Raw genomic sequence first — 60,948 nt, 5'->3', positions numbered from 1 at the left:
ACTTTTTTTTTGAGGTAGTCTACAGGCTGACCTCGAATGCACTATATAGTCTCAGGGAGGCCTTGAACTCATGGGGATCCTCCTACCTCTGCCTCTCAAGTGCTGTAATTAATGGTGTATGCCACCTGCCCAACTGTCATTATGTTTTAAAGGCTAATTTCAAGAATTTTGGAGGCTCTAGAAGTGCACCTTAGACAATATCAAGATGTCATACAAAAGGGTAAATATTTGACAAGTTGAACCTTGTTTAAAACATGGCATTAAAACTCTCTAACCCTCAATTTGCTAATGTAATAAGGGAAATATACCTCTAGATGATGGTGAGAACATATGCACAATAGATTCCCTTTCCAGTTGAGAATGATGATAAGCTCCCTACCATGTTATCTTAAGCATTGATAGTTTAATCACATTTTCTTCTCAATGTACTACTTGCTTTGCTTCAGGAGTAAGCAAATGGGGAGGTTAACAATCCTGTATACACAATTTGCAGCTTTAACATAGGAATGGTTCTTGAGTGGGCAGACACCAAGTGAGAACTTAGGCTTGATTCTCACTGGCTTGGCTGAGTAAGAGCTACTGTCTAGCTTCCCTCAGAGAATTCTGAGAAAACAGCTACATCTCCCTAGTGAGTGCTTAGAGATACTAACAGCGCTCCCTCTCCCTCCAAACTGATTAAGAGTATCTGTAAAGAACTGGGTGCAGTGGTACACACCTTTAATCCCAGCACTTGGGAAGCAGAGGTAGAAGGACTGCCCTGAGTTTGAGGCAACCCTGAGAGTACATAGTGAATTGCAGGTCAGCCTGAACTAGAGTGAAATACTACCACGGGGGGGGGGGGGGGGGGGGGAGTATCTGTAAAGAAACATTCAGTTCTCTTGATAACCATCTTCATAGCAGTCTTTCAGAGAATGAATAAATCCTTATAGTCTCATTTTTAACTACTAGACCATGTTCCTCCACACTTTTTTCTGCGGATTAGAGAATAGTTCCCATACCCCTTGCCTCTCTAGAAGCTTGAAGTTACGCTTCCAAATCTTGACAGTTTGCAATGTGATACCAAGGGTTAACTCCAGTAATTTAGGATAGGCTAAGGGAAGTTCCGCACAAACAAGTACACAGAGCTCCTGCCCATGAAAAAGCAACAGGAGGAACAGGCCCCAGAAACGTTCTTTTCATAAAAAAGTTATTTATATATGAAGCAGATAGGAAATGGGTGAACCAGGACCTTAAGCCACTGCAAACAAACCTGGGTCATTTGGCTTTGCAGATAAGTGCCTTAACCACCGATTCATCTCTCCACCCCCAGAATTTCTTTTTGGCTTCTCGTGGTAGGGTCTCACCTGGAATTCACTATGTAGTCTCAGGATGACCTCAAACTCATGGCGATCCTCCTACGTCTGCCTTCCAAGTATTGGGATTAAAGGCGTGTGCCACCATACCCAGCCCCAGAAATGTTCTTAATGAAACATTCTACACTGTTCAGTGTTTCCAGCCAAATTTCTTTAAAAATAGGTTATGAGGAACAGAGCTGGGGTCTATAGAAGTGTGGCAAACTGAAGGAGAGAAGGTCCCAAGTATTACCATCAACTCAAATATTAGATGAGCTAAGCAAAGAACAAAGAATCTGGTTATCTACTTGAATCAACATCCCAGGAAAACAAGTGTTCCAAACTGACTACCAGCTGCTTTTTGAAATTGGGTCTCACTATATTGCTTAGGTTGTCCTTGGAATAGCCGGGACTACAGGTGCATGCCAGTACCCAGTTTACTGTTTTTCTTATGAGAAAACCTTAAGATCAGTCAGTGACAGTAGCCTCTAGACTCAATTTTGTCCTCATCATCTACGTGGGGAGTGAGAGAATGTCATTAATAGTACAGATAGTAAACACATGTAGCTATAAACTTCTTAAGGCTCCCTTAAAAGTAAGAAATGCAATAAAATAAAAACAGGATAAGGGTATTAAAATAATGCATATCTGAGACCAATCTGTATTTATTTTGAGGTAGAGTCTCTACCCCTTAAGCTGGCCTTGAACTCAGGGCTGTTCTCCTACCATGGGCTTGGTATGAACCCAGCTTTCATTTTTACCTGTGCTCCAGCCCCATGCTTTCCCACATTTTTTTTTTTTTAGGTAGGCTTGGATCCTAACCTCTGCCTGTGGAGTGCTAGGATTAAAGGCATGTTATCACATCTGACCCTCACAATTAGATTTTTCAAGTTGTGGGTTTTTTTTGTTTTTGTTTTTGTTTTTTTTTGGTGTTTCAAGGTAAGCTCTCACACTAGTACTCCAGGCTGACCTGGAACTTGCCTCGAACTCTCAGTGATCCTCCTACCTCTGCCTCCCAAGTGCTGGGATTAAAAGCATGCACCACCATGCCCGGTAAGTATTTTGTTTTTTTGGTAGTTTTGCTCAAGCTCAGGTTGACCTGGAACTCCCTTCACTATGTGGTCTCAGGGTGACCTCATGGCAATCCTACCTCTGCCTCCTGAGTGCTGGGATTAAAGTTGTGCACCATCATGCCCGGCCAGAATTGGATTTTAAGGTCATAAAATAGGTAGTTAAAATTCCGTAAGAATTTACAAGATGTTTGATTTTGACTTCTGCCCTCACAGGCAGATTAAGAATTTCTAATATTCTTAGCTCATGCATAAGATAGTACTATAAAATAAAAAGTTCTGTCTAGAACTAGCAATCCTCAGGCACATTCAAATTCTCCTTTTATTTTTCAACACTCATATTCTTATGCTTTCTACTATTTTTCTTAGTTGAACTATCAGTGCCCAAGTAATCAGGAACCAATACCTCTTCATAAGAAAAAAAGCTACAGAAACAAAAGCTAAGGACAACTTTTTATTGCCACCAGACACTTATCAGTATGTGGTTCTGACTACAATACCCTCTCTTTCAGACTGAAGGGAGCTCAGGGGTCCAAAAGTCATTTAACAGAAATACAGGTAGGTTGGAAGACAGAAGGAACAACTTGTTATCAAGAAAAATCCCAATAGCTTAACATAAAACTAGAATTCAGTTATTACAAGCTAGTCTCAAGTCATGGAGCTGCCCCCAGTATCTAGACAATTGCTCCTACTGATTATAAATGAGTTTAAAAACAGGTCAGTTACAAAAAATTACATGTTTCTTTGGTAAACAATTGGATATATTAACTTTTATCACAAATTATTTTATACAAATGTCAAAAGTGCTTTCAACTAGTCTAAGGACCTTAATTAAATACCATTTAACTAAAACCTGAACTGAGACACACATAATGTAATGAAAACTTTATCCCCTTTGATATATGAGATAATTTCAAAGTATTCTTCAGATTAACTAGATTAAACATGGCTGTCACATTAAAATTTTATTATTGAAAAAATTTTCATGGGTAGCCTACTCAGTGGAAGCCAAAATAGACCAACATGCACAAAATTCATTATTGAATGGCAAAGAAAAAAACAACAAAAATAAATCAGGATGCTGGGAACAAGTTTTGCGAGCTGTAAACTGTGGAACCACTTTCCTAAACATTAAATGCTATTTCCCAACATGGGGCAAGCTGTTTTAACAGAGAAAAGAATGAAACTGACATATTACAAAGAAATTTTTTTTTAAATATATTTTGGATTTTCTGGATGTGTATATATATGACTATATATTAATAATTATAATTAGCTGCACAAATGAACAAGGGTTTGTTTTTTTTTTGTTTGTTTCCCCAACCCACCCCTGGCTCACTTCAAATCAGTCTGATAAAAATACATATCCTTCTCTATAGCCTTTTCTGGTTTAGTATGTTCTCACTCCCAGAGTACTCAACCTTAGTTTACACATGAAACTACATGACAGAAACAGGCTGCAAAGGTGGACAAGGGGAAGCATTTCCCTCTTGTCTTGATAAATCAGTGGCACACACAGAACCCACATTTTCTGAAGCATTATCTTCATTATAGAGCCGTTTGATTCCATCATAGAAATCATCCACTTCCATTTCCTCCACTTTACGTTTAGCAGAGGTATGCTTGCACCCAGTGGCAGCTGGGAGATGATGGTAAAAGGCTGTTGTACTTCTGACTGGCACTTCTGGCTTGCTGTTGTCCTTGGAGAAATCTGGGCCTGAGACAAAGGAGGGATGTACCTTGAACGCTCCTTTGTCACAGGTCACCAGGGTGTGCTTGAGGGGGCGGTAGACATAAACGGAATTTAGAGGCAGGGAAGACTGCAGAGTAGAAAGGTGATGTGCCACCAACTCCCGACAATGGATCAACTGGGAGCTATCCATCTGGACCGGAAAAACAACATTGATCAGACACTTTCCCATCCTGTGACCTGTTCCTTCAGCTTTCTTTTCTCCCCCAATATCGTCTATTTCACATTTATTGATTCTTTTAGCTTACATATTATTTATTTAGTTAGTTTTTTTTAAAGCAGGACCCCAATCCATCCCAGGCTGACCTGGAACTCATTCTAGCCCAGTCTGGCCTTGAACTCACAGCAATCTTCCTCCTACCTCAGCCTTCTGAGTGCTGGCATTAAAGTTGTGTATTTTTCACGTGTATGTATTTGCTGGTCACTTACATGAAAGTAGGCACTATTTTCTTTGTTCACTGCTACATAACCAACATCTGCTTTCTTTACAGTCTTCCTGTTACCTATAAGGCCCTTTTACCCCACTGTCTTTGCCTCTTCTAGTTTCTTCACTGCAGAATAAAGTAAAGATAAATACAAAATTCACTCGGGACTCCTAGCAAACAGGTCTGGTATACTTATACACAAACTTCCCCCTTACTTTACCTATTCCATTCAGGAAATTTGCTTGTCTACCTAAAGCATCAAGGATTACTTCCCTCCAACCCCCATTTGGAGCCCACCCCCCACCTTTTTTTCTTCTTTATTTATTTTATTCATATTTTCATGAGAGAGAGAGAGAGAGGTTTGGCACGCCAGGGCCTCTAGCCACTTTATTTGGACTCCACATTATGGCCTATCTTGTGCATATGTGCGACACTTGCATCACAATGTGCATCTGGCTAACGTGGGACCTGGAGAGTCAAAACATTGAGTCCTTAGGCTCTGTAGGCAAGCACCTTAACAGGTAAGCCATTTCTCTAGCCCTTCTTTTTTGTAAAGCCTAGGGTGGCCTCCAACTTTTTTTTTCCCTTTCTTTTATTTCCCAAGGTAAGGTCTCACTTAAGCTCAGGCTGACCTGGAATTCACTATGTAGTCTCAGGGTGGCCTCAAACTCACAATGATCCTCCTACTTCTGCCTCCTGAGTGCTGGGATTAAAGGCGTGTGCCACCATGCCCAGCTTGGCCTCCAACTCTTAATTCTCCTACCTTGGTCTCACAAGTGTTGGGATTAGGAGTATATGCCACTATGCCCAATTTATTTTTGACATTTTTTTTAACTCAGTTTGATTCACCTCATATAGCTTGCAATAGCATAGCTATATCCAGTACTTCAGAGAACACAGCACTCTAGAGAACATATTGGTAATAATCAATTTCTAAACATATTCATGACATGCTAACCAGGAAAGAATCAATGGGAAGAAGAATGAAAGGCTTTTAGCCATAATGCCATACAAATGTAAAATTAGTTGAAATTGTCCGAATACATGAAAATTACATATTTTAGCATATGTCATTTTGTTAAATGACCTAACCCTTCCCTTCTTATAAAGTACTTTAAGATGCTATGAGTAAGACATAAAAACGGGGCTAAGGAGAAAGCTCAGTGATAAAAGGAGCTTGCTGGTAAAACCTGCTGGCTAGGTTTGTTCCCTAGTACCTATGATGCACAAGGTGGTACATGCATCTGCAGTTAGTTTGTAGTGGCAAGTGGCCCTGGTACACCCATTCTCTCTGCCTGCACATAAATAAAAATATTTGAAATAAGGTTTTTGACTATATGATCTTAAGACAGCCCACTAGTTATCAAATTTGCTAACTAGATTTTAGTGTATTTCTGGGGTGTAGACCCTTGTTAAAAAACTAATGAAAGCACAGAGAAGGGACAGATGGGGCTTCTACTATTATTTCAGGCAGTTTTTTTTTTTTTTTAAAGGAAACCAGGGCTGGAGAGATGGTTCAGTGGTTAGGGTACTTGCCTGCAAAACCCAATGACCTGAGTTCAATTCCCCAGTACCCATGTAAAGCCACATGCACAAGGTGGCATGTGTCTGGAGTTCGTTTGCAGTGGTTAGAGGCCCTGTGTGTCTGTGTGTCTCTCTCTGCCTCTTTCTCACTCTCTCATATATTTATGTTTTGTTGTTTTTGTTGTTGTTGGAGGTAGGGTTTCACTCTAGCCCAGGCTGACCTGGATTTCACTATGTAGTCTCAGGGTGGTCTTGAACTCACAACAATACTATTTTAGCTTCCCGAATGATGGGATTAAAGGATTGCACCACCATGCCCGCCTCAAATAAGTTTTTTTTTTTTTTTAAAGAAAGCTAATAGACAAAAATTGTCAGAAAAGGCCACAGCATAAAATTTTTCTTTGTAAGGAACTTGAATTGCCTTAGAGATGTGGGTTTTATGTACTATATGAAGAAATAAGAGCCTAAAAAACTATTCTACTAACAAAACATAACCTCACTTCCTAGATCACTTGTGTTCTGTCCCTTAGCCTCTGTTTCCTCAGCCTAAATTCTCAAGAACTATTCATTCCTTAGCAACTAAATGACAACTGGCATCCTAGAAAAAGTGAGATGGACCACAAAAAATTTAATGCCTTGTTCAATGGTCATGGGTAAATGCCATGGCAAAATCCTAAAAAAAAAAAAAAAAAAAGGTATAGGTATGAAATAAAAGGAAGACTATGTCACTAATCTTTATGTGTGGCAAAAAAAAAAAAAGAAAGAAGTGATATTTTAGAGATAAAGACTACAAAAGATGGCATAGCTACAAAGAATATTAGAAATTATTCAAACCAGGGGCTGGAGAAATGGCTTAGTGGTCAAGGCACTTGCCTGCAAAGCCAAAGGAACCAGGTTCATTTCACCAGAACCCATGTAAGTCAGATACACAAGTTGTTTCCTGCATTTGGAGTTCATTTGCAGTGGCTGGAGGCCCTGGAGTGGCCATTCTCTCTCTACCTCATTTCTCTCTCAAATAAATAAAAAATAAAAAGTTCAAGAAACCTAAGCTCAAACTTCAAGAAAAAAAAAAGAATTATTCAAACCAGGGTTAAGGTACTCACCTACAAAGTCTAAGCACACAAGTTCAAGTCCCCAGTACCCATGTAAAGCCAAATGCACATAGTGGCACATATATCTGGAGTTTGTTTGCAATGGCTAGAGGCCTGGCATGCCCGTTCCCTCCCTCCCTCCCTCAGCCCCCCTCTCCATCTCTTTCACTCACTCTCAAAATAAATAAAAGAGGGCTGGAGAGATGACTTAAGTTATGGCATTTGCCTGCAAAGCCTAAGGACCCTTTTTCAGTTCTCCAGGACCTACATAAGCCAGATGCACAAGGAGGCACAGGCATTTGGAGTCTGTTTGCAGTGGCAAGAGGCCTTGGTGCACCCATTCTTTTTCTATCTGCTTCTTTTGCTCTCAAATATTTTAAAATAAATAAAGAATTTAAGAAAAATTTTTAAAAGAAATTAACACCAGGCATGGCGGCAGACACCTTCAATCCCAGCACTCGGAGAGGCAGAGGTTGGAGGATCGCCATGAATTCAAGACCACCCTGAGACTACAAAGTAAAGTCCAAGTCAGCCTAGCTAGGGCAAAACCCTACCTCAAAACAATAAAAAAAATCTTTTTTAATTATTTAAACCAATACTATCCATTTAAATTCCACTTCCACCCAGTCCCCAAACAGAATATGTCTAAAAGAACATTATCAAAATAAACCTCTAGGGGCTAGAGATTGATTGATTAGTTGTTAAAGGGACTTGCTTGTAAAGCCTATTGGCCCAGGTTCAATTCCCCAGTACCAACATAAAACCAGATGTACAAAATGGATCTGGAGTTCATTTGCAGTAGCAAAAGGCTCTACTATGACCATATACTCACTTTGCTAGCAAATAATTGTGTGTGTGTGTGTGTGTGTGTGTGTGTGTGTATGTATACACACACACACACAATTTTTGTTTGTTTTTTGAGGTACGTTCTTGCTGTAGCCTAGGCTGACCTGGAATTCACTATGTAGTCTCAGGGTGGCCTTGAATTCATAGTGATCTTCCTACCTCTGCCTCCAGAGTGCTGGGATTAAAGGTGTGCACCACCATATCCGGCAATTGAAATATTTTTTTTAATCATTTTTAGTTATTTATTTGAAGCACAGACAGAGAGAGAGAAAGAGAGAGAGAGAGAAAGAGAGGGAGAGGGCGCGCCAGGGCCTCCAGCCACTGCAAACAAACTCCAGACGTGTGCACCCCCTTGTGCATCTGGCTAATGTGGGTCCTGGGGAATGGAGCCTTGAACTGGGATCCTTAGGCTTCACAGGCAAGTGCTTAACCACTAAGCCATCTCTCTAGCCTGAAATATTTTTTAAAGACCCTCTGATATGGCATAATCTGAATTTGTTCCAAAAAGTATGAAATAAATAATTTGGTCTTTATTAAGATTGTAGCAAAACCTATCTTATCTTGGAATTTCCTCAATTCTAGAAACCAGACAAGCCCTCTAAGCACTCTCCCTTAAAAGTATTTAAGGGAGTGTGAGGAGATGTCACAGTGGCTCAAGGTACCTGCTAGTAAAACATGCCAGCCCAGGATCAATTCTCCAGTACCCACATCAAGCTAGATACACAAAATGGTGCATGCATCTGGAGTTAATTTGCACTGGCAAGATGTCTTGGCATACCCATACTCTCATTCCCTCAATTAGGGTGCACCCATTCTCTCTCTCTGCCTCTTTCTCACTGTCATAAATTAAAACCACACTACTCTTTTAAAAATGCACTTAAGGGCTGGAGAGATGCAATAGTCAAAATCACTTCCTGTACAAGAATGAAGGTGTGAGGAGTACTGAGACCGCTGAAGTTCGATCCTCGGGATCCAACGTTAATAGCTGGACATGGACACAACACATCTATCTGTATCCCTAGTCCAGTGAGGAGAGCAACAGACACCTGAGACTTCCTAGAGCTTATAGAACAAACCAGCAAGCTCCAAGAGACCAGCAAGAGACTCCTGCTTAAAAAAGAATGGGTGCAAGAGCAGTAAGAACAGGTGGTTCTGGCCAATGCAAGTGAACACATGGGACCAGGCATGGACATGTACACTGCCCCCCCAAATTTAAAATGAATGTCTCTACACATAACAAGAGAACATCTATTGCTAATTTTAAAGACTCTCCAATTTGAATATGATAATCATTTCTATCCTTTGATAGAAAAAACTAATTTAGCTAGGAAATGCATCAAGAAGCATTAAAATAAACATTAGTAAATTACTGATGAGAACTGGAACAGAATAGCAAAAGTAATAAATCCCAAAGGATCCAGGTCTGGTGAGCAGCTATCAATAAAGTAACTTAAAAGAAAAAAAATTTTGTTTTAATCTGCAAGTAGAGAGAGATAAATGACAAGTAGATAATGGGTGTACCAGTGCCTCTAGCCACTGAGAACAAATTCCTGACATGCACCACTTTGTGCATCTGGCTTTTTATGGGCACTGGGGATTCAAACCACAGTTGTTAGGCTTTGTGAAGCAAGTGCCTTAATTGCTGAGCCATCCCTTCAGCCTTTACTTTAACTCTTAGAATTAAACTAGCACTTTCAAGCAAGGCATGGTGCTTCATGTGTATAATCCCAGCAAATCAAAACAAAACACCTGACTTTCCACTGAGCCATATCTACAGCCCCTACTCTTATTTTCTTTTGTTTGTTTTTTGAGGTAGGGTGTTCTCACTCTAGCCCAGGCTGACCTCACACTCACAGCAATCCTCTTACCTTGGCCTCCTGAGTGTTGGGATTAAAGGTTTGTGCCACCATGCCTGGCAGAGAGAGAATTGCCATACCAGGGCCTCTAGTCACTGCAAGTAATTCCAGGCACATACACCACTTTGTGCATTTGGCTTTACGTGAGTACTGGGGAATTGAGCTCGGGTCATTAGGCTTTGCAGACAAACGCCTTAACCACTGACCCATCTCTCTAGGCCCTCCTCTTTTTAATCTTTTTTGTTTTTGTTTTTTGAGGTATGGTCTCACTCTAGCCCAGGATGACCTGGTTTCATTATGTGGTCTCAGAGTGGCCTCAAACTCACAGCAATCCCGAGTGCTGGGATTACAGGCATGTACCACCACCCCCGGCTCAACTCTTGCTATTCTTTTTTCAAAATATTTTATTTTTATTTATTTATTTGACAGAGAAAGAGGGGGAGAGAGAGAGGGGGGAATAATGGGTACACTAGGGCCCAGCCACTGCAAACAAAATCCAGACACGTGCACTCCCTTGTGCATCTATCTGGCTAACGTGGGTCCTGGGGAATTGAACCAAGGTCCTTTGGCTTTGCAGGCAAACGCCTTAATCACTAAGCCAACCCACCAGCCCAACTCTTGGCTATTCTTAAGAATGGTCTGGGGGCTGGACAGATGGCTTAGCAGTTAAGGTGTATACCTGCAAAGCTTAAGGACCCAGGTTTGATTCTCCAGGTCCCACATAAGCCAGATGCATATGCCTCTGGAGTTCGCTTGCAGTGGCTAAAGGCCCTGGCACACATATTCTCACTTTCTCCCTCCCCCCCACCCCCCCCTCTCTCTCTCTAATAAATAAATAAATAAAAATCTTAAGAAGGGTTTGGGGCTGGAGAGATAGCTTAGTGGTTAAGGCACTTGCCTACAAAGACAAAGGACCCAGGTTTGATTCCCATAAGCCATTACACATAAGCCATATGCACAAGGTGTTGCACGCATCTGGAGTTGATCTGCAGTGGCTGGAGGCCCTGGCATCCTCCCTCAAATAAATAATATGAATAAGTAAGTTGAGCGTGGTGGTGCACACACCTTTAATCCCAGCACTTGGGAGGCAGAGGTAGGAGGATTGCTGTGAGTACAAGAACATCCTCCGCCTACATAGTGAGTTCCAGGTCAGCCTGAGCTAGAGACCCTACACCTCCAAAAACCAAATAAATAAAAGAATGATTTGCAACAAAGATTTTATAACCATCTATTACCACTATCAATTCCAATAAAGAAAACAGTGATAGTAATGTTAGTTAGGTTGACACATACCTGTGCTTTCTGAAGCAGTTCAATTGTAAGAGGAAGCCAATCAGGAATGAGTTTTTCCATTTCCAAACTAACCATGGCCAGAGCAAGCATGGAGCCTTTGAATTGCAGGAGTTGGTTGCAGGCCATACAGTGAAGGAGTTGCTTGGTAAGGACTGCCAAATGTTGAGATGGGCTCAATCTGGGCAAACTGAAAAGTAATTGAGGCCGAGTTGACACTGCAATGGCATGGAACTGAAAAAACAAAAAGATTTTCACTTTAGTTTTAATTTTTATTATTGTTATTGTTTCGTTTTTCAAGGTAGGGTTTCACTCTAGTCCAGGCTAACCTAGAATCTACTATGTAGTCTCAGGGTGGCCTCAAACTCATGGTGATCCTCCTACCTCTGCCTCCTGAGTGCTGGGATTAATGGTGGGCGCCACCATGCCCGGCTTTAGTTTTATTTAACTATCTTAGAGATTGTGTATAAAAATTATTTACATACTATCAAGTTCTAAGTTTTCAATTTTCGCCTCAGTGATTTCATATATATCCCAATTCCTAATTTTTGACTAGTTTAAATAGTTTTCCTAAAATCAATAAATGACAATGTTTTCAAAGGCACAAAAACACAACTATCTTATGTATTCAAATAAGAAACTAAGTATCTTCTGGTATACTTACAATGTGAAGAAAATCCAATGGTGTGGCAGTGTGAAGGTCCCAATTCAACTTATCAAGAATAATTCTCTCCATTCTTAAAATTTCAGATGAAGAGCATCCACAGAAACTGTCTCTTGCCAATACCTTCAGAACTGGAATTTTCTATCCAAGACAAAGGGGTAGAAGAAAGAGAAGGCAGAAGTAAACTCATTTTCAATTTCTGTTCTAGAAAATAAAAAGCTGATAAATGAAAACAAAGGTAAGAAAAAAGTCTTACAAGGATTCATTACCTCATCCTCTTCAACTGTCTTCGCAGCTAGAAAAAAACAGCTGATTGCAATACAACTCAAATATTTTGGATGGGCCTAAAATTTTGCAAAGGAGAAAAAGCAACATCAGTAATTATATTCAGCTTAGTTTTTTCCCCCACCAAAGTGGTTCTTACTCTAGCCCAAGCTGACCTGGAATTCACTATGTAGTCTCAGGTTGGCCTTAAACTCATGGCAGTACTCCTACCTCGGCCTCTTGCGTGCTGGTCTTGAAAGTGTGCACCACCACACCTGGCACAGTTTTGAGTTTTTATTTATTTTTTGGTTTTTTGAAGTAAGGTCTCACTCTAGCCCAGCCACCATGCACATTTATTTGAAGCTCAAAATTAGCCGGGTGTGTTGGTGCATGCCTTTAATCCCAGCACTCGAGAGGCAAAGGCAGGAGGATCGCCGTGAGTTTGAGGCCACCCTGAGACTCCATACTGAATTCCAGGTCAGCCTAGGCTAGAGTTGAGATCCTACCTCAGAAAACCACAAAATAAATAAAAACAAAAACTCAAAACTGTGCCAGGTGTGGTGGTGCACACTTTCAAGACCAGCACGCAAGAGGCAGAGGTAGGAGTACTGCCATGAGTTTGTTCTCTAAAGTATGGTTTTGCTCTAGCCCAGGCTGACCTAGAATTCCCCTGTAGTCTCAGGGTAGCTCAAACTCACAAACTACCTCTGCCTCCTAAGTGCTGGGATTGAAGAAGGCGTGTGCCATGTGCCACCTTGCCTGGCTCTCCTTATTTTTATTTTTCATGGCTTCATGCATGTGACATAAACACTGTACCATTGTGCTGTATCTCTAGCTCCTTTCTACTTTTTAGCTAGCTTCATAGTAACATGTGCTAGAATTGAGGCAGCATTCACTGTTTCTGTTCAGAGCTTTTACAGTTTGCTTTAATGTTCTTTATTTATATTTTCTGGTTTTTTGAAGTAGGGTCTTTCTCTAGCCCAGGCTGACCTGGAATTCACTATGTAGTCTCATGGTGGCCTCAAACTCCTCCCACCTGGGCCTCTCAATGGCTAGGATTAAAGGTTTGTACCCCCATACCTGGCTAATTGTTTTTTTCACAAATATTTTATTTTTATTTAAGAGGCAGGTGTGGGGAGGGGAAGGAGGAGGGAGGGAATGGGTATACCAGGGCCTCCAGCCACTGCAAACAAATTCCAGTCATACTTACCAACTTATGCAGGTACTGGGTTATGGAACCTTAGGCTTCCCAAGCAAGTACCTTAACCACTAAACCATCACTCCAGCCCTAATTTTTTTAACTTTATTTTTATTTATTTGAGAGAGAGAAAGAGGCAGAGAGAGAATGGGTGCGCCAAGCCCTCCAGCCACTGCAAACAAACTCCAGACGCATGTGCTGTCTTGTGTATCTGGCTTACGTGGGTCCTGGGCAATTGAACTAAAGTCCTTTGGCTTTGCAGGCAAATGTCTTAACCACTAAGCCATCTCTCCAACACCCCCTAATTGTTTTTATTTAAGGTACATTTTAAGTTAACTGCCAGACATGGTGGCACATGCTTTGGAGGCTAAGGTAGGATCACAACTTGCAAAAACAGTAACAAAATTTAAGTTAACTGTTTTGATGCACATTAACTATCTATAGGTAAAGCCTTACCTTTGATATTAATTGGGGTCTGTCATGCTTATTAAGAAACATGAAAAATTAGAAAATACTTGGCAAAACTAAATGTTAGGTTTTTGTTTTGTTCTGCTGGTTTTTCAAAGTAGGGTCTCACTCTAGCTCAGGCTGACCTGGAATTCACTATATAGTCTCAGGGTGGCCTCAAACTCACAGCAATCCTACCTCTGCCTCCTGAGTGCTGGGATTAAAGGTATGCATCAACACGCCCAGCTATTTAGTAATTTAAATATGTGTATTTTATTTTTATTTATTTGAGAGAGTAAGAGGCAGGTTGAGAGAGAGACAGAGACAGATAGAGACAGAGAGGGAGAGAATGAGCGTACCAGGGCCTCCAGCCACTGCAAACGAACTCCAGATGCATGTGGTACCTTGTGCATCTGGCTCACGTGGGCCCTGGGGAAATAGAACCTGGGTCCTTTGGCTTTGAAGGCAAGTGCCTTAACCACTAAGCCATCTCTCCAGCCCGAAGTTAGTAATTTTGGAACAATACGACTATACAACCCAAGAAAGAACTTTCTATGGAATTATTGGTGAAAGGCAAGTTAGCTATGATAGAGGGACAAGGACTTGTTACTAAGATAAAAGGAGGAATATGAGATTACATAATTTAAGAGTTTTAAAAATATATTTTTAACCAAGGCCCAGAAAGCCAAGCGCCACATGTTCTCTCTCATATGTGGATCCTAGCTACAGATGCGTGAGAATGAAAATACTTAGTGGCAGAGGCCAGTAAGTTAAAAAGGAGACATAAAGGGAAGAGAAAGGAAGGGACAAGGATACTTAACAGGTTGAAATTGTATATATGTACGTACAATGATCAAGATGGGGAAGTAATACGAAGGAGAATGGAATTTCAAAGGGGAAAGTGTGGGGGTGGGGAGGGAGGGAATTACCGTGGGATACTTTTTTATAATCATGGAAAATGTTAATAAAAATTTTTAAATTAAAAAAAAAAGGAGACATAAAGGGAAGAGAAAGGAAGGGAGGAGGGTACTTAATAGGTTGATATTGTATATATGTAAGTACAATGATTGAGATGGGGAGGTAATATGATGGAGAATGGAATTTCAAAGGGGAAAGTGTGGGGGGGAGGGAATTTCCATGGGATTTCTTTTATAATCTTGAAAAATGCTAATAAAAATTTAAAAATAAATAAATAAATTTTATATATATATATATGTGTGTGTGTGTGTATATATATATATATATATATATATATATTTTTTTTTTTTTTTTAAATTTAGAAAGAGAGAAGAAAATGATTATGGGCATGCCTGGGCCTCCTACCACTGCAAATGAATTCCAGGCACATGTACCACTTTATGTATCTGGCATTATATGGGTATTGGGGAAATCAAACCTGGGCCATCAGGCTTTGCAAGTAAACATCTATCTTTAACTACTGAGCCACCTTTCCAGTATGAATTAAGTGTTTTTAAAAGTCCTTTTTAATTAAAAGTTTGAAATATGAAAAGGTAACCGAAGGGCTATCCAAATTCTTATACTATTCCATATTTTGTGGCTTTCAGTTTTCCCCTATCCCCTGTGGGTGGAAGGTTTTGAGACAGACTCCATTCTAGTCCAGGCTGACTTAGAAACTCACTCTGTAGACAAAGCTGGCCTCCAAGTTGCTTGGATTATAAGTGTGCACAACCATACACTGTAATTGTGGCTTTACCTTAAGTAATAGCAAAACATTTAATTCATAGTTCCTTCAGCTTACATATTCCTAGGTACATAAATGAATTGCTTTTCTTTCATGGTTGCCATTAAATAAATGCTATAGAAAGCTTTAAATCTACTGAGAACTTTCTATGATAAGAGAATAGCCAATAATATATTACAATAAGGACAATATAAAACCTTTGGTTATATTTGTATACTATTATCCAATAAAATTAAAACAAAGCCAGGTTTGTTGGCACATGCCTTTAATCACAGCACTAAGGAGGCAGAAATAAGAGAATTGTCTTGAGTTCAAAGGCACCCTGAGACTACAAAGTGAATACCAGGTCAGCCTGGGCTAGAGAAAGACCCTACCTTTGCTGGGTATGGTGGCACACCCCTTTAATCCCAGTACTTAGAAGGCAAAGGTAAGAGGATCTTTGTAAATTCGCGGTCACCTTGAGACTACATAGTGAATTTCAGGGTCAGCCTGAGCTATAGTGAGACCCTACCTCAAAAAACCAAAGAAAAATGACATAAAATAATTTTTTTTTTTTTTTTTTTTTTCGAAGTAGGGTCTCACTCTGGCTCAGGCTGACCTGGAATTCACTATGTAGTCTCAGGGTGGCCTCGAACACTCGGCGATCCTCCTACCTCTGCCTCCCAAGTGCTAGGATAAAATAAATTTTTGAAGTGTTTACACCCCAAAGTACATTTTGGAAAATACACATATATTGTAAAAAAAAAAACAAAAAACCCATACAACATGGGTATTCAAAAAATAAATAACAGGGAAGCTAGGTGACATACACCTTTAATCCCAGCACTCAGGAGATAGAGGTAGGAGGACAGCTGTTGAGTTCAAGGTCACCCTGAGACTACACAGTGAATTCTGGGTCAGCCTGAGCTACAATGAGACCCTAACTCCAAAAACCAAAACAATAATGGAGTAATGGGGCTGGAGTGATGGCGTACTGGTTAAGGTATTTGCCTGCAAAGCCAAAGGACCCCGGTTCAATTGTCCAGGACCCACATATGCCAGATGCACAAGGGGGCGCATGCATCTGGAGTTTGTTTGCAGTGGCTGGAGGCCCTGGTGTGCCCATTCTCTCCCCCCCCCCAAATAAATAAATAAAAACTCTTTTAAAAAAAGTAATGATAGAAGAAAATATGCAAAACTCTTATCCTTTTGTAGTTTGATTCACTGTCCTCTAGTACACCGACATGTTAGAATAGTTCTGCTAATGCCATATGGCCTGTACTAAAAAAATCAAGAGAGGGCTGAAGAGATGGCTTAGTGGTTAAGGCGTTTGCCTGCAAAGCCAAAGGATACCGGTTCAATTCTCCAGGACCCATGTAAGCCAGATGCACAAGTGAGCGCATGCATCTGGAGTTCGTTTGCAGTGGCTGGAGGTCCTGGTGTGCCCATTCTCTCTCTCCCTCTCTCTCAAATAAATAAATAAATAAAATATATTTTAAAAAATCAAGAGAGCAAAAATTTCATAGGCTAAATATAACTTGTTGCAAAAAAGTTACATTATAATGAGACATTGCCAACATTTTAAAACAATAGCAAATGAAACATTTTCCTTGGTGATGGAGAGATTGCTCAGCGGTTAAGGCACTTGCAAACCTTATAGCCTAAGTTCAATTCCCCAGTACCTACTTAAGATGCACAAAGTGGAGCATACATCTGGAGTTTGTTTGCAGTGGCAAGAGGCCCTAATGTGCCCATTCTTTCTCTTTCTTTTTCTCTGTAAATAAAAAAACCCACTGACCACAAGAGATGTCCTCACAGATATACATATAGATATCTATCTGTAGGAAACTACCATTCTCCAGGAAAGCTTTCTACTTTTTTCTAATTTATAGTATGTTTACTGATAGCCTATAGCTTAACATACAAGTCCTCCATCATGAGGCTATATTTAAATGTACCTTATAATACTTACCTTTACAGTAGCTAAAAATCTGTCCAAAAGACTGCTAGCCAGAGCAAATGTTTCTGGGTATAGGTTGAACTGGTACTTCAGTTTGGCCAGCCACTGAATTACTTCATCTCTCTGGGATGGAGAAACATTCTATAAGGGAACAATTTATCATTAAGTGTGTGTTTACAATACTCATAAAAAGTTAACTACTCCAGAAAATGCATCTATAAATTAAAGATTTTTTTTAAGGTTATTCAAACATCAAATAAGGTAAGACGATAATAAAATTTTATGTACTATAGCATATTTAATTTCATCAAGTCTTTACTACTCTTCATTAAAATCTGATATGATGGAGAATGGAATTTCAAAGGGGAAAGTGTGGGGGGTGGGGAGGGAGGGAATTACCATGGGATTTTTTAAATAAAAATGCTAATAAAAAAAAAAAAAGAAAGAAAAAAAGAGGGCTGGTGAGATGGCTTAGTGGCGAAGGTGCTTGCCTGCAAAGTCTAAGGACTCTGATTTGAGTCCCCAGTACTCATATAAGCCAGATGCACAAGATGGCACATGTGTCTGGAGTTCATTTGCAGTGGCTAGAGTCCCTGGTGTGCCCATCTCCCCCCCCCTCAAATAAATAAATAAAAATTAAAAAAAAAAATCTTCACTCTGGGGCTAGAGAGATGGCTCTGTTGTTAAGTGTACTTCCTGTGCAAGGAGAGGGCCTGAGGGGACCTGAGACTGCCCAAGTTCAAGTCTCTAGATCCCACATAAAACAACTAAGCATGGCCATGCTCGCCTGTAACCCCAGTCCCACAGGAAAGAAGACATCCACAAATCATCAGAATCCCACAAGCTCTGGAATCAGTAATAAAGAGTCTCTGGCTCAAAAACAATACCAAGGCAGGTGTGGTGGTGCACGCCTTTAATCCCAGCACTCAGGAGGCAGAGGTAGGAGAACTGCTATAAATTCAAGGCCACCCTGAAAGCACAAAGTGAATTCAAGGTCAGCCTGGGCTAGAGGGAAACCCTACCTCGAAGAAACAAAACAAAGCAAACAACAAAAAGACTAGGCAGAACACAGTAATGGTGCAGGATACCCAATGTTCCACTGGATCACCACAGGCAAACAGGCAAGTGACCCCCCCCCATTGTAGGCAAGCGTATGGGGCACTGCAAGAGCACACACTCAGGCATACAACCACATACACCACACATTACACTCAAAACATAAACAAAAAATAAATAAAATCTTTACTCTATCATTTCACCAAATATCTACAGTTTAAATTGAGATATTCAGGGAATATAACATTTTAAAATTTTAGTTTGCCAGGTGTGGTGGCTCATGCCTTTAATTCCAGTACTCAAAAGGCTGAGATAGAGTATCACAGTAAGTTAAAAGCCTGGGCTGCCAGGCGTGGTGGTGCACACCTTTAATCCTAGCATTTGGGAGGTAGAGGTAGGAGGATCGCCGTGAGTTCAAGGCTATCCTGAGACTACACAGTGAATTCCAGGTCAGTCTGGGCTAGGGGAAAAAAAAAAAAAACACTAATGATTTTGGGCTGGACAGTTGGCTTAGTGGTTAAGGCACTTGCTTGTGAAGCTTAAGGACACAGGTTTGATAGCCGTACCCACGTAAGCCAGATGTAAAAGGTGGCACGTGCATCTGAAATTTGTTTGCAGTGGCTGGAGGCCCTGGCATGACCATTCCCTCTCTATCAGCCTTTCTCTCTAATAAATAAATAAAAATATTTTTTTAAAAATAGTGATTTTAATATCCATTTCTCTTGAGTTTATCACTATTCAACAACTATTACCAACCAACTACAGATTTTTTTATTTGTTTTGGTCTTTCCAGGTAGGGTCTCAATCTGGCCTAGGCTGACCTGGAATTCACTATGCAATCTCAGGTTGGCCTTGAATTTACTGTGATCCTCTTACCATTGCTTCCTGAATGCTGGGATTAAAGGTATGCACCACCAAGCCTGGCAAAACAGATTTTTTAAAGTACTACTTCTGTCAGGTAAACACAAAGTAATGAAATGATTCTACTTCTGTAATGACTGGTAAAGAGTATTGTTTCTTAAGAAAAAATATTTATTTATTTTGAAAGGAGAAAAAGAGAGGCGGCCAAGTGTCAGTAGGTCACGCCTTTAATCCTAGCACTCAGGAGGAAGAGTTAGGAGGATCATTGTGAGGTTAGGTCAGCCTGGGCTAGACTGAGACCATACTTTGAGAAAACAAAATTATTCCAATGCATCCTCCTTTACTTTCTGTCATTGCACTTTTCAGTTCTGGCATGACAATGTATTCTTCTGCAGCAGCCAAACCAACACACTTACATGGCTTACATGGTCTTAAGCCAATGCCCTTTGGAAGGACCCTACAATAATGGATAAATAATACTAACAAGAAAATAAATAAAAATGGTTTAAAATCTCTCATATTTGCAACTCACTATTAAGTTGCTAAGTGAAAAAAAAAAATCCCTGTCCACACTTCAAAACGCAAGTCTTATGGTAAAGCAGACTATAAAAATGTCCCTCGGGCTGGAGGGATGGCTTAGCGGTTAAGGTGTTTGCCTGCAAAGCCAAAGGACCCTGGTTAGATTCCCCGGAACCCACGTAAGTGAGATGCACAAGGAGGTGCATGCACCTGGAGTTTGTGTGCAGTGGCTGAGAGGCCCTAGCGCACCCATTCTCTCTCCCTCTCTCTCTGTCTCTTTCTCTCTCTCAAGTAAAATAATAAAAAAAAAATTTTTAATGTCCCTCAAATATTTTAAGTATTGAAACAAAGCTGTGTGTAAAGCTCTAGGTAACACAGTGAAAGAGCACCTGGTCCAGTGTGGGAGTATAATGAAAGCTTCTTAAAACAACTACTAATTCTTACCTTTAAAAAACGAAGGGGAAACCAGGCATGGTGGAACACACCTTTAATCCCAGCACTGGCAGAGGTAGGAGGAGTGCTGTGAGTTCAAGGCCACCCTGAGACTACATAGTAAATTCCAGGTCAGCCTGGGCTAGAGCCTCAAATAAAAGGGGATTAGGGCTGATCATTTGTGGAAGACTGAAAGTTACAGTACTAGTGTTTAAGCCCATGAACTTTCCTCTGTATAACACATATAGAGTGAACAAGGAACAAGTATTAGTTTTCTTCTTTTCCTCCTTTAAACTACCTGATAAGACAGAAAATAAAATTATAAAAAGTTTTTATAATCATGAATAAGGTTATGAACAGAATCAAGAAAGCACCCCATCAGTAGCTATACTAGCAGTGACAACAAAATCCTCAGAAGACAAGTTTCACAAATCAATTCAAACATGTTCTTAGCAGTAATATTTATTAGAAGTGCCTTTAAAAAGTATTTTAGTTGCAAGCAGAAAGAGAGACAGACAGAATGGGTGCACCAGGGTGTCTAGCCACTGCAAAGAACTCCAAATGCATGGGCCATTTTGTGCATCTAGGTTCACACTGGTACTAGGGAATCAAACCCCTACCATTAAGACTTTGCAGGCAAGCAGCTTAACTACAGAGCCATCTCCTTAGTGCCCTGCCCCCTTTTTTTGTTTTTTTGAGGCAGGGTCTTACTCTAGTCCCCAGGCTGACCTGGAATTCACTATGTAGTCTCAAGGTGGCCTCAACCTCATGGCAAACCTATCTCTGCCTCCTGAATGCTGGGATTAAAGGCATGTGCCACCATGCCTGGCTCCCCTTTTACTTTTTAAAAAATGTTTTATGCCTAAAATATTCTATTCCCATTCATTTAAAATAGTGAATAGGACTGAAGAGATGACTCAGAGGTTAAAAGTACTCGCGTCAAAGCCTATGGACCCAGACTTCCCCAGTACCTACGTAAAGCTAGATGCACAAAGTAGCATATGCATTTGGAGTTCATTTGCAGTGGCAAGAGGACCTGGTGAACCCACTCTCTCTCGAATAAAATAAAAATATTGTTTTGTTTGTTTGTTTGTTGAGGTAGGGTCTCACACTGTAGCTAAAGATGACCTGAAATTCACTATGTAGTCTCAGGGTGGCCTCTGATTGACAGCAATCCTCCTACCTCTGCCTTCCAAATGCTGGGATTAAAGATGTGCACCACCACGTCTGGCTAAAATATCGTTTTATTTTTTAACCCTATTTATTTATTTGAGAAAGAGAGACAGAAGAGGGAGAGAGAGAATGGGCACACCAGGGCCTCCAGCCACTACAAATGAACTCGATGTGTGCGCCCTCTTGTGCACCTGGCTTACATGGGTTCTGAGGAATTGAACTCAAGTCCTTTGGCTTTACAGGCAAATATCTTAACTGCTAAGCCATCTCTTCAATCCAAATTACTGTTTTTTAAAAAAGGATGAGGGGAAAATAAAAAAAAAAAAAAAGGATGACGGGGGCTGCAGAGATGGCTTAGTGGTTAAGCGCTTGTCTGTGAAGCCTAAGGACCTAAGTTCAAGGCTCGATTCCCCAGGACCCACGTTAGCCAGATGCACAAGGGGGTGCGCATCTGGAGTTCATTTGCAGTGGCTAGTGGCTCTGGTGTGCCCATTCTCTATCTCCCTCTCTGCCTCTTTCTTCCTCTCTGTTGCTTTCAAATAAAGAAATAAATAAACAAAAAAAATTTTTTTAAAAAAGGATGAGGGACTTGAGAGATAGCTGAGTAGTTAAGGAGCTATGTGACTCTCTCTAACAAATAAAAATATTAAAAAAAGAAAGAAAAGAAATGTCAGGCATAGTGGCTCATGACTTTAATCCCAGCACTTGGGAGGCTGAGGTAGGACTGCTGTGAATTCAAGGCCAGCCTTGGCTAGACACACCTGAAACCGGCCCCCCCAAAAAAGAGTATTTCTGTTTTGGGTTAGAGTTAAGTAGGTGGCAGCAAACCTACACTCCAACTAAGAATAATGTAAAAAAGCTGCTACAATAACCAATTTTTAAAGGTCCAGCACTGCTGGGACAACCAAGCCTATAGGAAAAGAACTAATAAAACATAATGAATCCTGGGCTGAAGAAATGGCTTAGTGGTTAAGGTGCTTACCTATGAAGCCTAAGGACTCATGTTCAACTCCTCAGATCCCACATAAGTCAAACGCAAAAGGTAACACAAATGTCTGGAGTTTTATTGCAATGAAGGCCCTAGCACACCCATTCTCTCTCTCATAAAAGTGTATGTCACCATGCCCAGCAAAAATAAATAAGTAAAAATAGTGACTCCTAAACCAGATATAGTGCCACATACCTTTAACCCCAACACTCAGGAGACAAGAGGTAGGAAGATTGCCATCAGTTCAAGGCCACCCTCAGACTTAGTGAATTCCAGGTCAGCCTGGACTAGGGCAAGACCCTGCCTCAAACATATCAAATAAGGGCTGGAGAGATGGTTTGGCGGTTAAGATGCATACCTGCAATCCCTAAGGACCCAGGTTTGACTCTCCAGGTCCCACATAAGCCAGATGCATATGGTGGCACATGCGTCTTGAGTTTGTTTGCAGTGGCTGGAGGCCTTGGTGCACCCATTCTCTCTCTCATAAATAAAAATCAATCTTTAAAAAAAATCAAATAAAGCCGGGGGTGGTGGCGCACGCCTTTAATCCCAGCACTCGGGAGGCAGAGGTAGGAGGATCGCCATGAGTTCGAGGCCACCCTGAGACTCCATAGTGAATTCCAGGTCAGCCTGGGCTAGAGTGAAACCCTACCTCGAAAAACCAAAAAAAAAATCAAATAATAATGAATCAGGGGCTGGAGAGATGGCTTAGTGACTAAGGTACTTGCTTGTGAAGCTTAAGGACTTAGGTTTGGTTCCTGAGGACCCACGTAAGCCAGATGCACCAAGTAGCACATGCGTCAGAAGTTCATTTTCAGGGGCTGAAGGCCCTGGCTTACCTATTCTCTCTCTCTCTGCCTCTTTCTCTCTCAAATAAATGAATAAAAATTTTGTTAAAAAATTAAAATTAAAAAAAAGAAAAATTAAACAAATGGACAACCACAAATCACCAATTCAGAAATGATAAAAAGGGAACATCAGTATGGACTCCTTAGATGTTAAGAAGATATTGAAAACAAATTTATACAACTAGTGACAATTTAGGTGAAATTAATAAATTCCTTGGGAATTACAGGCTGTGATTACAGGTGTGCACTACCACATCCAGCTAAGAGCATGTTCTTAATGGCACACGTGTACCCTGTGTAATATATAAATATATCAGAGCGCTTCTAGTAAGACTTATCTATCTGAAGAGAGAAATCATTACCTGATTTGAAAGCATTTTCGGCAAATTAACCTTCCACATCTGGGCTTCCCTAGAGATTGACTTTTCCAATAGGAAAGACAATCTCTGGTTTTCCAAAGGTCCTGGAAACTTCATGATATCCTTTGGATCTGCTTGCCACCCAGCTTGATGTAGCTATCTATAAAATCAATATAAATAATGCTCTATTTAATTACTAATATTTTTTAATTATTATTACTAATTATACTTATTACTAACAAATAATTATTTAACTAATATACTTACTTTTTAAATATTAGTACTTATTAAGCAGTTTATAAAACCAAATAGAATGTTACAAAGCAGTATAACAGTTTAATATATGGTATTTTAAAAGCTATAAAATCTTATAATCAGTTACCTAAAACATTCTCACTTCAAATTTAAGCTTCAGTTATAAAAAAAAATCAGCCACTTAAGCAGATGTAAATATTAATCTTACAAATACAGTGTAAACTAGATCATTGTCTGTCAAGAGATATTTAGAAGAAACACTAATATTGGATAGACTGGACTACGGAGGTTCTGAGGTTTTCTTCCACACCTAAATTTTAGGCTGTAATTTATGAGCTCTGGTCTTCAAATTTAAGTCATTTTTTTTTATGCCACACATTAGGGAGGCTCACCAAGTGCCACCATCCTTCTTAACACACCCCACTGGCTTAACACACACACTGGCTACTGTTTTCTATTAATAACATTCCTTTGAAGATTTTAAGAGGCACAGAGAGACAAAATCATGCGAGAAGGAATGTTTAACTACAAATAAGGCCCTTAGATTTTCAAATGTTCAGATGCTGCAGAGGTTATTCTTTTTAACTTAGTTTTATTTATTTATTATGTGAGAGAGAAAGAGTGTGTGTGTGTGTGAGAGAGAGAGAATATGAATGTTCCAGGGCCTCTGCAAACAAACTCCAGACACATGCATCACCATGTGCATCTGACTTACATGGGTTCTAGGGAATCAAACCTGGGTCTTTGTCTTAACCACTAAGCCATCTTGCCAGCCCTCTTTTTAACTTTTGATTGATAACGTCTATCAAAATAGACAATATACTATGAATATAATCCCTTCAACATTCTCCTTTACCCCTTCCAAAATCTCCCCTCCAATGAAACCCTTCTTTTCAACTAGTATTTCTTCTATTTTGATGTCATCATTTTTTCCTATTATGCAGATCTTGTGTAGATAGCATATTATCAACTCTTTCAAAACAAAGGAATCTTCAAAGTATTTTGAGATGAGTGAAAATGAAGACATCCAAAACTTATAAGGAAACAGTATCTAAGAGGGAAATTAACACCTGAAAAATGCCTACATTTAAAAAGATCTCAACTAGCTGGGCATCGTGGCACATACCTTTTATCCCAGCACTTGGAAGGCAGAGGGAGCAGGATGGCTGTGAGTTCGAGGCCAGCCTGGGACTACAGAGTGAGAATGAGTTCCAGTTCAACTTGGGTTAGAGCAAGACTCTACCTCGAAAAACAAAAACAAAACAAAATCTTAAAATTTGCCTAACCTTCACCTAAAAAGACAATGGAAGTCAGATATAGTAGTACATGCCTGTAATCTCAGTACTTCTGATAACTCCTCTGGGCTACACAGCAAGACCCTGTCTTGAAGGAAGAAGAAGAAAAAAAAACACTAACAGAGCCGGGTGTGGCAGTGCATACCTTTAATCCCAGCTTTCAGGAGGCAGAGGTAGGAGGATTGCCATGAATTCGAGGCCACCCTGAGAGTATATAATAAATTCCAGGTTAGCCTCAAATAGAGCAAGACCCTACCTCAAAAAGCAAAAAAAAAACAAAAAAAACAAAAAAAAACTAAAAGGACTCCACAATATAATAAAAAAGGTTATCTATGACAAGTTAAATTTGTTCTAAGAATGTACAATTAGCTTAAAAGAATATAGTGTAATAAACCATATTACAGAGAAAACAGAATCATTTTTTGTTCACACCAAGGAAAAAAGGAAAATGAGCTCAGAGTTCCAAAAGCTTAAGAAATACACTTAGGGCTGGGAAGATGGCTCAGCAGTTAAAAATATTTGCTTGTAGCCTGCCAACTCAGGTTCAATTACCCAGTACTCACATGTAAAGCCACAAAGTGCAGCATGTATCTGAGAATTCATTTGCAGTGGCAAGAGGGCCTAGCATACCCATTTCACTCTCTGCTCACAAATAAATGAAAATATCTTAAAAAAAAAAGAAAAGAAAAAGAAAAAGAAAAACATGTGAACAGGGAACAGTGTCACATGACAAGAAACTTGGGAGGTAGAGGCAGGAGGATCATTAGGTTAAGTTCATCCCTTGGCTACATGAGTTCCAAGTCAGTCTGAGCTACAGGAGATTCCCACCTCAAACTGACAGATAAATGCATACAAGCAATGAATGTAAATAGGAAAGAAAAAAAACACAAGTGGTGAGAATTGTGGAGATGCTCAAGCTTAAATGAAGCACTAACTGAACTGGCTCCTATCTACAGGGAGATACATGTTGTAAATGTCATTACTAGATCCAATAAGATAAATGGAATATGGACTATAGATTACAAAAAATACATCAAAGCTAATTTTACTAGAATTAAACTTTACTGTTATTTTGTATGGGAATATCCCTATTCTCAGGAAATACAGATAATTTTAGGACTTTGTAATATATGCCAAACACAAAATATTAAGTATCTCTGGGGAGAAAAATTAAGTTTCAAATTATTTACAAATAAAAAATGTAGAAATAGCAAAAAATGAGATTTTATGAAAATGCTTAAGTTAGTATTTTCTACACTTCTTTTCTAAGACAAGATAGCTACTATGGCAGGGTAAGACCAGAGAATGCAGTGTTCATTATTTTATGGACAACTTACAAAGCTATCTTCTAATGTAAAAGATTATTTAAGCTACATGGATAATGAATTTTGCTAACACTAACATAATAAATATAAATGCTAAACCCTCAATTATACAGTTTTTTTTTTTTTTCTGAAAATGAGGTCTTTCTTGCTACACAGCCCAAGTTGGTCTTGAGCTTGTGATCCTCCTGCCTCAGCCTCCCCAAGACAATTTTACCTTTTATTTATTTGAAAGAGAGAGAGGAAAAAAGAGAGTGTGGGTGTATCAGGGCTTCCCGTGACTGCAAATAACTCCAGATGCATGCAACACTTTGTGCATCTGACTTTACATGGGTACTGGGGAATCAAACCCAAGCTTTGTAAGGTAGCATCTTTAACTGCTGAGCCATCTCTCCAGTGCAGTTTTACCTTTTTAAATGACAGAACTTTACCTTGTTATTGTATTCCCACTCTTTAAGATATATGCACAATTTTGATTACATTTTAGTTTCTAACAGTTAAAGGACTAACTATGCATGTTGAGTAGCCCTTATGTGAAATGCTTATGCCCAGAAGTACTTCAATTTTTATTTTGAAATATCTACATATACATAACAAGGCAGATGGGAACCCAACCTAAACAAGAAATTCATTTATATATACTTTACTCATATAGCCCATAGGCAATTACATATAAATTCAAAATAATTTTGCACATAAAAGTTTCAGTGCAGAATTTCCCACTTGTGACTAATGTTCAAAATTTTTTAGATTTTGGAACATTTTCAATTTTATGATTAAGAATTCTCAATCTGGGCTGGAGAGATGGCTTAGCTGTTAAGCACTTGCCTGTGAAGCCTAAGGACCTCAGTTCGAGGCTCAGTTCCCCAGGTCCCACGTTAGCCAGATGTACAAGGGGGCACACGCGTCTGGAGTTTGTTTGCAGAGGCTGGAGGCCCTGGAGCGCCCATTCTCTCTCTCCCCCTCTATCTGTCTTTCTCTCTGTGTCTGTCACTCTCAAATAAATAAATTAATTAATTAAAAAAAAAAAGAATTCTCAATCTGGCCAGCCGTGGTGGTGCACACCTTTAATCCCAGCACTCAGAGGCAGAGGTGGGAGGCTCGCCATGAGTTCGAAGCCACCCTGAGACTATATAGTTAATTCCAGATTAGCCTGGGCCAGAGTAAGGCCCTACCTCAAAAAAACAAAAATAAATCAATAAATAAATTCTCAATCTGAATTGTGGTTGGCATATTCCACGCATCTAACTTTTAGTTTTACATTTTTCCTATTTTTTTTCTCAACTGCTTCTACAACACTCTCCAAACTTACTACATAGCTTAATTTCTGAGTTAATAAACTGCTTATTGGATAGCATAAACTACATTACCAACATACATATAGGGCCTCATGCTCTTCTGGCTGCACAAAACTAGTATAATTAACAACTTAATATGTAACTATACTATTTATGAGAATCACAATGCCAACTCTAATACTAAAAATCTAATTAATAATCCCGTAGTAGTAACTCCTCTTAGTTCCCCTTTTGAGGATGGATTAATGTGAACCTACAAGAACCTCATGTTTCACTATATGTTCCTTGACTTTATGCACCAGAAAAAATGAATTACAGGTAATTGATCATTCCCAACCTGCCATGCTTTTACACACACTACTCTTTCAATTTCTGTAGCCCACACTGCTAAAACTTGCTGTCAGTCTATGAATAGCCCCCTTTAGAATTGTGCAGTTTATGACCTACCTTCCCACATAATCCTACCTTTGCTATTAACTGCTCTATGATGATCATTTCTAAACCAGCCTTTTCTTGAATTTGTTGGTGGCCAACATTTATTTCCAGTTTAGCACATGACTAATAAAAGCACTTGTTTAAGGTACTTAACAAGTAAAAGCACTCAGTACTTACTATTTGGCCAGGTATTGTCCAAAGTGCCTTCATATTAACCTAGATGTAATCCTCACACAACCTTACTAAACTGAAGCTACCAAATCCATTTCAAAAATGAACAAGCAGGGGACTGGGGAAATGGCTTAGCGGTTACAGCATTTGCCTGCAAAGCTTAAGGACTGGGGTTTGATTCCCCAGGACCCACGTAAGCCAGATGCACAAGGGGGCACATGTGTCTGGAGTTCGTATGCAGTGGCTAGAGGCCCTGGCACTCTCTCTCTTTCTCTCTCATAAATATTTTTTTAAAAAAATGAACAAGCACACTTAAGTGAATACTCTTCATTCAAACAGTTACATAATCAGAATAAAGCAAATATACTCTTGGCTTTCAATCCTGACCGAGATGTGCTGTTCTCAGGTTCCACTCTAGCTTACTAAGGAAGACATCCTACCACATACAATCTATCTATAACGACGGGTCATGTCTACTATACCTTCTGAACACATCTGTCCTTACATTATCATTAAGCCAGTTTAAAAACCTCTAGTTCAAGAGATCTGAATCCCTCTGGTTCTGGGTTGGCCAATTTAAACCACATCCATTCTACGTAGGCTGCTTTCTTCCATCCTTCACAAATTACACAGAAAAATGAAGAAGAGACCATATAGTAAAAAAAAAGACTGAATTCTAGGCTCTTATCCAAAGGCAAACATGTTGTGGAGGCTGTTTTTCCTCATATGTGAAGATGAAGATGCTACTGCCTACATCAGTGTAGATGAAATTGCAAACCACTAAAAACCTTGCCTGAAAGCTGGGTGTAGTAGCGAACGCCTTTAACCCCAGCTCTTGGGAGGCAGAGATAGGAGGATCGCTGTGAGTCTGAGGCTACCCTGACTACAGTGAATTCCAGGGTCAGCATGAGCTACTATGAAACCCTACCTCAAAAAAAGAAAAGAAAAAAAAATTGCCCAACAGCCAACCCTCACCAAACGCTGCTGCTCAAAACTCTGAATAGCGCCTCACTGACAAGCATAAAAGCCTTTTTTTTTTTTTACCTTGACAAAGACCTTCAATTAATCCATCCTTACCTCCCTAGATGGAAACTTTTCACTATTTTGTTATGAGTCTCAACTTCTTCCCAAATGATCTGCAGACCTTTAGCCCTTCTTTCTCTCCTTCACGATGGAACTCACTTCTCTACTTTCACCCACCCAAGTTCTGGACATCGCTCCCCTCCCTCAATTTCCGTAACGTGGGTGGGTCGCCCAATTCGCTTGGCATTCTCTCGGCTTCCCACTTTAAGTGATCTTGCTGTGGTTCCCGCAGGATCCGTGACGTCCAAGGGTGTTAGTGTGTACCCTTCTTGATTAGCACTGCTTTACGGAGCCTAGAACATACACCTGGGTGGGTAATGTACTGAGGTTACAAAAAAAGTTACTCAAAGCGGAAAAGACGGCCTGAAATAGAACCTAAATGGGCCAGAGGCGCGGAAGGGCGAGTCCCTTCGGCTCCCCGGGAGGGGGACACAGGGGTGGGTGTCCCGGGAGCCGCGCGCGACCTCGGGGTATGACACTCCGTGGAGTGCACCGTGGCAGGATGCTTCGACGCTCAGAGCTCGCGCCCCTCACCTTCTCCTCCTCCTCTTCCTCCTCCTCCTCCTCCTCCCCGGCGGAGCTGTAGGCCTCACAGTGGTGACGCGGTGTCATCCGGGGGCCCGTTACCGCCTCATTTTCCTCTGCGCGCGGCGGCGTGGCGCGCGGGACGAGGACCGGGCCGACAACCGAGGGAGAAGAGGGTGAGCCGGGCCGGGGGCGCTCGAGCGGGACGCACAGCTGCGGCCAGAGGGTCAGTCAGCGAACTAGTTCCATGATGACCCCGGACCTGAGGCCGCCGCCGCCGGTCCCGCTGCTCCCACCGCCGCCACTCGAGCCCGGGTGAGGAGGGGGCGCCCTCTCGCCATAGGGCGGCGGGGGCCGGGGAGAGGCGGGGGTTGAGGCCGGCTCTGCCCCTGCCCGGGGGAAGCGCCTCCAAGGGGAAATGGTGGAAGGGGAAAGGGGGGGGGAGGAAGAAAAAAAAAAAAGGAAAGGGAAAGGGGGTAAAATAAGAAAAAGCGAGACACAGGCGCCTAAGCGTCCGCTCGCGGGGAAGGCTGGGGGGAGGGGAGTAAGAATGTAGCGCCGGCTTCCTCGGTGCCGCCCTCGCGGACCGATTCCTTCCCGCGTGCATGGTAAACAACACCCACCGCTTGTTTCCTCGCTGACCCTTTACCCGGCCTACGAACAGATCATGAAATCTAGCCTCAAGTTGAGCTGTTGGAGAAGACCTAAGTCGTTGGCAGTAAGTTGAGAGAAGAGGCTATATTTCGTGGGAACTAAGGAAAGGTGCACGGACTCATTTTCCTTGGAGGAGCAGCAGAGCCTTCGCCGATCGCACGGTGACGTAAGTGGCCTCGGCCAGTGAAAGGCGTGGGGCCGGAGAGTGCACTGCGCATGCGCTCCCAGGAAGAAAGAAGTCGCTGAGCTTTCGCCTGGGGGAAGGGTTTCTGCTGAGTTTCCCTAACATAGAGGCTCCTGTGTTTTCCAGCCTAACTTGTCTCCAGCGCTTACAGACGGTTTTATTGGAACAGGGCTGGTGATCTGCTGTGTAAAAGACCTGAATTCTCTTGATCTCACAAAGAATTATGTATTCTATCATTGACGTATAAATGGGTTTGTGGCCTTTTTCTTTTTCGTTGCACAATCATGTGGGTGATGGGAAAATTTTTTCAAATTTTTTTTTCAGGGTAGGGTCTTGCTCTAGACCAGGCTGACCTGGAATTAACTATGGAGTCTCAGGGTGGCCTGGAACTCACAGAAATCCTCCTACTTCTGCCTCCCGAGTGCTGGGATTAAAGGTGTGTGCCACCACACTCGCTTGGGTGATGAGAAATTCTAAAGCACGTTTGAAATAAGAAAATTGGAGGATGATAACCTGGGTGCTGAAGGTCACCTTTAAAACAGTGAATTGTACTACTGATTGCTGATGAATTCTATCCACCTAACAGTTCTGAGGATTTCAGGGGTAGGTTTTATTACTAGTTTCTTTTTTTTTTTTAATTTTTGTTTATTTTTATTTATTTATTTGAAAGCAACAGAGAGAGAGAGAGAGAGAGAGAGAATAGGCGCGCCAGAGCCTCCAGCCACTGCAAACGAACTCCAGACACATGAGCCCCCTTGTGCATCTGGCTAACGTGGATCCTGGGGAATTGAGCCTCGAACCAGGGTCCTTAGGTTTCACAGGCAAGCGCTTAACCGCTAAGCCATCTCTCCAGCTCTTATTACTAGTTTCTTAATGGCTGTAAGTGGGTGACATATGTTCTATTTGAAATTCTTTTTTTTTACTTTAAATGGTATTTTTTGTTTATCTTTTACTATTCTAATTATTAAAGTAGCATATTCTGTGCATGGTGGAACATGCTTTTAATTCCAGCACTCAGGAGGCAAGAGGTAGGAGGACTGCCGTGAGTTCAAGGCCACACTGAGACTACATAGTGAATTCCAGGTTAGCCTGGCCTACAGTGAAACCCTACCCCTAAAAAAAAAAAAAAAAAAAAAGTAGTATGTAGTGATAACAGAAAATGTTGGTAGAGAAGAGGAAGAAACCTCAAACTTAATTATCTCATAAAACTATTCTCATTTGGGGCTGGAGAGATGGCTTAGCGGTTAGGGCGTTTTGCCTGCAAACCCAGAGGATCCTGGTTTCATTCTCCAGGACCCACGGAAGCAGATGCACAAGGGGATGCATGCATCTGGAGTTGGCTTGCAGTGGCTACAGGCTCTGGCTCGCCCATTCTCTCCCTCTCTCTGCCTCTTTCTGTCTTCAAATAAATAAAATATACTAAAAGAAAAAAGTATTCTCATTTATTTCCCACCTTCAAGGAATTCACAGTCCAAGCACAGACAATAGCCAATGAGCTAACTGTCACTATCTTGAAATTACCCAGTGCATTAAGTACACATGTATCCCCTCACTAGAATATAAGGTCACATATAGCAGGGATCTTATATGCTTTGTTTCATTCTGTAACTGCATGTAAAGGGCTCTTAATATTTTATTACTGTCTGAATAAACTATTACCAGTATCAAAACTAATAAGATGGAAAATTGCAGGCTGCTATGGAAACACCTGTAGCCTAGTTTGGTCTATTAGAAAGGTGTCTCTGAAGAAGTGACATTAAAGATGAGACTTGAAACCACTGGACAAAGAATGATACAGGCAGAGGAAGCAACATATGCAGACTTTGAAGCTGACCTTTGAAATCTCTGGAAGCTAGTATGGCTGATACAGAGTAGAGTGGGGAGAGGGCCAAGGCCTGATAGAAAGATTTCATGGGACACAGTGATAGGAAGCCCTGGAAGGATTTTAAGTAGGTTATATGTGTATTTATCTTTTTCTACATCATGTATCCTTTTCTGTATTGTTATAGCTACATTATTTTTTATATGGCCAACATTTTTCTGCATAACAATCTTTTTATTTTTATTTATATAAGAGAGACAGAGAGAGAAAGAAGCACACACAGAGAGAGAGAGAGAGAATGGACGCATCAGGACCTCCAACCTGCAAACAAACTCCAGACCCCATGCACCACCTTGTGCATCTGTCTTACATGGGTACTGGGGAATCGAGCCTTGAACCAGGATCCTTAGGCTTCATAGGCAAACACTTAACAGCTAAGCCATCTCTCCAGCCCCTGCATAATATTCTTGAGTAAACCAATTTTACGCATGTTTAGTGTAGCTTGATTGTATTGTTGGAGCATGAAATTGCCTTGAGTTCTCATTCCTGCAAGAATAACAAGCTAAAGAGTGTACTTCAGTGGTAGTCTACTTGCCTAGCATGTGAAAGGGCTTGGGTTCAGTCCTCCCAGTACCACAAAATAAAAATAAAAATATCTGTACCCACACAAGAATTTATGCATAAGCTCTCACAGCAGCATTATTCATAATAAGCAAAAGATGAAGCAACATTAATGTCCATTGTCATAATTTTGAAGTTTGTCCCCAACAAAACTCATGTTGAGCCCAGCATGATGGCAGTGCATGTCTTTAATCCCAGCACTCAGGAGGTAAAAGTAGAAGTATCTCTGAGTTCAAGGCCAGCTTGAGACTACATGGTGAATTCCAGGTCAGTCCCGTGCCCTACCTCAAAAAAATACTGTCTCAGGCATTTTGTTATACCAGAAACCTAAGATACCCATCAACTGAAGAATGCTTAAAACAAATGTGGTATAACCCTATACTGGTTGTGAAAGAAAAGTATTGTTAATGTGCTATAACATGGATAAACTTTGAAAACATGCTAAAGGTAAAGAAGACACAGGAGATCTATTTCAATAAAATGTCCCAAAATAAGCAAATCTATAGAGATGATTAATGTTTCTTGGGGTTTAGACAAACATGGGTCTAGATGATAATAGTTAATGGTTATTGGGTTTTTAAAAAATAGTTATTTGAGAGCAAGAGAAAGAATGGATGTACCAGGGCTTCCTGTCAATGCAAACAAACTCCAGACACATGTGCCATATTGTGCATCTGGCTTTGTTTGGTTCTGGGAGATTAAACCTGGACCATAGGCTTTGTAAGAAAGCACATTTACTCTGAGGTATTTCCCCAGCCCAGGGTGTTGGTTTGTTTCCAAGGTTATGAAAATGTTCTAAAATTGATTGTGATGATGGGTGCCCTGGAAATATTAAATATTAATGAATTGGGGCTGAAAAGATGGCTTAGTGGTTAAGGTGTTTGCCTGGGAAGCCTAAGGACCCAGGTTAGATTTCCCAGTATCCATATAAGCCAGATGCACAAGGTGGCACGTGTGTGGAGTTCATTTGCAGTGTCTGGAGGCCCTGACACACCCATTCTCTCTATCTTTTTCTCTTTAATAAATAAGTTAAATAAATAAATAAATATCTTTTAAGGTAGCAAATTGTACATTTTAAATGATTAAACTGTATGGTGTATTAATTGTATATCAATAAAGCTATGACAAAGATTTAACAAATAATTCAGCTGGGCATGGTGGCACATGCCTTTAATCCCAGCACTTCAAAGAGAGGTAGGAGGGATTGTCATGAGTTCAAGGTCACCCTGAGACAGCATACATAGTGAATTCCAGGTCAGCTGGCCTACAGTGAGACCCTACCTCGGAAAAAAAAAATCACTTCTTTTTGGATAACTTCTTTTGAGGTATTCCTGGGTTTAAAAGTATTTACTTTAGGGGTCTACAGAGATGGCTTAGCAGTTAAGGCGCTTACCTGCGAAGCCTAAGAACCCAGGTTCGATTCTCCAGGGACTATGTAAGCCAGATGCATATGGTGGCTCATGCATCTGGAGTTAGAAGCCCTGGTGCGCCCAGTCTTACTCATTCTCTCTCACTCCCCCCCCGCAACTGTAATAAAAAAAGTATTTACTTTATTATGGCTTTGATGAATACTGGTTTGTCAAATTGTTTGACAAAGGAATTGAGCCAATTAAATTGTAACTAGGTATATTTAAGAGTCCCACTTAGTTTCATATATATTCTTTTTGAAGTTCAGATTTATTAAAACTGTCTTGATGTCTGTGAGATTGTCAGCGACAATTTAATCCACAATACTATAAATATAATTGAAAGCAACTGATAGGTAGATAAGGAATTAGTTATCTGAAGAAAAAATGGATATTCTTTTTTGTTTTTTGTTGTTGTTTTTCAAGGTAGGGTCTCACTCTGGCTCAGGCTGGCCTGGAATTCACTATGTATTCTCAAGGTGGCCTCGATCTCACGGTGATCCTCCTACCTCTGCCTCCCAAGTGCTGGGATTAAAGGCATGAACCACCATGCCCAGCTTAAAAATGGATATTATTATTTATCATAATACTGGCTCAACATCTTTATTTCTTGATAACTGTATTTTGCAATGAATTACAGTTATAAGCATGAAAAATCAATCAGGCATGGTGGTGCACATATTTAATCCCAGCACTCGGAAGGCAGAGATAAGAGGATCATGGGAAGCTCAGGCCAGCCTGAGACTACATAGTGAATTCCAGGTCAGCCTGGGCTAGAGTGAGACCCCACCTTGAAAAACCAAAACAAAAGCAAAAACAAAAAGAAAAATGATAAAATCCCCTGAAAAAATAAGTCATATAGAGACATTAATATCTATATGTTGGTAAGAAACTAATGTTTTTTATATGTTGGGACAGTTTGTTCTAAATAGTAAGATTAGATTGTCATTCAGGGCACTGCCTTTAATTCTAGCACTTGGTATGCAAGGTACGAAGATCATCATGAGTTTGAGGCTACCCTCAGACTACATAGTGAATTCCAGGTCAGCCTGGGTTAGAGTGAGACCCTACCTCAAAAAACAAAACAAGGGCTGGAGAGATGGCTTAGTGGTTAAGCGCTTGCCTGTGAAGCCTAAGGACCCCGGTTCAAGGCTCGGTTCCCCAGGTCCCACGTTAGCCAGATGCACAAGGGGGCGCACGCGTCTGGAGTTCGTTTGCAGAGGCTGGAAGCCCTGGCGCGCCCAATCTCTCTCTCTCCCTCTATCTGTCTTTCTCTCTGTGTCTGTCACTCTCAAATAAATAAATAAATATTTAAAAAAAAAAAAGATCTAAAGCTGACTTATATGAATTTAAAAAAAAAAAAAAAAAAACAAGGGCTGGGGAAATGGCTTAGCAGTTAAGGCATTTACCTGCAAAGCCCAAGGACCCCGGTTCGATTCTCCAAGACCCATGTAAGCCAGATACACAAGAGGTGCATGTGTCTGGAGTTCATTTGCAGTGGCTGGAGGCCCTGGCATGCCCATTTTCTCTTTCTCTCTGCCTTTTCCTCTGTCTCTCTCTCTCAAATAAATAAATAAATAAAATATTTTTTAAAACTTGCTTTATTTTATAACTGAAATAGTGAATCTTTAAATAAGAATATACCTGGCTTCAAATACAGAGTAGTAAAGAAAGCCTCTGAGGAATTGTGCTACTGTAGTAAAGGCTGTGATCTGAAAAATAGACCCCTTCAAAACTCTAGAACCACTAAAGCAAGTCCAACTGGTCAACACAAGGTGGTTTGCTATCCTTAAATTTGCAACAAAAATAATTAGAAATGCAATGCTTATATTTTTTAATACTTTTATTATTTAAAATATTTTTTTTATTTATTTGCAAGCAGAGAGGCAGAGATGGGGGAGAAAGAGAATGGGCACTCCCTAACTCTAGACATGCAGCATTGTGTATCCTGCTTTACATGGGTGCTAGGGAACTGAACCTGGGTCATTAGGGTGTATAGGTAAGTGCCTTAACCACTGAGCGGTCTCTCCAGCCCCAATTAAGACAAGCCTAATTAATCTTTAGTTACTTAATTTCCAGTTCCCTTAGGCCCTAGTGATTTTTTAGGTGCTGTTTCCATGAGACAATTTATGGAGGTACTATCTTGTGGGAGAAATATTAAGGACTATGAGAACATGGAAATTATTTACACTATATAAATGTAAATATAAGTGATTATACTATAATCACTCTAGCATCTGCCTTACATATAACAATTCTATTAACAACCTCTAAAATATTTATTTTCACCCATCTCTACAGAGAGTGAACATAAGAAGAGTAAACCTCTCAAACCAACTATCATGAGCATATCAAGAGAGGGAGTCCCCATTTACCAAAATAACATAAAGTCTTAATGAATATGAACTTGGGAAAAAGAGATCATAAAGAACATGTGAAAATCAAGCTGCTTTCCAAACTTCAGTCAATTCTGGGTGCAAGTTGACTTTTGGTTTTTCATTTAGATACTTAAAAAAACCTCACTAGGGAGATCATTTTAAGATATTAAAAAAGACCCACCCAGGGCTGGAGGGATGGCTTAGTGGTTAAGGCGTTTGCCTGCAAAGCTAAAGGACCCAGCTTCAATTCCCCAGGGCCCACATTAGCCAGACGTACAAGGGGGTGCATGCATCTGGAATTCATTTGCAGTGGTTGGGAGGCCCTGGCATGCCTATTCTCTCTCTATCTCTCTCTCCCCCTCTTTCTCTCTCAAATAAGTAAATAAATAAAAATAAAATATTTTTTAAAAGACCCACCCAGGGCTGGAGAGATGGCTTAACAGTTAAGCACTTGCCTGTGAAGCCTAAGGACCTCGGTTCAAGGCTCTATTCCCCAGTACTCATGTTAGCCAGATCCACAAGGGGGCACACGTGTCTCGAGTTTGTATGCAGTGGCTGGAGGCCCTGGCGTGCCTCATTCTCTCTCTCTCTCTCTCTTTCTGCCTCTTTCTCTCTATCTGTCACTCTCAAATAAATAAATTTAAAAAAAGACCCACCCAAATCAAATTTCAATCACCAATTTATATTTATTTATATTTATATTTATATCTGGAAAGCTTCAGGGAATCAAACCTGGGTCCTTTGGCTTTGCAGCAAGTGCCTTAGCCACTAAGCCATCTCTCCAGACTTGTATATGACACTGGACATCTGCCTTTATGTGGGTGGGAGCTGAACCCAGGCCATTAGGCTTTGTAATCTAGTGCCTTTAACTGCTAAGCCATTTCTCAAGCCCAGTTTTACCTTTCTTTCTTTTCTTTTCTTTTCTTTTTCCTTTATTAGTTATGAACATACTCAGTGTGTAAACAGCCATGTTGGTACCATCATTAGGGAATTTTATGCTGGTACTGTAAACCTGGTCAAAAGCTTGTGGCTAGGGACATAGGTCCTGGGGCAACCTACTACTGTTGTTATGATAAGTAGACATGTCAAACTGCCTTCTAAATATGATTGTTTCCATAGATTAGTGCTGCTCTCAGCCTACATCACAGAAGTTATTTCTGCAATGGGCATAGGTTAATGCAGAAATGCATAGCTGGCAAAATTACTGAAAATAAGTTACTATTTTGTACTCAGCCCTAAACAAGATATCTAAACCACCCCTCCCAAAGCTCACTGAGCTTTGTGGAAGAGGGGGTGAAAAGAATACCAGAGCAGAAGGAGGAGGTGGCTTTCAGAGTTCTGTCTTTTTTAAAAAAAATATTATTTATTTATTTAAGAAAGGGAGAGAGAGAAAGAAGCAGAGAGAATGGGCACACCAGGGCTTTCAGCCACCACAAATGAACTCCAGACACATGCACCACCTTGTGCATCAGGCTTACGTGGGTACTGGGGAATCAAACCTAGGTCCTTAGGCTTCACAGGCAAGTGCCTTTCTGCTCAGCCATCGCTCCAGTCCAAGAGTTCTGTCTTCTGAATATGACATGGCTATTATACACATGAACTACCAGCAGCTGAGGTTTCCCGCATAAGATTTAGCATGTCATTATTTCATCATGGATTGGTGAAGGGCTCATTAGTTTCCATACCTCCCAGAGTAGCTAATGACAGATATGATTTCTGGGAGGGGAATGACATGTTCTTCAGTAGTGTGTGTAGCTGCCAGCAAGTTGCCAACACCCCAGTAAAAACCTCCTGCCCACAATCATGTACACAACCCTAATTTAACTCAGTGGGCCAAAAAGAAAAATATGGCATGTGTGGTAGTTTGAATGTATATTCCCCATTGACTTAGGTGTTAAAATTAAACTTGTAACTTGGATCTCTAGCCACCTTGCCAGAGGAGGTGTCCATTGGGGTTGGATCCTGGGATCCAGCCCAAAGGTGTGTTTGGTGGTGGGGGAAGATCTGAATCCCAGCCCAAAGATATACAGAGAGGTTTGAACTCCAGTGAGATATTGTGTTTGCTGCTTTTTGGGTTTTGCTGGCTGATTGATGAATGTTTGTCTCTCTGGTTGGGCTTATGAATGAGAGCCAGCTTCTTCCACCATTGATGAAACTTCCCCCTGGGTCTGTAAGCTTGAAATAAACCCCTTCCTCCTATAAGCTTTGTCTGGTTTAGATATTCATCCAAACAACGTGAAACTGACTACTACAGCATGGAAGTAGAATAGGAATTAACTGGGAAAAAAGAAGGATTTTAGTGAGAAAATAATTGGTAGGAATAAGATCAAAATACATTATATACATGTATGAAAGTGTAAAAAATACAAATTTAACTGGGTGTGGTGGTGCTCACCTTTAACCCCAGCACTCTGGGAGGCAGAGGCAGGAGGTTTGCTGTGAGTTTGAGGCCAGCCTGGAACAACAGAATGAATTCCAGGTCAGCCTAGGCTAGAGGGAGACCTTACCTCGAAACAACAACAACAAATTTGAATACACAGATACCAAAAACAGAATAAAACAAGAAAATCAAACCATCTTGCAAAATATATTTTATCTTAAAGTTGTCATGAAGAGGACTTCTGGTTAAGATAACAGCATAGGAACCACGCCAAAGCAGCCTAGGGGAGAAAAAGCCAAAGAAAACCCAGCAAAATACACACTTTTACTAAAAACTAAGGTGTATGAGAAATTAAAATGGCAGCAGAAAAGTAGGAGAGTCGCAGAGCATCAAGAGCCCACGCAGGCAGGCCAGAGCAGCTCCAGCAGCAGAGCCCCAGCTCTGGCAGCGGAAGCAGCAGCGGAAGCCGTGGCTCCAGCAACAACAGCAGCAGCTCCAGCACCGGCAACAGCGGCCCCAGGAGCGGCAGCAGCAGTTTCAGCAGCAGCAGCAGTGGCCGACCCAGCAGAGGCAGCAGCGGACCCAGCAGTGGCAGCTTCAGCAGCAGCAGCAGCGGCAGCAGTTCCAGCAGTGGGGGTGCCCATCTGCAGGGCCACAGTTGCCAGGCTCGGTTTGTCCCGCAGGAAAAGCCAGTGTCCAGCTCCAGAAAACAGAACAGCAGTCCAGCAACCCAGCCACCCTACTTGACTGAGACCAAAATCATCCAAAAAGGGAACTGGGATTGCACCAGGGAAGGGTCTCACTTGGTCACAAGCTGACTTGGATCCCTCAACAGACCAGAAATCTTAACCTCTTTGTTGATAGAGGATTTGGTTGTTATAACACCTACTCTTGCATAAATATTCAGTGCTGTTGTTGATTGAATGTATACAGCATTTAGTTAAATTTTAGAATCTACCTGTATTTTGTTCAACTCAGCCTACTTGAATACTCCCATAGCAGGCAAACTCAATCCCTAGGAACACTTTTCTAGATACTGTGAGAGTGTATGAGCCACACCTAGCATCTTAATCTCCTACACTGAAGATATATAACATCAGATCAATTGATACAGCTAAGAATACCCAGAAAACTAGAAAATCCAAGCATTAACTTAATCCAAGATGCAAAAATATATACATTATAACACAAGAAACACCAAAAATCAAGACAATATAAATTCACCAAAATGTATTAATGCATCAGAGATGACCTCCAGTGAGAACGAGTTGGAGGAAATGCCTGAGAAAGATTTCAAATGAATGATTGTAAATATGTTCAAAGAAGCCAAAGAACAAATCAAAAGAAACAAAGAGGAAATCAAAGGAATCAAATAAGACACAGGACACCAATTTAATGAAATAAAGAAGGCAATACAATACATAAATAAGGAAATAGAAATAATAAAGAAAAACCAGTCAGAATTTGAAGAACACAGTTAATGAAATAAAAAAACTCTAGAAATTACAATTACCATTGCATGAAAAAATATACAAATTGTGTATACAAAATTTATGTGGTTGGGCTGGAGAGATGGCTTAGTGGTTAAGCGCTTGCCTGTGAAGCCTAAGGACCCTGGTTTGAGGCTTGATTCTCCAGGACCCACGTTAGCCAGATGCACAAGGGGACACACGCATCTGGAGTTTGTTTGCAGTGGCTGGAGGCCCTGGCGTGCACATTCTCTCTCTCTGCCTCTTCCTCTTCCTCTCTGTCTGTTGCTGTCAAATAAATAAATAAGAAAAAAAAAAAAAAAAACTTATGTGGAACACCATAAAGTTATATTTTTATTTAGCTTTTTTGTTTTATGGTTTTTGGTTTTTTGGTGTTTTGGTTTTTTGGGTTTTTTGAGGTGGGGTCTCACTCTAGCCCAAACTGACCTGGAATTCACTATGTAGTCCCTGGGTAGCCTCAAACTCATGGCGATACTCCTATCTTTGTCTCCTAAATACTGGGATTAAAGGCATGCAGCACCATACCCTGTTTAGCTGTTTTTAAACAGAAAGACAACAGAAGATTCAAATGATAGTAATGAATATCACAATATTTCACAGGATATTTTCATTGAGGAATAAAATGCCCCATAGGTGTCATATAAAATAATAAATACATACCTGAATACTAACTAAATGTGCATTAAAAATATGACATTAATTTTTAAATTTTTTAAAAACCAACAAATACAAATAAACAAACTAATTAATTAACTTATGAACTGACAAAAATAAAGAGCTGAAGACAGCAGAAAAAGGAACAAAAAGCAGATTGGTTATTACAAAGTTACTAATAGGGTTCCAACAAGGGAACTTCCTCATGCTGGAACAGGTAACCTAGCCCCTCTTCTGAGTGGTTGCTATGGAGTCCATGTTTATCGAAAACTGGCCAGTTTTGTTTGTTTGTTTGTTTGTTTTTGTTGTTGTTTTTTCAAGATAGGGTCTCACTGTAGCCCAGGCTGATCTGGGCCTCAAACTCATGGCAATCCTCTTACCTCTGCTCCTAAGGGCTGGGATCAAAGGTGTGCACCACCTCTCCCAGCTGAAAACTGGCCAGTTTTAAAGTTAAGTTTGAATGTGTAGTTCCTGAAGTAAGTGATTTCATTCTGGTTTGATCTCATCTATTTGATACTAGTATAGGAACTCAGTCCAAAATAATGCCCCCCCAACTTTTATTTAACAATATATATACACATACACAAACAAAAGATTTGTGATAGTATAAATTAGCCTTTTCTAATCCTTTGAGGAAAGAATACTTTCTTTAAGTAGAAATGCTTTTTGTTGCATTAACTGATTGCTAATATGCATTTAAGACACACAAAGATTACCTAGATCTCAATTTGTAATAAAAAAAATAACTGAGGGGCTGGAGAGATGGCTCAGCGGTTAAGGCCCTTGCCTGCAAAGCCAAAGGACCTCAGTTTGATTCCCAAGTACCCTCGTAAGTCAGATGCACAAGATGGCGCAAGCGTCTAGAGATCTTTTGCAGTGGTTGGAAGGCCTGGAGTGCCCATTCTCATTCTCTCTCTGCCTCCTTTCCTCTCTCAAATAAATAAATAAATATATAAAAAAGATTTATAGAGTTTGTTAAATTAAACTACTGAGCTAACTTGACAGTGTAATGTACAGTACTCAAGCAAAATCTCTGTAGAATTTATATTTAACAATAAAAACTTCCCTGAATTAAGCAGAAAAAAATGTAGTCTGGCTTTATAGCTTCAGAGAAATAATGTTAGGTAAACTTAGGGGACCTCAAAAGTAGCAAAATGTTGCTGGAGAGATGGCTTAGTGGTTAAGGCACTTACCTAAAAGCCTAAGGACCCAGGTTCAATTCCCCAGTGCCCATGCAAGCCAGATGCACAAGATGTCAAATGAATCTGGAGTTCCTTTGCTATGTCTAGAGGCCCTGGTGCTTGCTTGCTTTCTCTCTCTCTCTCTCTCCTTCCCTCTCTCTCAAATAAATAAGTAGCAAAATGGAGTAGGGAAAATCATAGATTTTTTTTTTAATTTTTCTGTAATTGGTACTCAAACTCTTGGGACACAGTCTTCATGATTTAAAACCCAAAAATTGGTTTCTCTAAGCAACCTCTAAGGGTCCAGGTCTCCCTTATCCTGAAAATAAAGGGCAGAATTTTTACCTCAGGGTTGTGAATAAGAAGTCAAATTCTGGCTGGAGAGATGGCTTGGTATTCCAGGTGCCTTCCTATAAAGCCAAAGAACTCAGGTTCAATTCTCCAGGACCCACATAAACCAGATGCACAAGGTAGGTAGTACATGCATCTGGAGTCTGTTTGCAATGGCTGGAGGCCCTGATGTGTCCATTCTCTCTCTCTCTTTTTGTTTCTAACTCACTCAAGTAAGCAAATAAATACATAAGATCTTTTTTTAATAAAAAGAAGTCAAATTCTAAGGAGTTGAGAAGGCATAAATCAGCCAAGGGTACAGAATTCTCTAGACCTGAGATTTCTTAGGACATAAGTCATATTTTTTTTTTTTTCGAGGTAGGGTCTCATTCCGGCTCAGGCTGACCTGGAATTCACTATGTAGTCTCAGGGTGGCCTTGAACTCTCGGCGATCCTCCTACCTCTGCCTCCCGAGTGCTGGGATTAAAGGCGTGCGCCACCACGCCCAGCTTGTCATATTTATTTTTGACATAATACTTTATAGCTTCAAATGGAAAAAGAAAAATATCTCTTACTTTATAAAGAATATTACTGTCTGCCAGCTATACCACTCCTAGGCATATATCCTAAGAATTCATCATATTACCTTAGAGATACTTGCTCAACCATGTTTATTGCCACTCTATTCACAATAGCTAAAAAATGGAATCAGCCTAGATGTCCCTCAACTGATGAGTGGATAATGAAAATGTGGTACATTTATACAATGGAGTTCTATCCAGCCGTAAAGAAAAATGCAATTATGAAATTTGCAAGAAAATGGATGGATCTAGAAAGAATTTTGCTTTTCAGATGGCAGTGACCTTGGGATGATTCAGAAGGTACGACAGTGCTGAGAGGAAATGGCAGAGGAGTGATCAGCACTGAAACATCTCTATCACACCTTCCAAGGCTCAGGGTCCTTTGTGGAAAAGGTGGGGGAAAGAAGGTACGAGCCAAAGGAAGGGTAGGACTGTTATGGGGTCCGGTGTCACACAAGTAAGACCATCAACTCACAGAATGTAAAGAAAAGGTCTATTGGGTTAAAAAAAAGAAAATCTGGTATATCATATCTGCCCCCCAGATTCTCAAAGTGGAGCCCTGAGCTGCTCAGTGTCAGCTTTCATTGGAAATAACCACACGATGTTAGAAAAACATAGGATGGGAGTTAAACCCTAAATCACAATTTACATGTGACAGTTACAGCCATAAAAGTTAAAAAAAAAAAAAAAGAAGAACTTGTAAACAGATCTGCTGGTCTGCTGGTCAGTTACAGGAAGTGCCACCTGAGGGATGCAAGGTAAGCCTGTGACCAGGAGTCCCTCTTATCTTAAGGAGTTTGCTCAACAATGTAGGCCCCAGGAAATGTTATTCATGTCAGCAGAGCCTCTTGTTTACCTGCCATTAGCAGAGCCTCCTGTTTGTCTACCATCAACAGAGCCTTCTATAAGGAAGTGACTTTTATATTTCTCTAGGCTAGGTATAAAGAAATGTAGAGAAATAGAACATTTTGCTGTCTTTACAATACCTTTTATAAGGCACTCTTTGAGATACAAATGGCCTAGATATCCATGACCTTGCAGTGCCTGACACTACCTACACAAGACCATATAATAGGAGGAAAAGATGATGACATTAAAATAAAATAGAGACTTATTGAGAGGGGGAAGGTATGATGGAGAGTAGAGTTGCAAAGGGGAAAGTGGAGAGGAATTACCATGGTTTATTGCCTATAATTACAGAAGTTGTCAATTAAAAGAAAAGAATATTATTGAATGCCAGAATATTAGCAAACTGAGTTATCCAAACCCTGAGGTTCTGCAGCCCATTCAAAAACTTTCCCTTGAACTTCTGTCAGTGCCTACCGGGCCTCGTGCCAAGCCCACATTCTCAGATCTGATATTGATCTTAAGCACAAAAGCAGGTTAGTGTACAGTCTGAATTCTGCAGTGAGTTTGTCCACCTGCTCCAGGTTAATGAATATGTCTCAAGGGAATCCCTGGGACACAGAGGCACATTGTACCCAATGAATGCAGCCCTGTTGGAAGGTCTGCTTCAGTACCTGTCACTAGACAAAACTGTACCTTTCTGCTCCCTGGAAAGGTTCCTGCAAGGGTTTTAAAGCTATAATGTGATTTACAACCTTATTAATTTTAGTTGCAGGTTTGAGCACATACTGGTGGTCTATTTAAACCACTAATAACCCTATGGTATACCAAGTGGGGTTGTATTAATTTGAACAGTTGTATTTTACCATGTTGTAAAGTTAAATTCTAGGCTCTAAAATGAAAATTTCCAAATGTGGTACAATTGATACAAAGCTTCCTTTGAAGACTACACATTTGTTACTATCACTTTAAAAATTGCTTTCAGTAGAATTTGAGGCTCTGAATCCTTCTAGAGTAATACGATTCATCTTCTGAGACAGAAACTGATGCACCCAGTTTCAGACAGAGCAGAGTTTCCCAGCATCAGCACTCTTACTGTTTGGGGCTGAATAATTCTTTGTTGAATGGTTATCCGTGCAAGGGAGGATGATTAGTAGCATCTCGAGTTTCCTTGAAGCTTGAAGTATATTAAATGCTGTAACCCAGGTAGAGACTAGCAATAGTTTTTGTTGTCTTGTTTCTACCTTCAATATCCATCCTCATCCCTTGAATAATGGTATTTTGATCCCATTTTACCTTTGGGAACATTCATCATCATCTTCATCTTCTGAACCTGAAACTGTCAGCAGTCAGGAGCTCCAACTCACCTCTGAACATTTCTGCCTTTCATTTTACTCTATGAACTTCCTTGTCTCCTTCTAATGAATTCATTTCACTATTTTCTCTCTGAAGTCTCCCCAAATTCAGTAAATGGCACTCAGGCCAGGAACTCTGGAGTTATTCTTGACTTCTTACCTCCCCCACTAACATCTTGGTGTTATTTTAAGGTACTGGCAATATATAATAGCCCACTAAAAGGGTGTCTAAGGAACATTCATCACATCATTTACCAATGTGTTGTAATATTAAAGGAAACTGATAAAAAATGGTAAACAACCAAGAGATAGTCACAGGAGAAAACCATTACTGCCTTAGATCAGAAAGAGCAAGGGGTGGCAAGGGTTTGTCAAAACTAGCAAGAGCTATGTCCATGCTAGATAGCTGCCTGAATTAATCATATAAATTCTGCTCAAACTTGAGTGTTCATATCTGCTCTGCCAGTATCCCAACATTCAACCCCATCTTTTTCCATGCATTCTCAGCAAATGGCCTTGCCACATGCTTGCTTGCTTGTTTGCCTGCCTGCTTGCTTGCTTGCTTGCTTGCTTGCTTTCTTTCTTTCTTTCTTTCTTTCTTTCTTTCTTTCTTTCTTTCTTTCTTTCTTTCTTCTTTCTTTCTTTTTACTGAGGAGATTGTAGCCTTCTTACATCAGCTTTCTTGGCTTTTTGCAAATGGCTGTGTGTGGCATCACTCTACTGGTAATATTCCATATAATGGGCTACTCACATCTCCATCTCAATTTTTCAGAACACATGATGCAGCTTGCTCATGACAGCAGCACTAACCTGTTTCCCTTTAACTTTATGAACTTCTTTCCTTCATTGGGTTGTCTCCCTTCTATTCCTAGCTTAGTGTTCTCAGTCTCAAACCTTTGTTTTACCTGCATGGAACCAACCATTTTTCTAAAGAACCTTGTCTTTTTTTTAACCTTGTCTTTTGTTGTAATGATTTATTTTGCTTGTGTGGTCATAGTATGTGTGATGTGTTGTGTGCACTTGTGTGTGCTGAGGTGCATACCCTGTGTGCATGCAGAAGCAGAGGAGTACATCAGGTGGTCTCTTCCATCACTCATCCATGTATTTCTTTGGGGCAAAGTTTCTTCTATGAGCCCAGAGTTGCTGTTTCCACAAGCCCCAGTGATCCTTCAGTCTCTACTCTCTATAGAACTGGGGTTACAGGCATGCATGGTCATGCCTAGCAATTTAAATGGGTGCTAGGGAATCAAACTCAGATGGTCTCAGGCCCTCTCCGGCCCTTATGCTTATGCAGCAAATAACCTTAGAATACCAGTGAAGTAAAGTTTTCATCATTATTCAGCCTCACCTCTAATGTGTAAGATTTTGTTAATCTTATAGTACAATATGGCAGTCAGTTTTCTTATGGTTACAATTTGCATGAAATGACATTCTTAATTTTTATTTTTATTTATTTATTTGAGAGTGACAGACAGAAAGAAAGAGGGAGGGCTGGAGAGATGGCTTAGCGGTTAAGCGCTTGCCTGTGAAGCCTAAGGACCCCGGTTCGAGGCTCGGTTCCCCAGGTCCCATGTTAGCCAGATGCACAAGGGGGCGCACGCGTCTGGAGTTCGTTTGCAGAGGCTGGAAGCCCTGGCGCGCCCATTCTCTCTCTCTCCCTCTGTCTTTCTCTCTGTGTCTGTCACTCTCAAATAAATAAATAAATAAATAAATAAATAAATAAATAAAAAGAAAGAAAGAAAGAGGGAGAAACAGAGGACCTCCAGCCATTGCAAACGAACTCCAGAAACATGTGCCACCTTGGGCATCTGGCTTACATAGGTAATGGGGAATTGAGCCTCGAACTGGGGCCCTTAGGCTTCACAGGCAAGCCCTTAACTGCTATGCCATCTCTCCAGCCCAAAATGACATTCTTCATCCATTTTCTTTTATTTTTGAGACAAAGTTTTGCTCTACACCTCCTGCTGACCTGAAACTCACTATGTAGACCAGGTTGGTCTCAAAACTGTGCTGACCATCCTATTGCTGCCTCCCAAATATTGGGGTTATAGGTGTGAACCACCATGGCCTATAATCATCCTTTCTTTTTCAACCTTTCAGTATCTGTATGCTTTTTAAGTAAGACTCAGGATCCCAGGAATTAAACAGGTAATGCAATTCAAGATGTTAACTGAGGGGAGTTTAATGAAAGAATCCTTTAATGAAGCATGGAAAGCATTAAAGAAACCAAATAAGATGGTAGCATGCCCAAGCACTAGGAACTAGGAAAAGTCTCTGTATCTGTCTAAGAGGACAGCAATATTATTAAAACCCATAAAAAAATATTGTTGGGGGAGAAGGTACCTTTTACAAGATGTAGTCTTAACCAGAAATAACAGTACTACCGAAAAAACTGGCCCAGTCAAGAACTATACTTCTCTCTTTTGATATCTATGATCTTTTGTCACCATTTGCTGTTGGTCAAATCCAATCAGCAATTAAAGAGCAAGAGAACTGAAAGCACAGAACTCTGGTCCAATGCCAGATAGAAAAAAGCAGAAAGAAGCCAGCACACTCTAAGTAGTGCATGACTGGATTTTGTTGTTGTGGTGAGCATTTTAAACTTTTAAATGGAACACATAGACCATTTGTATATTTATTAAGATTGGTCTATTTCTTAAATCTTATTTTTTTTTTAAAAGTTTTTTTGGGGCTGGAGAGATGGCTTAGTGGTTAAGCGCTTGCCTGTGAAGCCTAAGGACCCCGGTTCGAGGCTCGGTTCCCCAGGTCCCACGTTAGCCAGATGCACAAGGGGGCGCACGCGTCTGGAGTTCGTTTGCAGAGGCTAGAAGCCCTGGCGCGCCCATTCTCTCTCTCTCTCCCTCTATCTGTCTTTCTCTCTGTGTCTGTCGCTCTCAAATAAATAAATAAATAAAATTTAAAAATTAAAAAAAAAAAAAAAGTTTTTTTGTTCATTTTTTATTTATTTATTTGAGAGCGACAGACACAGAGAGAAAGACAGATAGAGGGAGAGAGAGAGAATGGGCGCGCCAGGGCTTCTAGCCTCTGCAAACGAACTCCAGACGCGTGCGCCCCCTTGTGCATCTGGCTAACGTGGGACCTGGGGAACCGAGCCTCGAACCGGGGTCCTTAGGCTTCACAGGCAAGCGCTTAACCACTAAGCCATCTCTCCAGCCCTTAAATCTTATTTTTTGTCTCATATGTTTTTTTCCTCTGGTCATGACCACTTTTTGATTATTTGAGCCATTTTTCTCACTTCATTAATTCCATCTACACATCATTTTCCTCCTTTTTTTTTTTTTTTTTTTTTTGCTGCATGTGTATGTGCAGATGCTCTCACAGTTGCTGAGACCAGAGAATATTGTATCCTTTCTCTATTGCTCATCTATGTATTTCATTGAGACATAATCTCTCTTTGAAAATGGAACTACAGTTTTTGTGAGCCCTGGCAATTTTCTGGTCTTTTCTTCCCATAGGACTGGGGTAACAGATGTATAAATTCATGCCCAGCACCACCATGCCTATTTCAATAGCATATTTTTATTTGTTGTTTTTTAAAATTTTTTTTTATTTATTTATGAGAGAGAGAGAGGCAGATAGAGAGAGAATGGGCAAACCAGGGCCTCTAGCCACTGAAAACAATTGTGAGCTCAAGGCCAGCATGGGACTACAGAGTGAGTGCCAGGTCAGCCTGAGCTACAGTGAGACCCTTCTGCCCCAAAAGTTTCCCGTGCCCCTCCAAATAGCAATTATCTTCAAATATTGCTTCTGCTTCATTTGCACTCTCTTATCTCATTTTCAAACAATTTTATTTACTTGAGAGATAGAGAGAAATAAGCTGATGAAAGGGAGAGAAAGAGAGACAGAGAGAACTGGTGTTCCAGGGCCTCCTGTCATTACAAATGAACTCTGGACACTTGTGTCATTTTGTACATCTGGCTTTATGTGAGTACTGGGAAGTCATCTGCCATGTCTCCAGCCCAAAAGCCTGATTTTTCACATATATTAGAGACATTTTGATGAGCATAAAGTAATTTTCTAAGCAAGTACCTTTAACCATTAAGGATTTTTGTTTTTGTTTTTGTTTTTGTTTGCTTCTGCCAGGTATTTGGTCACACCACAACAAGAAAAGTAACTAGTACAAATATACGATGCTCAAGATCCATGATGGCTTTAGGCTATTCAAATAATATAGCCCTTAAAGTTGTAACAGAGAAGCCACTAGGAAGGCTATATTCAGAGTGAGTTCCAGGTCAGGCTGGGCTAGAGTGAGACCCTACCTCGAAAAAAAAAAATTTTTTTTTCAATGAAAAACAGTATCAATTGGTCTAGGTTTTGAAGTTTTAGTTTCCAACAGGCAAATGTTTAGAAGATTTGAAAGAATCATTTTTTTTTTTTTTTTGGTTTGTTCTCTGTTGTCTATTTCTCCATATATACAGATATATAATGGTAGTGGGAATGAAATCCAGGGCTTCATGTGTGCTAGGCAAAGGGTCTACCACTGAGCCATATACCCCAGCCTCCACCTTCTGTAAATGTATCTGTGTGTGCACACATGCACACGTGCGCACGCGCGCGCGCGCGCGCACACACACACACACACACACACACACACACACATTGAGACAGGGTGCCTTCAAACTTGCTTCATAACTGAGGATGACCTTGAATTCCTGATTCTCCTGCCTCCACCTCCCAAGGGGGCTGAGATTACAGGTGTGTGCCACCACACCTGCTCGCTTGTTTCCTTCTTTCCTCCCTCCCTTCCTTCCCTCCTTCCTTCCTTCCTTCCTTCCTTCCTTCCTTCCTTTCTTTGTTTTTTATGAGAGAGGTAGAGGTAGAGATGGAAAGAGAGAGAGAGAATGGGCACTCCAGGGTTTCCAGCTGCTGCAAATCAACTCCAGATGTATTTCCACCTTGTGCATGTGGCTTACATGGGTCCTGAGGAATCAAACCATGATCCTTTGCTTTGCAGGCAAGTGCCGTAACCATTGAGCCATCTCTCTACTCCTTCCTTCCTTCCTTCTTTCTTCTCTCTCTCTAAATGTATTTTTTTTCTTCCTTTTATTTTTTTTTTGTGGGGAGGTGGGACTTTTTGGAGGTAGGGTTTAACTCTAGTCAGGTGGACCTAGAATTCACTATGTAGTCTCAAGATGGCCTCAAATTCATGGCGATCCTCCTACCTCTGACTCCCAAGTGCTGAGATTAAAGATGTGTGCCACCATGCTCGACTCTCATTTGATTCTTTATATGCTTTTCATATGCAAATGCCAAATATTTTATTTTATTTTTATTTATTTATTTATTTATTTATTTGAGAGCGACAGACACAGAGAGAAAGACAGATAGAGGGAGAGAGAGAGAATGGGCGTGCCAGGGATTCCAGCCTCTGCAAACGAACTCTAGACGCGTGCGCCCCCTTGTGCATCTGGCTAACGTGGGACCTGGGGAACCGAGCCTCGAACCGGGGTCCTTAGGCTTCACAGGCAAGCACTTAACCGCTAAGCCATCTCTCCAGCCCTTATTTTATTTTTTAATTTATCTATTGGAGAGAAAGAGACAGATAGAGAGAATGGGCACACTAGGGCCACTAGTCACTGCAGAGAACTCTATATGCATGCACTTCCTTATGCATCTGGCTTTGTGTGAGTGCTGTGGAATTGAACCTGGGTCCTTAGGCTTCATAGGCAAGTGCCTTAAGTGCTAAGCCATCTCTCCAGCCCCATTTCCTACTTACATTTTTTTTTCCTTCATGTCATTGATGATATTGGGGTGAAGGTATGCTTTGTTTTCATTTTCTGTTGTCTTTTTCTTATTATTTTGGACAGGGAGAGCAAGAGAGAGAGACAGAGAGACTTGGTGCACCAGGGACTCAGCCATTGCAATTGAACTCCAGATGCCACCTACTGGGCATGTGCAACCTTGCACTTCCCTCACCTTTGTGCATCTGGCTTATGTGGGATCTGGAGAGCCAAACATGGGTCCTTAGGCTTCACAGGCAAGCTCCTTAACTGCTAAGCCATCTCTCTAGCCTCCTATTGTCTTTTTTTTTTTTTTTTTTTTTTTGTGGTAAGGTCTCACTCTGGCTCAGGCTGACCTGGAATTCACTATGTAGTTTCAGGATGGCCTTGAACTCATGGTGATCCTGCTACCTCTGCCTCCTGAGTGCTGGGATTAAAGGCATGTGCCACCATGCCTGGATTCTAGCCCCCTATTGTTTTTTTTTAAATATTTTTAGAGCTAGAAAGATGGCTTAGCAGTTAAGGTAAATGCCTGCAAAGCCTAAGGACCTAGGTTCGATTCTCGAAGTACCACATGAACCAGATGCACAAGGTGGTATGTGCATCTAGAGTTTGTTTGCAGTAACTAGAAACCCTGGTGTGCCCATTCTCTCTCTCTCTCTCTCTCTCTCTCTTTCTCTCTCTCTCTCTCTCTCCCTCTCTGTGTCTCAAATAAATAAATAAAAATAAATGTGTCCTTTTCAAAAGAATAATTATTAATCAAGTTAGGTCAAAATTGCAGCCTAGGCAATTAATTTTCTTCAATGGAAATCTTATGAAGAATTTTCTAAAACTTTCAAATTATCATTATTTTCCAATCTCATTAGCCACCTTACAAAGTCAAGAAACATGGAGGGGAGACAGCAGAGGAGCTGCTGAAAGGGCACAGGCAGGTCCAGCTGAGCAGGTCCAGTACAACTCCAGGCTTCCTGCACTCTCCCATTCCCCTGACCAACAGCACGGTGACCCTCCAGAGAACATATTCAGCTCCCAGCAGCAGGGTATCCAGCACAGCTGATCAGAACACCAGATTCACAGCACAACATGGAGGGATCGAGGTGGGCACTCAGCATTAGTGAGATTTCAATCTACCCCAAAAGGTAATGAGGCCAACTGACAAAAAAGCAGGTACCTGCACAGGAAGTGCTAATCTCTCTTTCCATGTCAGGGCAGGTTATGGGTTACATATTCTTGGTTGGCTTTACCATTCTCAATTAAGCTATATTTGGGGGTTGACTGTTGTTGCTTTCAATGCTTTCAGATTCATAGGGCCTTTGTTCTTTTCCTTCTGTCATTTTTTGGGGGCAGTGTCTGAGTTAGATCCAGGCTGATTTGGAACCCATTTCAGAACATAAACCTCAACCTCCCAGCTGACAGGATTAAGGGTGTAGAGCAACACATACCCTTAGGGATTTTGGCTTTATAAAGTTATCAGTTTGTTTCAATCCCCACACTTGCATACTGTGTGCTGGGTTTTATTGAACGTATATATTGTTCAGTTGAATTTTAGAATTTGCCAGTAACTTGCTCTACCCAGGCCACTAGAATACTTGAATATCAGGCAAACTGAAAAACTCAGTCAGTCAAAAAAAAAAAAAAAAAAAAACCTCTGTGGAAAGTCTCACCAGTAGAATGGATGAAGAAAAGAACAGAATATCCAAACTAGAAGACCAGGTGACAGATCTAATACAGCCCAAAAAAGAGAAAGACAAGCTAATAGGAAGGTATGAATGGGAATTTCAAGATATCCAGGACACTATGAAAAAATCAAACATAAGAATTCAGAGTATAGGGCTGGAGAGATAGCTTAGTGGTTAAGTGCTTGCCTGTGAAGCCTAAGGACCCCGGTTCGAGGCTTGATTCCCCAGGACCCACATTAGCCAGAAGCACAAGGAGGTGCACACATCTGGAATTCATCTGCAGTGGCTAGAAGCCCTGGTACGCCCATTCTCTCTCTCTCTCTCTCTCTCTGCCTCTTTCTCTGTCTGTCACTCTCAAATAAATAAAAATAAACCAAAAAACTAAAAAAATAAAAAAGAATTCAGGGTATAGTAGAAGGAGAAGAATTTCAATCCAGAGGCTTAGTAGGCATTTTCAACAAAATCACAGAAGAAAACTTTCCCCAAATTGGGAAAGAAATGTCAATGTAGATACAAGAAGCTTTAAGAACATCAAACAGACAAAACCTGGAAAGAACCTCCCCTCGCCATGTTACAATTAAACTACTAAACACACAAACCAAAGAAAATATATTGAAAGCAGTTAGAGAAAAAAAGTCAGTCACCTATCAAGGCAAGCCCATCAGGATTACAGCAGATTAGTCAACACAAACTAAAAAAGCCATAAGGGCTTGAAATGATGTATTCTAAGTCCTAAAAGATAACAACTGTCAACCAAGAATTCTTTATCCTATAAAGCTATCTATGCAAATTGAAGGAGAAATAAGGGCATTCCAAGACCAAAGAGGCTAAAGGAATTTATAACAACTAAGCCAGCTCTACATAAAATACTTAAAGGAATCCTTCATGCTGAAGTGAAAGCAAAGCACATACATGAGGAAACAGGGAAAAATAAACCATACTCAAATAACACTTAAAACAAGCCAGTACAGGGAAATAGGAAGTACTACAAAACAAAAATGGCAAGAATAAACGTATACCTTTCAATAATAACTCTTATTATCAATTGCCCCAGTACCCCAACCAAAAGACAGAGCTAGCAGGCTGAATTAAAAAGCAGGATCCTGCTGTTTGTTGCCTCCAGGAAACTCATCTCTCAATAAAAGATAGACATTGTCTTAGGGTGAAAGGCTAGAAAATGGTATTTCGAGCAAACAGGACTAAGAAACAAGCAGGGGTTGCTATCCTAATATCTTACAGGATAGACTTCAAACCAATATTAGTGAGGAAAGATAAAGAAGGTCACTTTATACTGATTAAAGAACACTCCAGCAGGAGGACATTACAATCCTAAACATATATTCACCTAACATGGGGGCTCCCCATTTCATCAAACAAACACTATTAGACTTAAGATCACAGATAACACCAAACGCAATTGTAGTGAGAGACTTCAGTACCCACTCTCATCAATTGACAGGTCATCACAGCAAAAAAAAAAACAGAGGTAGAGAGAAAGAATGGGCATACCAGGGCCTCCAGCCACTGCAAACTCCAGATGCATGTGCCCCTTGGGCATCTGGCTAACATGGGTCCTGGGGATTCAAGCCTTGAATCAGGGTACTTAGGCTTCACAGCCAAGTGCTTAACTGCTAAGCCATCTCTCCAGCCCAAGAGTTAGTTTTCTGAAAGAATAAACAAGATTGATAAATCCTTAGAAAATCTGATCAGAAGAAAGAGAAGAGACAAAAATTAAAATTAGAGATGAAAAAGGGACCATTACAATAGACACCAAAGAAATTCAGAAAATCACAAGGTCATACTTTAAGAATATGTACACCTCTAAATTTGAAAATCTGAAAGAAACAGATGATTTCCTTTATTCATATGACCTACCAAAATTAAATCAAGATGAGATAAACCATTTAAATAGACCTATAACAAGTACGAGATCCAAGCAGTTATAAAAATTCTCCCAACTACAAAAAGTCCAGGTCCAGATGGATTCACCTGTGACTTTTGCCAGACCTTCATGGAAGAACTAACACCATGCTTCTCAAACTTTTCCATAAAATAGAAAAGGAAAGAATTATACTGAACTCCTTTCTATGAAGCCAGCACCACCCTGATACAAAAACCAGACAAAGATAGAACAAAAAAAGAAAATTACAGACCAATCTCCTTCATGAACATAGATGTAAAAGTTCTTAACTAAATATTGGCCAACATAATACAAGAATATATCAGAAATATTATTCACCCTGTCCAAGTAGGCTTTATCCCAGAGATGCATTGATGGTTCAACATACACAAATCAATAAATGTAATACACCATATAAATAGACTGAAGGACAAAAATCACATGATCATCTCAATAGATGTAGAAAAGACATTTGACAAAATCCAACATCCCTTCATGATAAAAGTCCTACAGAGACTGGGAATAGAAGGAACATATCTCAACATAATAAAAGCTATTTACGACAAACCTACAGCCAACATAATACTAAATAAGGAAAAACTTGAGGCTTTTCCCCTAAATTCAGGAACAAGACAAGGATGTCTACTGTCCCCACTTTTACTTATTATAGTACTGGAAGTCCTATCTATAGCAATGAAAAGAGACACTCATAAAAGGGATACAAATTGGAAAGGAAGAGATCAATTTATCATTATTTGCAGATAATATGATTCTATACATAAAGGACTCTACCAGCAAACTGTTAGAGCTGATAAATACTTTTAGCAACATAGCAGGATACAAAATAAACACAGAAATCAGTAGCTTTCCTACATACTAACAATAAACATGTGAAGGATGAAATCAGGGGATCATTCCCATTTATAATTGCCTCAAAATAAATAAATAAAGGAAGGAAGGAAGGAAGGAAGGAAGGAAGGAAGGAAGGAAGGAAGGAAGGAAGGAAGGAAGGACCTTAGAATAAACTTAACCAAGGAAGTGAAGGATCTCTACAATGAGAACTTTAGAACACTAAGTGAGAAATTGCAGAAGACAATAGGAAATGGAAAGACATCCCATGTTCTTGGATTGGAAGAATTCATATTGTGAAAATGTCAACTTACCAAAAACAGTCCACATATTTAATACAATCCCCATTAAAATTCCAATGGCATTCTTCACAGAAATAAAATCATAAAACTCATTTGGAAGAAAAAAAAAAAAACCTTGAATAGCCAAAACAATTTTTAGCAACAAAAATAAATCTGGTAGTATCACCATACCTAATTTTAAGCTATGTTACAAAGCCACAGTAACAAAAACAGCATAGCATTGGCACAAAGACAGAAACATAGATCAATGAAACAGAATAGAAGACCCAGATGTTAATCCAAGCAGCTACAGCCACCTGATTTTTTACTAAAATGGCAAAATTATTCTTTGGAGAAAAGACAGCCTCTCAAACAAGTGGTCCTGGGAAAATTGGGTATCAATATGTAAAAGGATGAAAGTAGATCCTTGTCTTTCTCCGTATACAAGAATCAAGTCCAAATGGATCAGAGACCTTAATATCAGACATGAAACTCTTAAAACTGCTAAGGGAAATGGTAGAGGCAACCCTTCAACATGTTGACATAGGCAATGACTTTCTGAATATAACCCCAATTGCTCAGGAAATAAAACCACTAATCAACTGTCAGGCATGGCTAAGGGCCCCAGGCCACTGAAGGCTTAAGCAGGCCTGAGCTGTCAGGCATGACTAAGGGCCCCCAGACCCTGGAGGCTGCAGCAAGCCTAGATCTCACTTTGGGACTGGCAGGAGAGAGGCTGCTCCCTTTCCCCAGCCTGGGGCAGCTGGACAGCCTGATAAGACTTAGGTTTCACTTTCCCCAGTGCCTTGTGACCTCTTGCCTGGCACATCCCTATATATATGAGGTATCAGCCAGCAGCCTTCACACAGCCAATCCCTCTACTACCGCTACCCTATACCTTTTCCCTTCACTACTTAGGCCATGTGACCCTTTCCTGCTCACCTGCGATGTCACTACATGCTAATTAGGCATCAGTGGGACCTTTGTACTAACCAATCACCTTAGGATCTCTACCTCTTCCCACTCTTTCACAAATGCTTATAACCCCATTCCCCTGAAAAATAAATGAGCTGTTCTCTGAAGTTGTCTCCCAGGTGTTTGTTCCCATTGCACTCATATCCACTCAAGTCCCTGCTCCACCGTTGCCTGGATGCCCCTGGGATACTGAGGCACTGTAGCCCCAGGATGACCAGGATCCACAGCCAACCACCGGGCCCTCACAGAATTACAAAGCTTTTGCACAACAAAGGACACTGTGAATAGAGCAGAGACAACCTACAGAATGGGAGAAAATCTTTGCCAGCTATACATCTGACAGAGGATTAATATTCAGAATATATAAAGAACTCAATAAACAAAACAATGAGAAATCAAACAACCCAATTAAAAAAATGGACCATGGAACTAAATAGAGAGTTCTCAAAGGAAGAAATCCAGATGGAATAGAAACATCTAAAAAAAGTGTTCTACATCCTTAGCCATCAGGGAAATGCAAATTAAAACTACTTTGAGATTCCATCTCACTCCTGTCAGGATGGCTATCATCAAGAAAACAAACGACAAATGTTGGCAAGGATATGGCAAAAGGGGAACTCTTCTACACTGTTGGTAGGAATGTACTCTGGTATAGCCATTGTGGAAATCAGTGTGGATGTTCTCGAGAAAGCTCAAAATGGATTTACCATATGATCCAGCTATAGCATTCCTAGACATATATCCTAATGACTCTTGCTACCTTAGAGATACTTGCACAACCATGTTTATTACTGCTGTATTCACAATAGCTAGGAAATGTAACCAGTCTAGATGTCCCTTAATAGGTGAATGGATAATAAAGATGTGGTACATTTACATAATGGAGTTCTATTCAGTGGTAAAGAAAAATGAAATTATGAAATTTGAAGGGAAATGGATGGGTCTGGAAAAGATTATACTGAGTGAGGTAACCCAGGCCCAGAAAGCCAAACATCACATGTTCTCTCAAATATGTTGATCCTAGCTACAAATGTTTAGGCTTGTGTGTGAGTTGGAACCAAAAATTGGTGGCAGAGGCCAGTAAACTAGAAAAAGGCTATGAGGGAGGGAGGAGAGGGAAGGACTTCAGGGGATGATATTGTATATATGTTAAGTAGAAGAACAGATTACAGGGAGTAGAATGGCCTAAGTGAGGCCAGGGGAAGAGATTGAGTAAGAGAAAGGTGGGGGGAGGGACAATCAAAATTCAAGATATTCTGAATAAGACATATGAAAGCCTACTTTTTTGATAATGGCACATCCATAAGCAATAGATTGCTACTAGAACATTTTCAGTGCCAGGGATGGAATACTTTCCAGTGAGTTGATGGCCAGGGTGGTCCCTGTTCCCTCCAAAACATTACAAGCTATTGTCAAGGCCCTTGTTTTCCCACGAGTAACAGATAGTAACATCCTGTTTCTGAATACTTCACTGCCTAAGTGGTAAGGTCACTGAGAAATCAAGCTGGTGCTGAGCTGAAAACCTTCTCCCTGTAGGCCAGCCAATTGAAAACTGGAGAAACCTGTACTGCATGCAGCCCTATGGGAGACAGATGTCATCAACAGTGAAAACAGTCTCAAGTTTGGCCAGACAGGCCAAATGATTGAACGGGTGCAAAAGTGGCATGTCTGCTCTGGGGGAAACCAACTGCTCTCTAATTGTACTGGAGGCTCACTCTATGGGAGAGAATACATTCCTAGTACTGAAAACCTAATCAAAAGCCTATGGCAGGGGAGGTCATGAGCCTTAGGGGTATAAAGCCTGCTTTTTTTTTTTTTCTCTTGATCTTTTATTGAAATATATTCTTTCTTATGCTTCTTAGCTAGCTGGGCATTCCACTGCCCCACTGTTGATGTCGTCTATGATATCATGTGGGTGGCGGCCATCCACATTGCATCCCACAGACTGTGCAGTGCCCAGGATCTCTTTGATGGTTCCAGAAAGTTCTCTGGCCAAAGACCGGTGGCGCATCTGTCGGGCAATGTTGACAATCTCATCAAAAGAAATATTGCCACTGTGTTTAATGTTTTTCTGCTTCTTTCTGTCTCTTGGTGGCTCCTTGAGGGCTTTGATGATCAGGGCAGAAGCAGAAGGCACCACTTCAATCTGAGCCTGTCTGTTCTGAATGGTCAGCTTCACTGTAATCCTCAGACCCTTCCAATCACCGGTTGCCTTGGCGATGTCATCACCAACTTTTTTGGAGACAGACCCAGGGGACCGATCTTGGGGGCCAGAGCAGATGTGGCGCCGACCTCGCCTCCAGTGCACCTGAGGTACACCACTTTGATCTCGTTGGGGTCGAACTTAGGTGGCATGGTGGAGGCAGCTGGTGTCGGATGAACCCAGATTCGGGTCGACCGAAGAAAGTTGCACCTTAGCCTCCTCCGAGCCGAAAGACGAAAGTAAAGCCTGCTTTTTTCTGGCTAAGTGCATATATTATTCTCACCAAATTATCCTGAAAGCAGTACACTTAATCTTTATATTCATATATTAATGATACTCTCACATTTGGTTAGAGAGGCTTCTCTTTTCAAATGGCAGTGACCACTGGGATGACTCAAAAGGCAACATAGTGCTGAGAAGAAGTGACAGAGAAGAGTCCAGCACTGAAACATCTCTATCACACCCTCCAAGGCTCAGGGTCTATGGTGGAAGAGGTGGCAGGAAGAATGTAAGAACCAAAGGAAGGGTACCACTCTTTAAAATGCAACTGTCCTGACAGAAATTCGCCTTGATGTCCATGACCTCGCAGTGCCTAGGAATACCTTCATAAGACACTCATAATAAGAGAAAAAGTTGATGACATCAAAATAAGAGACAGACTAATGGAAAGCGGGTAGGAATATGATGGAGAGTACAGTTATGAAGGGGAAGTGGGGGAGGGGATTATCATGGTTTATTGTTTGTAATTACAGACATTATCAATAAACAAAAAAAAACTTTTTTTTTTTTTTTTTTTTTTTTGGTTTTTCAGGGTAGGGTTTTACTCTAGCTCAGGCTCTCTAGGAATGTAGTCTCAGGGTGGCCTCAAACTCACAGCGATCCTCCTACCTCTGCCTCCCAAATGCTGGGATTAAAGGTGTGCACCACCATGCCTGACTTTTAAACAAAATTTTTTAAAGCCAAAAGAGGGCTGGAGAGATGGCTTAGCACTTAAGGTATGTACCTGCAAAGACTAAGGACCCAAGTTCAATTCTCCAGGTCCCACACAAGCCAGATGCACAAGGTGGCACATGCGTCTGGAGTTTGTTTGCAATGACTGGAGGCCCTGGTACTCCCATTCTCTCTCCTCTCTTTATCTCTCTTTGTATCAAATAATAAATATATAATAAAAGTCAAAGGGAAAAAGAAAAACTTAGAAAAAAGAGAGAAATAGCTTGGGCAGAATTACCCTACTGGGATTAAAAAAAAAAAATCTGTACTCTAGAAGATGGCAGCATACTAGCCATGCCACAGCAGCCTAGAGAGGGAAATAAGCAGAAACACAGCAAAATACACGCTTCCACTAAAAAGTGAAGGTGTATAAGTTATTATCAACCACAGCAAAGAAGCAGGAGAGACCAAGATCTTCCAGAAAGGAGGAA

General features: G+C 40.7%; 1 protein-coding gene and 1 pseudogene across 2 annotated transcripts; both read right to left on the bottom strand.

Annotated features, from left to right (window-relative positions):
• Positions 1-2,842: 2,842 nt before the first annotated feature.
• On the bottom strand, positions 2,843-30,488 carry Ccni (cyclin I). 2 transcript variants are annotated; one of them, XM_004664889.2, is made up of 7 exons: positions 30,027-30,487; positions 23,637-23,793; positions 17,410-17,538; positions 12,117-12,191; positions 11,848-11,988; positions 11,187-11,417; positions 2,843-4,284 (listed from the first exon to the last, which is right to left on the bottom strand). In XM_004664889.2, exons 2-7 carry the CDS (start codon positions 23,748-23,750, stop codon positions 3,841-3,843), a joined length of 1,134 nt encoding a protein of 377 aa, XP_004664946.2. In that variant the 5' UTR covers positions 23,751-23,793; positions 30,027-30,487; the 3' UTR covers positions 2,843-3,840. The 2 variants fall into 2 exon arrangements, with proteins under 2 accessions (XP_004664946.2, XP_045017636.1); XM_045161701.1 differs by lacking the exon at positions 23,637-23,793 and having other exon boundaries at positions 30,027-30,488.
• A 28,688-nt stretch (positions 30,489-59,176) lies between these two features.
• On the bottom strand, positions 59,177-59,710 carry LOC101608616 (annotated as a pseudogene).
• Positions 59,711-60,948: the final 1,238 nt, after the last annotated feature.

Source organism: Jaculus jaculus, chromosome 11, assembly GCF_020740685.1.
Source record: "Jaculus jaculus isolate mJacJac1 chromosome 11, mJacJac1.mat.Y.cur, whole genome shotgun sequence".
NCBI classification, from domain to species: domain Eukaryota; kingdom Metazoa; phylum Chordata; class Mammalia; order Rodentia; family Dipodidae; genus Jaculus; species Jaculus jaculus.
Note: the sequence above shows the minus strand (reverse complement) of the source record. Positions and strands in the feature narration are given on the sequence as shown.

Excerpts from the sequence above, each read along its gene's own strand:
- Ccni (XM_004664889.2), bottom strand. The coding sequence starts at position 23,750 with ATGAAGTTTCCAGGACCTTTGGAAAACCAGAGATTGTCTTTCCTATTG. Across the intron at positions 17,539-23,636 it reads CGAAAATGCTTTCAAATCAG|AATGTTTCTCCATCCCAGAG; the intron begins GTAATGATTTCT and ends GTTCCCTTATAG. Across the intron at positions 11,989-12,116 it reads AGACAGTTGAAGAGGATGAG|AAAATTCCAGTTCTGAAGGT; the intron begins GTAATGAATCCT and ends TGTCTTGGATAG.